Consider the following 59,508-nt stretch of genomic DNA (forward strand, 5'->3'; position numbering starts at 1 on the left):
CAGGCTCATTTGTCCCTCTAAAATGTTCCGCCTTTAGTTCACGCTGCATGGGTCAAATCTCCACAGTGAATTTTTACACACACACACACACACACACACACACACACACACACACACACACAGCTTCCATACATATAGACTGAATTAAGGATCCTCTGTTTAATCAATTTCTTACTGTCTAGCTTCTAGCTGGTAAAGCTGATAATCAACGATTCCTCTTCCCTTCTGTAGTTTCTTTTCACAAAACACCTGTATTAACCTGCCATTCATTTCTTATTATTAGATTATGCAATTTATTATTTTTGCATTTCATTTAAGACATTGTATGCAGGATTTGTATTATTTTTCATTTTTTTCATCTTTAAATTGACTGTGAAGCACTCTGCTACTGGCGCCTGTGAAAGGTGTTTTAAAAAAAACTTTGCTTGCTTATTTAAGTGTTCTTTTTAGATATAACTGAAGTCAGTTATAATTTAATGGTGATATATTAGAAGAGGCACTGAAGAATAGAGTGGAAGATCTTGTATAAATGTATAAATGGAAGACCATAAGAGAGAAAGGAATGGAAAAAAAGAAGGCATAATGAAGAGTCGGGCTGTCCTAATTACCTGATCTGTGATCTGTCAGCGGAAGTTTGAGGGTAAGTAAAGGTGGGATAATGATCCTCCTGAGACTGCTCTCTAAGTTGTGGTGCACTTCAAACAAAAAAGGGAATTGCTCTGAAAGTGTTCTGTTACTTTGCACCTCGCTAAAAAAACAGACGATTAAATCAGACTGGATGATGATGATGATGACAAACACAAATGACTTCTTGGGTTAGCTTGTGTGCACTGGTTTGAGTTGTTTGTGCCATCAGACAGATCATGATGGTGTGGTGGAATTTCTGTACCTATGTAATAAGATTTAAGTGTACAAACATCATTATGTTTATTCACTGTTCTCTGATGTCAGTCAGACCTCATAGAGTTCAGCTATGACTAGAACACCAAGGACAGCTTAGTGTTTCAAGGGTCTTCCCCGTTATATCTGCTTGTTGGGTAGACTTGGTGTCTGTTCCAAATTGACATCACAGATTAGTTTAGGTCAGTGTGACATGAACAGGGACACAGCATAAGACGTGTGCTTGCTACTCCATCTCTGCTCCGGATTATTCTTGTATGTATAAACTTCCATCAACGTTAGCCATCTGAGTCAACTGAGTCTTATTGTGTGAAGTCAAGTTCTTAGTAATTTCCTCAACAGAAAAGAGTAGAAGACTTTAATAGGCTATCATAAGTCCACTTTGGCACTACTTTCAGTTTCAGTCGAGAAACACGCATAGGCTTCAGGTACAGCTTTATGAAAAGATTTCGATTTTTACACACACCAGGCTGCAGTGGGTTTAATGTCACTGGAGTTGGCACGATTTACAATTGGTAATGTGAGTGTATTTGTCCCCACAGACAAGTTAACCATTCCGTGCGTGTGCAGAAAAACGTCAAATGTGTGCACACAGCCCTGAGCAATAATTAAAGTGGTTAAGATTGAGGCATGTCCAGCCAATTAGCTGCAAGATACATGCCTGCACTGCACTCTGACCACTCCCTCTGAAGACCTCTGCCACATCCTTACCCATGAGGAAGGAAGCTGCAACATGATATCGATTAAAAAATGGTCTCAGCTAAAGTGACATATATATTTCCCTCAGGAGTTGGTAAAGTCATAAAACAGAGTGTAAAGACTTTAAGCATTTAAAAGTGGACAGAAAGACAAACTAAGATGGATGATAACTGCTGGACATATTAGTTTGGCTACAAATGAACCCGTATCAACTTGAACAAGTGATGTTTCATCATTGTTGTGTTTATAACTTACCTGAGAAGGAGTCAGTCTTATAACCCCAAAAAAGTGCAGCAGTCCCCCGCTGGGGGGGGGGGGGGGGGGGGGGGGGGGGACTGGACTCCAACTCCAACTCCATTTGGCAGGAAGGACAATTGGTTATGCAGCAAGGCATTAAAATGACAGTAAAGGATACAACATTACATTGCCTGACATTTCCTGAGCATGGTTTCCTGTTAATCCAGCCATCCATATATACCTAATAATTCACTTTTTTTAGTCTACATCTGTAAATTTTGTAATTACTGTACATAGCACAGACTCTTGCACTTTCTGCTTATTTGCACTTCTGGTGAGATGCCAAACCTCATTTCGTTACTCTATACTTGTATATGTGTAATGACAATAAAGTTGAATCTCATCATCTCATCAAGTTGTTATACTAGATTTGATTTTCCCAAAGACCTCTGTGTTCTTAGTCTATCCAGCTGACTTTAAATATTTACATCTACCCAAACTTAGAGTTAACACTCAACCTTTGCATCAGGCCAACTTGAACCCTTTGCCGCTCAATGTTGTTTAAAATGATTGTGCATCGTTGCGTACCTGTGCTCTACCTCCTGCATGAACAAGTGTACAGTGCAGAAGCCCACCTTTTCCAACAGTGCCAGGGCCAAGGAAGTGTACTGTGCAGGCCCTCACAGTGGTAGTGGTCTATAAATTGAATCCACGGAGGGCAGAGATGACCTCACCCTTTATGCTATACTTTTGGGGTCATAACCTTGCCTTACAGGACATGTACAAAAAAATGGGTCAACACAAAAGGCTTAAAAATGACTAATGGGATAATGAAACATTGGGAAGGGTAGTTATGTGTTTTTGGACCTGTGGATATACAGCCAGTGTCACAGAATGAATCTGTGCAGGTAGCGCAGTGGTTGGTGTGCGCGCCCCATGTATTGAGGCTAGTCCTTCAAGCAGGCGGTCAGGTTCAAATTGGGTCTGTGGCTCCTTTCCCAGTATGCCATTCCCCACTCTCTCTTTCTCTGATTTCTGACTCTACATCCACTGCCCTATCTCTCTAAAAAGACCCCAAAAGCTCTGAAATTAATCTTTAAAAAAAAAGAAGAAAAAAGAACTAGTCCATCATGCATGTGTTTATGTAGGAAGGAGCATGTTAAGGGGGGTAATGGCATGTGTTGATATGAATGAATCAAATTAGGGAAGGGTACATTCACTTGTCATCTCTTCAACTTTCAGGAGTCCTCAGATGTTTCTAAGGGCAGGCCTGCGTACTGTTGTGAAAACATACAAATCAAATCATGCAAAATCCAGTGCAGATCCAGCACAACAGAGTGAATGAAAAATACCGGGAGAGAATAAGAATAGCATTCAAGCATACTGACACACAAGAAAAATACCAAAAATAAGAAATTCCATCATGAATTGCTTCCCTTGAATGCCCCCTGAGATTACACAGGGACATGACTCAGGAGATGAGTCATAAGATAAAAAAGGAGACAGCTTGTCATCCAGGTAAAAGGGTTAAAGAACGATCAGTAAGAGCAAGACTTTACATGTTAAACAAATCTGCAGCTTATAAATGTTGATCAATCAAGTATCTAATTAAAAAAATAACTTTCACTCTTCATCATTCTTCTAGTTACTAAAAAAGAGGTCTTTCATCTGGTTCCTCCTCCTACAAAGCATGTTTCTTTAGTTTTCCAGCTGCTGTACTTTCAATTTGGCACACCAAAAAGAAAACAGGACATATTGAAATGCGTGAGTTCAACTTTATCCTTTTCTACCGATCAACATCAGCTCCTAGGCAGCCAATTTGTGTGACAAATGACCCGTCACTTACACTTATTAATCTCCTGCTTAATACCCCTGGCAGGTGTGCTGTCAACAGGATGTCTGCAGGGATATGATTTCTGTTGCTGCTCATTATTTTCACAACACCTCCTCCCTGGGGCTTTTAATAAAAGTGGGAATATGTACTTTTAAGTTAATGGAGGAGAGTTAAAGAGGGCTTGATTAAGAATGCATATTTGCTCTGCAGGTGTGTTATTGTGACCAGGATATTCAAAAGCTTTAGAAATATGATTTATAACACTGACCCGTCTCAGTACCTGGCTGTGGCTGTCAGCTGTCACTACACACACACACACACACATACACACACACACACACACACACACACACACACACACACACACACACACACACACACACACACACGTAACAATCATAAGGTATAGCCACAGGGCCAGTGTACAGTACGATAGTGCTTCCTCCAAAACTTGCCGTAATAGCAGTGTGTGTGTGGATAACTGGCAGATGTTGGAATTGTCTGTGTGTTTTTGTGTGTGTGTGTGTGTGTGTGTGTGTGTGTGTGTGTGTGTGTGTGTGTGTGTGTGTGTGTGTGTGTGTGTGTGTGTGTTCCTCAGTCATCAATGTGTGAATGCCTGTCAGTTGTCAGATGGAGTGCAACATTTTGTGCATTCAAGCGTACAAACACATTGCTGGCTTATAACACCTCAATACTCGGTTTGTCATTGTGCAGGCTGCAGGTCTGTAAGTCTGTCACTGTGCAGGCTGCAGGTCTGTAGGTCTATCACTGTGCAGGCTGCAGGTCTGTAGGTCTGTCACTGTGCAGTCTGTAGGTCTGTAGGTCTGTCACTGTGCAGTCTGTAGGTCTGCAGGTCTGTCACTGTGCATGCTGCAGGCTGTAGGTCTGTCACTGTGCATGCTGCAGGTCTGTAGGTCTGTCACTATGCAGGCTGCAGGTCTGTAGGTCTGTCACTGTGCATGCTGCAGGTCTGTAGGTCTGTCACTGTGCAGTCTGTAGGTCTGTCACTGTGCAGTCTGTAGGTCTGTAGGTCTGTCACTGTGCAGTCTGTAGGTCTGTATGTCTGTATGTCTGTCACTGTGCATGCTGCAGGTCTGTAGGTCTGTCACTGTGCATGCTGTAGGTCTGTAGGTCTGTCACTGTGCAGTCTGTAGGTCTGTAGGTCTGTAGGTCTGTAGGTCTGTAGGTCTGTCACTGTGCATGCTGCAGGTCTGTAGGTCTGTCACTGTGCAGGCTGCAGGTCTGTAGGTCTGTCACTGTGCAGGCTGCAGGTCTGTAGGTCTGTAGGTCTGTAGGTCTGTAGGTCTGTCACTGTGCATGCTGCAGGTCTGTAGGTCTGTCACTGTGCATGCTGCAGGTCTGTAGGTCTGTCACTGTGCAGGCTGCAGGTCTGTAGGTCTGTAGGTCTGTAGGTCTGTAGGTCTGTCACTGTGCATGCTGCAGGTCTGTAGGTCTGTCACTGTGCATGCTGCAGGTCTGTAGGTCTGTCACTGTGCATGCTGTAGGTCTGTAGGTCTGTCACTGTGCAGTCTGTAGGTCTGTAGGTCTGTCACTGTGCATGCTGTAGGTCTGTAGGTCTGTCACTGTGCAGTCTGTAGGTCTGTCACTGTGCAGTCTGTAGGTCTGTAGGTCTGTCACTGTGCAGGCTGTAGGTCTGTAGGTCTGTCACTGTGCATGCTGTAGGTCTGTAGGTCTGTCACTGTGCAGTCTGTAGGTCTGTCACTGTGCATGCTGCAGGTCTGTAGGTCTGTCACTGTGCAGTCTGTAGGTCTGTAGGTCTGTCACTGTGCAGGCTGTAGGTCTGTAGGTCTGTCACTGTGCATGCTGTAGGTCTGTAGGTCTGTCACTGTGCAGGCTGTAGGTCTGTAGGTCTGTCACTGTGCATGCTGTAGGTCTGTAGGTCTGTCACTGTGCAGTCTGTAGGTCTGTCACTGTGCATGCTGCAGGTCTGTAGGTCTGTCACTGTGCATGCTGTAGGTCTGTAGGTCTGTCACTGTGCAGGCTGCAGGTCTGTAGGTCTGTCACTGTGCAGGCTGCAGGTCTGTAGGTCTGTCACTATGCAGGCTGCAGGTCTGTAGGTCTGTCACTGTGCAGGCTGCAGGTCTGTAGGTCTGTCACTGTGCATGCTGCAGGTCTGTAGGTCTGTCACTATGCAGGCTGCAGGTCTGTAGGTCTGTCACTGTGCAGGCTGCAGGTCTGTAGGTCTGTCACTATGCAGGCTGCAGGTCTGTAGGTCTGTCACTGTGCATGCTGCAGGTCTGTAGGTCTGTCACCGTGCAGACTGCAAAAAGCATTTAGAAAACTCCAACAATATCTTTACATGTCTGCAACAAATGTTTAGAAAGACATACCATAGAAAAAATGCATATACAAATAATAATAATGGGCCAATAATTAAAATTATCAACTCTAAATTTAGTAACTATAGTGACATCCTGTTTCTCTATAGAGTTCAGATGTCATCAAGATTGTTGAAACATGGAGCTTTGTTTAAGTGCTGAGTGTAACTTTACCAGATTAAAGGGCTAAATATTTGACCTAACACACAAGGGTGTGGAGATGATACATGTATTTCAGTTAAATTGTTTTGTGAAACTACATTTTGGATCTCAGAATGATCACCAAATCTCATTAAAAGAAAATTTCAGCCAGAAAAAGGAGGAAACTATTTCCTCAAAAGGTGTGTAGATTTAAGCTCTGACATGTTGCAAATAATGCTATTTTCATATAAATCAGTGCAGATTCTTTTGCTATTTTATTGTTCAGATTCACATAAAAATGAATAGAGCAATTTTAAAATCTACTTTTCATTTCAACTGCTTTTAAGTGGTAATGTCAAACATTACATTAAGCTGCCTTGTCAGCTGTGAGAACTCGCTTTATCTAAATGTAAAATTAATATATAAAAAGGTGAAGGATTACTCATCAAGAAAGAGTGACAATTGAAAATATGCTAACATGCTTAAATAAAATCCTGATGTTAGAGAAATTATGTTTCCCATGCAGGTTCGTATTTAAGCATGCTAACATTTACTTATTAGCACTAAACCCGACATAGAGCTGAGGCTGATGTAGATTTCATAAGTTTTGCAGTTATAGTTGCATTTAAACAAGACCATGGTTACATGGTGACTGGAACTGCCAAGAGACTATTCAAGCTCTATGCTTGACATCATGCCTAAGAATGCCCCTAGCAGAGCCATGTTATCAAAAGTATTAAATATAGGAACATTATATTACATCATTATGTCTGTGTTAATATTTAGGCTGCTAAAAGTAGGATTCTGTTTGTCTAAACCTAAGTTAGGGTCCACTTCCTCTTAGGCTGTCAGATGGCGCAAAATGTTCTAAATGAGGAGGATGAAGTGGGAGCACTTGGGTGTCAGGTGGGAATGTGCTGCAGCGACAAACGGTAGAATTTAGCTTCAGACCCCAGGGAGCTCGGGGCCTGTTTTGTTTGCAAGCAGAGGAAGTGAAGATTGTCTTTGAGCCAGCTGCTACAAACCCATGGCAAGCATAAAGTTCACCCCTGTGGAAAAAATGTTCCCATAGTATGACCACTGTGTTATGACCATAATTATAACTACATCAGCATCTTTTCTGCTCAGTTAAAAAATGAATGCCCTTGTGCTGCCATCTTTGTGTTATTTCTGCATTTATCATTTTCATTCTGATGGTTTATAAATAGTTCAGGCTTCCGTAGGCTTGAATGTGTATGAATGGGATTAGTTACTTCTGATTGTCACTTTACATAGCAACCTCTGAATGGATGTGAATGTGTAAGCGCTTTGGGTAGCAAGAAGACTAGAAAAGCGATCTGCAAGCTCAAATCCATTTACCATTTAGAACTGACAGGAGAGCAAGTTAGAGTTTGTTCAATGTTGTGTTATTTAGACCAGTGGTTCTCAACTGGACTCAACTCTTTCATGAAAAATTGCGACCTGAAATCCCTGATATTTTACAATAAATCGGATTTTAAAAAACATGATAGAACAAAGAAACTGAACGAAACAAACCTGTTTAAAAAGCGCTTCATAGACTTTTTGACAGAATTTTTCCCTTTCAAGAGTAATTAAATCCCCAGACCACTTTCTTCAGCTGTAAACTTCTGAATATGAGTATTAAGTAATGTTGTGGATCAATTCAGGATCAAATCTCAATCATTTGAGTACAAAGTTTTGAAATTTGAACTATTGTGGAAAAAATATTTATAGCAACTGTGATAGTATATCTATGATTAATGGACTTCGTGGTCACAAAGTCGTTAGTACAGCATGTACAGCAGTTATTTGTGCTTAGTCAGCTCGTTCATGCCTGTAAAGGACCATGGACTGACATATGTAAACATTGGATGGGACACTTGTTTTGGTTTGCCTATCACAAGTGATTGGCACCTCTGGGTGATCTCATCCAATTTTCATTGTTCCGACACCTTTCCAATGCCATACTGCACAGTGAACCCAAAGTTTCCCCACACAATTGATTTAAAGCAGACGGCTCCATAGTCTTGTAGCTCAGCTGTGTCATCTTGCATGGCGTGCATTTCCCTTCTATTCTGTGTTTTGTTGCATCTGCTTCTTCTTCTGTCTGTTTAGTTAGAAAACAGTTACAAGCATTACAGCCTCCTGGACTGGGGAGTGGACACTACCATGTGTAACTTCCTTTTTTCTCCACTTAGACATATATGGCATGCGACTGCAGAATCATGACGGTCAAGGACAAATATAATTACTGTAACACACCTACTCCTACTATCAGTTATTACAACTATACGTTGGTGAAACAAGTATACAATTAATGAACAATACTCATACTTTTAATTTATATTCTCTTTAATATATCTTAAAAAAATGAATATACAATCTGAGAAAGAAAAGGTTGAGGATTTGAAGAACAGGCTGTTAATCTTCTCCTCTGGCCCAAAGATGGAGTTAGCCCAAGCAGAGACATTTCCCAATCCCATCCTGGGAAAAAACACTGCTAACTGCCAAAACAAAGGACGTATGGCAGCGTGTCCAACGGGAAGCTATGTCTGAGTGTAAGTAAGGCTAAGATTCAGTACAAAGTATTGGGCTACCATATTCAGGACACAACTGCTACCATAGCAGTCAGCTGTCAGAGCAAACACACATGATGGCTTCATATTAGAAGGCAGTTCCTTTAGCCTTCAAGCTTTATTGGAATAAACCATGTTTGCATTGCCATGGCACACCAATATTCACATATTCTTTCAATAGTCCTGGTATCTGAAATACTGTCAGGTCCTTTATTCTGGCAGAAGTGAGTATCTTCTATTATTCTGCTTACTTTCTCTTTGAAAACAATAATAATTTGAGCTGTTTACCCCTGGGCCAGAATAACAAAAAAAGAGGGGTAAAAAGGGAACCAGAGCATGCTAACAAGTCACATCATTTCAACAAGTCATACTGTAACTGCGCTCGCGCATACACACACTCAACAAGCACAAAATTTCAACTTTTACACGCACACACACACCTCCCACGTAAAACTACATTTCTGACATCCTTAGTAAAATGCACCACTGGCAGATCACAAAGACTTTGCCTCATGCAGACTTGTGAACATAAAGCTGAATGGAGTGAGACCAGTCATGATGTTCAGAGACACGACTCAAACTGGAGGCACAATGCTACCCAGGGCCGAGCGAAACATACACACACTTACCACACCCTCAGAGGCTAACGGATGGACACACTCTCTTATTCTCTCTCACAGAGACAAAATGAATGTACATTTTATGGCAAATGTTCGCTACAGCAGAGGTTCACAAAGACAGTTTGATATTATCTGCTTGGCTAAATTGGTTAGACAGGGTCAAGTGCTCCTCAACCCCCACTCAAGTCATGTTAGAATATGAATAGAATAATATGAGAATAGCAGCACCTCTGTTCTCTGGCTAGCCAACAAGCTAACCCACTGGCATGCATGCCAAATAGATCTAGCCTTGGTTAGCCTATAGCAGGCCAGCCTGCTTGACACCATAAAACTTTACAACCTGATGAAAAGAAAGAGTTCCTTTAAATGACAGAAAACAATGCACGTGTTAGCTTGCTAACTCCCTTAATAGCGTGTTAACCCACTTGCTGGCTAGCTTGCTCGCAAGTTACCTTGATATCTAAGTGTCTTTAGAAACCTCTGCTTTTGACATTTTAGAGCACATCCATACAGAGAAAACAGAGTCATGACACATAAAGAGAGAATGGAGTACTGTCTATCAGAAATAAATAAACGGCATGTTAGCTTAGTTGCAGAAACGTCGAGAATGAGAGGGGCGTATAAATGCGCTCATAAAGTCTGAAGACAGTAAAAATGTTCTTCATTATCGAATTAAAAATGAATTACAATGAAACAATGACTATTAGGTTAGACTTAAATCCATGTTGTGTGAAGAGTGTAGGACTTGTAGGTCTTTCTATTCCTCATCATAAATTGAGAATGATGTTTGTTAACAGACCATTACTGGTGTTAATTGGCCACAGAGGACGATACTAATCACACTATAGACGAACCCTGGGAAAATCACAAGTTGACCATTTCTGCAGTTATGTCTCCCTAATACATCTGCGGGTTTGAATGTGAGCTGTCCTGGGAGGAGAACAGTTTCCTAATACATTTTTTTAACACAACAATGTAAAAGACAACAGGAAGAACCCGTGGAGTTCTGATCTGCTTTAAATGTCAAAACAAACCTACACATTGGAACAAATGGGGAGTGTACAAAACTCACGCGGTATAAGAGCGGACACACACACCTTCTCAGAGTGATCTGATGGAGGATGGTATTTAGTTGTTTTTAAACCTGCAGTAAATAAAATGGTCTGTTATATGATGTACCTATATTGGCGAGCATGGTCAGGTCAGAGCTGCTTGTAATCAGTGCAGACCAGCTGCATCAGCAAAAAAAAGAAAAGAAAATATGTGTTTAATTGATATCTATAAAAACATATTTCACAATGAAAATAGTCTGATAATTAAATGCAGCTGTTAACTGATTAACTCATTTAGTATCATAGAACAGGTTTATATTAAACAGCACTGCATCACAAGTTAATTTACATTTCTTCATTATGTGATCAGGTTGGTGTTAAACTGATATCTATGATGTTACATCTAAATCATTTTGAGATTGATCAAGGTTTCTTCATCAGCAGCTGTCTAATTTTTTTCGACTTTCTGCAGGAGACACTGAGATGGCAGCGTCCACAAATCGATGGGTGGATTTGTCTTTTATAGCTTTTTTAAAATTCTTTGAAAGGGTTTCAAGAGGGTCCTCGCACGGTTCGTGCTCGGGCCCAAATTCATTTTTTGAGTTGTGACAGTCTGTCTTGCCTTTTCTACTTGCTCTGTTTGTGGTCTACCTCCTACTCGCAAAGAAAATATCTGGCTCTAAAACTGAAAAAAAAATAAGCACCATGTTTACCAGTTCATCTCTCACGGTCTGCCTGCTGTTAAGCGCTTGGCAGATATCAAACATTGGGGGTTTTGGAGCTTTTTCCTGCCTGGAGCGGCTGGAAACAACACTGAACCACAACATAAAAGTTGCAGGTGGGACATTTTAACAAAGAGATAAAACGCATGACAAGCACCATGAAGCCAGGGAGGAGTCGGGGGATGCATTGCAGATGCAGGTGATAGCTCTCTGTGGGTTACCGTTGTCTGCATTTTTATTGTAATGGCCGTTATTGCAGCGGATTCCATTTCACATGTTCTGTAACGTTTTGCACATTAAATCTGGGGGAGCACGCACAAAAAAGAAAAGCACTGTTTTGTTTGGTTGTAAAATTAAATCCTTAATGAGTCATTTAAAGTCATAGTCATTGCTTCATGCAGAGTGAGAATGTGCCATTGGCAAAGTACTTTATGAACGCACCATAAGTAAAAAAAAATAAACCTCATTGAAACAATAGAGACATTTTCTGTGAGTTAGTGTGTGTGTGTGTGTGTAACAGAGAGACAGATGGCAGCAGAGGAGGGACATGGGCTCAGAGGTGAAACTGAACACACTACAATACTTTTGGTTGTGGTTTTAGTAGTCGTACGTTATCACACTGGAGATGAAAACACACAGAAGGTTTGTTTGAGAGTTGTACGGTGTGCGTTTCAACATGCAAAGAGAATGAACACAGAACAGGACAATGTGGTCATTCACATGCTGTCTTGTGGGGCTGTAGGCTCTCTGTTGTCAGTGTGTGTGTGTTTGACTGATAGGCAAGTGCTCAGCAACCTGTGTACAGTAGGTGTATTCACCTTTTACTACAGGGTGTGACATCGTGTGTGTGTGTGTGTGTGTCTCTGTGTGAACTCGCATGCATTTTCTCTTTTGCGACACAAACATGGCAGGCACTGGAACAGAGAACTGATAGCAATAGATATTCCTTCTCTTCATTCATCTCATTTCTCACACAGTTGAATGTCATTTCCTTTATCTCCCCCCCCCAACCCACCCTGAATCATCACATCTCTTTCCTCGCCGTTCATTGCCATGGCTCGTTTCCGCCCATGTCAGGGACATCCCAGCGAGGCGGCGTCATTCAGTGATCTCTCCACAATGGACAGACATTGTGGTCATTGTAACACTCATTGATTAGCATAATTAAAGCACATTTTTTTTCTTTTATATGCAAGCCCTTCCTCGAATGCATCCTATTTTTTTTTCTCTTTTCTTTTTTTTCTTTTGTTCCTGCAATGTGGAGTTTATTGCAATCGGGTGAACAGCAGGTCATGGACAGAGCTGTGTCAAGAGGAGGGGAGTGGTAAGAGTCAGAGTCAGCTGTTGATTCACACACGTGAGGGAGTTGGCCAAGGTAAGCAGAGGCAAGGTAGAGCAGTTTGGTTTGTTGGTTGGTGGAGGCTGAAGTAGGAAGCCAATGCTTCTATCATCTGGCGTAATGCTTGATGTAATCTTGAACCTTCGTCCGAAAATCCTCCTGGATTGGAAACAGAAAGATAAAGAGAGTATGAGTGTTAGGAGGTTGGAGAAGATAAACATTTTATTTAAAGAAGGCAAATAGTCGAATGTAAACAAATAATAGACTGACAATCACAACAAATTAAAAGCAACATTACAGTTTAACCCAAATATATAAACTGTATATGAAACTGTTTTGCTTATATGTTACCGCTCAGTAGAACGACCCTATAATAGTTACACTAACATTAAAGTATTAAAACTATGAGCTTGACTAGCTTAAAATGAATGTTTTAATACAAATGGATGACAAATAAACGGCAAACAAAATAAAACCCAGGCATAAAGTGTGTTAGTGATGTGTTGGCCTATCACTTGCCACCAGAACAGCATCAATGCTTCTCGGCATGGGTTATAAAGGAGAATGAAACTACTACTGGAGAGATGAACATCATTCTTTCAAATAATAATATACAGACGATGGATCCCAACCATGCCAGCAGAAGCCCTTCCTATAGCATGACAGGGCAACCTGATCATCTTTTGAAGAGATCAAAGATAGTTTCACTTCCTAGTAACATTAAAACACTAAAAAGCAAACTTAAAGTTTAAGTAGACTACATTATTTCAGTAGAGATTTGGTTAAAATAACAGATTATGACTTTTGCATATCAAAATTTATCTTATTAAAACACAAATAAATGTGTGATTGATCAGTCTATGCAAACACCACGCCACCATTTATATGGATCTTTTCAAACTCATTAATTCCTAATCTAACCTGTTGCTGCTTTCTACATTTTTACAGATGGACTGTATATTGCTGGCTGTCAATTTTTCTGTATTCTAAGTCCGACATGAAGCGCTGAATGGAACAAACAGCTTGGCAGTGACAGCTTGGCGTGCATGTTTGTTGTGTGATTTGGAGGGGAATCAAGAAGGGGAGAGACTTCTGATGTCAGCTTTGTCAACAACAACAGAGGAGGAAATACATTTCCTTGAATAAAAGCAAAGATCAAGCAAACTGAGCAAGTTAAAACAGACCTAATGGTCACAACTGAGGGAAGTGGAAGTCAACTATCGTAACATAGCAACAACAAGCGCCTGTGAGAAGCCCTGCTTGAGCAAAAAGCACTGTCAATGGACACAGGCCATAAATGGCATCAACAGATATTTGTTAATTTTCTAATCATCCAATATCACTGTGGCAATTAAAAGAACATGTTCGGCAGTGCTTCCATGATTAAGTCAATGTAACTGATATGAAAAACTTATCAAAACAAGAAGATATTGGACAGAAAAGTTATGTGCTTTGTAATGTAAGGTCAGTATGGGACTACTGACATCGCTCCAGTCAACTGAATCAGAGTATCTTTAATTGGATCTGGACTGGATGTGGAGTGTTTAATGGTGTGTTTGAAAAGGGATTTTGGTCAAAGTGTAAGAATATAAAAAATGTGCTTATTCCAGATTTACAAAAAAAAAAAAAGAAGCCCCTATAGTTTTCTTTCCGCTTTAAATGTAACTTCTAAAATTCCCTTGTGTTCCTTTGTTTTTAACCTGTATGTAAATATATATCTTCTGGTGATAAAGTGTAGAACCATGTTAGCTTAGTTTCATGTCCATTATAACAGCAGGCTTTACTTTGTCAGATCCCTATTAGGCACAAGTACCCTCTGCTCCATTTTCCATGCTGCATGTCTTCTCGATCATACCCTCCTGGCTGTGTTTGGCGTCTTTCCATCCTCACCCACCATCCATCCATGCAGCCAGCCAGCCTATAACCTCCTCTTGGTCGCTCCCTCGTCCCAACCCATCTGGCTGCCTCTTGCCGTGTCATGCTCTGCTTGAACTCTACCTCCTCTTTTTTTTTAGGTGGTTTACATCAATCGAATCCTGTAATGTCCCTCTTAAAAAACATGATTTTAAATAACCTACTTTGTTGTGCCTAAATCCTTTTTTGAAACATCAGGCAGCTTGCCTACAGCAAACAGAATAACACGGATGTGGTTAAAGGCTACAGACTGTTTATCTGAGCTGCAGCAGCCAAGCAAAAAATGCAAAAGCAGTTAAATTAGCTCCTAAATGTGGGATGTGTTTTGGCTTTTTGGCAATGTTAACTTATTCAAACTTGATCTGAAAAAGTGTTTTTCAGAGGTTACAGTAAAGTCACTCTAGACAAAATGTGCCTTAGCTGGTTGGCTTCACTCATTAATATTTAATTGTTTACTTGCTCTCCACATCGCAGCCCACTTCACTGGGCTTTCACGAGAATAAACCCAGTTTCAACCAGTTCTTCCAAAGCCGACCACATCCTATTTGCTCCCCTCTGTGGTCCTGAACTTAACTTGTTCTTCCTATCACCCTTGGACTAAATCTTCCTTTTTCCACTTCCCATCTGCACAGCTTTCCCCAAGAGTCAGCCTCTAGTTGGACACTTCAATGATCACCTCAATTTCTTAAATAGCACCTTTAATTTAATGTTTGCACTGCCTGTTATTTAATGTCTGTTTTTGATAACTCTGCACTGCTAATCTGCTTTTAAAACATTGCTGTAGATAATAAACAACACAACTTCAGAACGTCAACACTTTTTTATTTTTTTATATTCAGGTCTAATTACAGATTTTTTTCCTTAACTGTTTATAGGTTCTTGCTTTAAATTACACATATATTTTTATCCCTGCACGGGTTATGTACATTTCTTGTATAAATCCATTTTTAATTGCACAGTTTAAGTTTGTTTCATCTAGGGGTATTATTTCAATCTTTTTTCAGGTTAATATATATGTATGGGGGAGGGGGGGGGTTTGCAGCTTTTTTGCGGCTTAATTTGTAACAAATGTTTAATGTCATGTACGTCTTGTAACATGCTACTGGATGCTTTGAATTTCCCTCGGGATCAACAAAGTATCTATCTATCTATCCATCCATCAACACCAGGGTCTAGGCCATTAAATGCCGTCCTGCCCCCGTGCTGCACAGTCATTTCCCATCAAGTGTCCCCCACTGACATCAGCAAACTGACTCATGTCACAGCCCCAATGTGTCATGCGCACATTTCTGGGGCTTGTGTGCATGAGCCAGAGACGGAGGACGTGAGAAAAAACACGAGTTAGAGGGTATGGAGAGAGAAACAGGGGCATGGTGATTGTGTGTGTGTGTGTGTGTGTGTGTGTGTGTGTGTGTGTGTGTGTGTGTGTGTGGAAACACAGATGACAGACAGGAACGCTGAAAAGCTGCCAGCACCAAAAACTTGAGCAGTGATGACAGCAGTGTGAGTATCTGTCGAAAGAGAGATGATGGATTGGCCAATTGCTGCTGAGGGATGTCTCCCTCCTGGACCAATTTTAATGGCACAAGTGGTCTTACGCTTAGTGCAATGACGTGGGTTTCGCCTGCATGGACTGTGTGGGTATCTCCGAGCCCTCGGGCTATTCTGGCTCGTGTCAGTGCTGCGGCGGTATGAGTGAAAAGGCAAAGCTCCACAAATCAAGAGACAAGAAAATGGCCAAACAGCACTTTAAATAACATTCAATCACTGGGGGCTCACAGATATTCCCTTCATGTTTGAGCTTCTAATAATCTGATTTGATTCAATTTGAAAGGTCAGTGGTTCAAATAATTCAGCAATCTTTTTTAAACTTGCAGCTCAGAGGCCAGGCGTGAAATCTAAGCAATAAGCAATGTGCAAGACAGCGGAGTTTAATTCAAATATTGTTGATATTGAAACCCTGAAAGGCAACTAACGCGTAACTTGAAATGGTTTGCAGTGGATAATCACATCACTAGCCTCTATTAATATTGAACTTTTAAAATACGATCCATGTCCCAATGGAATGCACGCAATAGACTCAAATGAAGTATCGACTTACACAACATGGACTGTAAATGTGTTGAGAGGTAGAATGTCCCCATATGGTCATCACTACTTTACATTATTATACTTGAAAGAAAAGATAGAATAATGATGGAGAAAGATGGTCCATGTAATGAACACCCTCCACATGACATTGACTTGAAGGATAAAGTGCAAACAGGACTGTCAGAGAGCACAGAATATTGATTTCTATATTTGTATTTAAAATGGACCCGATTAAGTTGTCAAATACATCTCAGGTCAAAGACATTTCTTTCTGGGTGAAAGGAAAATGCCAAATGTCTTTGAATTCAAAATCTATTTAAGGCAACACTCAAAGCTTGGAACAATGGATGTAGCAGCCTTATTAATACCATTTTTGAAAAGACTGACTTTAATTGACGTTGTACTTTTTCCTTTCTTACTTCCCCCTTCCTCTCTTAAAGCAGAAAACCGACTGAGACTGCAAATTACTCTACAATTGATTAGTTCCAAGACTGAAAGTTAACTCTGCAGTCGATTAAAAACACTGTGAGGTTGCTGCTTACAGTTCTTGGCTTTATTTCAACGGTGGAAGGCAATTAAATCTCCTCTCCTCCAGCGATCTGTACAGTTATACAAAATACGTACCAGAGGGATGGGGATGCAAATTAAACCCTGTGGGTACAAACAGTTACTTTAAAATCTTCTAAAAGTTGATAACAAAGAACTGGAAAAGCCCAAGGATATATAGAAGTAAGAGAATGTGAAGGAAAAGATGAAGGAGAGGAGGAGAGTGTGTGAAAAAAGGAGAGGACAAAGGGGAATAGAGAAGAGAGAGATGATGGGGGATTCAGAGGTGGGGCGGCCTGAAGAACACAGTGAGAACAGTCCCAGGTGTTTCCACACATGGGCTGACAGAATTTCTTTGAGAATTTTGTTAAGTTAAGAGAAAATGTCAAAGCCCTTTCATGTCTGGATGTGGTCCAGTAAAATGCTATTCAAACTGCTCATCTAAGTGACCTCCAATAAGGCTTCATCGCTTTCCAGGACAAGGGCTGTGCAAAAAAATCCTTACAGCAAATACTTGTTTTCATGATTCTATATTGATTTTCCTGACCCCAACACCGATACATAAAATGGATTTTAAACGACAAGTCTGCTTATTTCCCTTAAATCCCTGCACTCACGACTACCTGTGAGCTTGTAGTTACCGATGTTCGGCGTATTGGCTCGCTCCTTGATCCTAAAACGGCAACGAGCAAGTAAGAGAGAGCAGCGGGCATCGAGTGGCGCAGCGGGCATCGAGTGGCACAGCACGGGTGACGTAGCGAGAGCGACTTGTGTAAGTAAAACGGTTAAAGAAAGAAATAAGACGATTATACGATTGTTTCACAGCGGCTACACTCTACCAAACTAAAAAACATGTCTACAGCTCAGCGAAAATGTGCTTAAGGGATGGTTTTGTTTGTACAGTACAGCAGGGCTCTTCATGCAGCTCGCATGAAGTGCACGATTTTCTGTGTCTCGTCAAACCTGCAGCTACACAGCCACGACACAGACTGACTGTTTAAATCCACAGTTGGGCAAAAACTGATGTTTGTGAAGTCCTTTAAGCGTCTTATTAAGATGCAAAAGTGATGTTAGTGTCTACTTGAAAAAGTGCATTCATAGAACTATATATAAACAATACAGCACTCCTTGACAACCTGTGTAGCTATAACAGCTTAAAGTCCTTATTAGGACCATTATTAAGCGTAGAGTGATCACATCAAAGTGATACCAGAGCTGGTCTGCAACATGAGGCACAAATATCTCTCTTCAGGGGTGTTAATAGAAATGACTTAGACTGAAACTTCTAGCACCAGGCTAAAGACGGAATGAGAGAAGGCTGTGATGACAACAAGTTCAGATGTGCCTCGCCTTCCTCCTTCATTTGAATCGCTCTCGTTCACAATTTGCAAAAACAATACCATGAGGCCTGTTTCTTCTAGCAAATGAATTTGTTTGAATTGCCTTCATACTCCTCAAGAGATGATTGAAATATTTGTATGTGCAGAGTCTAGGCTCATCAACAAGCAAGACACGACTCCTAAAGTGCAATAACTCAACGAAGATGGAAAAGAATATCTTGCAACAGAGCACTTAAATTCACCTGGCGGTTACATCAATGCCATCAACACCATGTGCAATGTTGAGCTGCTGTTTACACACTCCAAAAGTGACACACTGTCCTCAGTACAAACTTGGCGTACACTGCTACAACAAAACTATGACATTAATCTGATGTGATTTTGCTGTCTCCAGTTTTCAACATGCTGCATCACGTTGTTTGTGCTATTTCTGTTGTCCATCAGTCTCTTCCATTATTTGAACACTGTTGTCCTCTTGTCTGCTCATCTTGCTTCTACAACCCCGCTCTGAAAAAAGATGCATTCTCAGCCTCTAAGTTTTCATTCCCTTCTGCCATGTCTGTATGCCTCTCTTCTTTTAGCTACTAACACTGGCAAGAGAAGCCAAAAGCAAACACTGGCCTCTGCTGGTTTAAAAGGGTATCACAATATATTATTTTGTGTCATCAATTTGAATTGTCCCTTAATCATACCCATTCGTTATTTGTATCAGAAGGTATCACTTAATCCAGACTTAAAATGTGCTTCAAAAATGCACAGGGTTCAAACTGTAACAAATTAAAATCAAAAGTTTAAGACAAATAAAGCAGTAAACACTGCTAATTTCTCTTTTTAAAGCAGATTAACCATGTCTCTTCTTTTCCTCCTTCAGAGCTGTAATGAGACCTACAGGGCCACTGCGATCAATAGTCAGGGCAGACAGCTAATAACAAGGACAGAGGCCGGGTCAGGTTGCAGACGGTGTGTTTGTGTGTGTGTCTCCTTGACTTGATCGGGTATTGATCGAAGGGGCTAAGCCACTTGAGCTACCTGAGCATGTAAGACCAAGAATGGAAGAAGAAGTTGTCTCTCGGATTGATGAGAAGCAAGTAATGAAGAAGTAGAGGATTGAGAATGCTAAGTGGGGCCACTTGACGCATAAACTTTGGAGCTTAACCACTCACAGACCCTCCCAAGGTCACATCTTGTCACTCTGTGTGCTTTAGTAGCAGTCAATATCACACTACAGTACGCTGAAGAAAATCTGCCAGTTTGTTGGAGATACACTAGCACCATTTTTTTTAATTTGATGTTAAAATGCTGATGCACTTTTTTTTCGCACTGCAGGTTTTTTTTTTTTTTAACCATTTTGCTTCCTTCTACCAAACTAAAAAACATGTCTACAGCTCAGCGAAAATGTGCTAAAGGGATGGTTTTGTTTGTACAGTACAGCAGGGCTCTTTATGCAGCTCGCATGAAGTGCACGATTTTCTGTGTCTCGTCAAACCTGCAGCTACACAGCCACGACACAGACTGACTGTTTAAATCCACAGTCGGGCAAAAACTGATGTTTGTGAAGTCCTTTAAGCGTCTCATTAAGATGCAAAAGTGATGTTAGTGTCTACTTGAAAAAGTGCATTCATAGAACTATATATAAACAATACAGCACTCCTTGACAACCTGTGTAAGCTATAACAGCTTAAAGTCCTTATTAGGACCATTATTAAGCATAGAGTGATCACATCAAAGTGATACCAGAGCTGGTCTGCAACATGAGGCACAAATATCTCTCTTCAGGAGTGTTAATAGAAATGACTTAGACTGAGACTTCTAGCACCAGCAAGTTCAGATGTGCCTCGCCTTCCTCCTTAATTTGAATTGCTCTCGTTCACAATTTGCAAAAACAATACCATGAGGCCTTGCTTACTTGCTGCTGGGTGGAGTGTGCAAGGGTAAGAGCTTTTGCACTTTGGATCACACCATTTCCCTTTACTTTTTGTAAGAGTAAATATATTACATTTTGAAATAAAAGATATATCTTAGGGACTGTAATTAAGGATTTATTTAATGGTTTCTGTAACATTCGAGGGACAGATCTTCCCTTTTTCCTCTTCAGAAACATGTGCAATGTGTATTTTGATGCTTCTATGCAGAATAGTATCAGGCAACACCCTTAAAGCTTATTTAAATAAAAAAAAATTAGAGGCCCTGTATTTAATTTCACTAATCCAGTTTTGAAAACAATTGGTATTTTTTTAATTATAACACCAAGAGAATGTAATGATACTGACTCCACAATTGGTAATAAGGTCGCTTTTGATTTCACTACATCGTGTTTCTAATCTACAACAATACTTCCTTTCATAACACTGTTTAAAACAATCCTATTATTTGTAATTTAGTGTGAGGGCACTTACTCTTTCTGCTCAGTGAGAGAATCAACTCACTGCAGTCAGGTGTGTGTGTGACTGATTGGCTTTGATTAAGCTCAGGTGTGTGGAGTTTATATAAACTCTGGGTCTGCAGTGGTCTGTACTGACTCATTATCTCACCGTCAGAGGTAGTGAGAGGTTCTCCTTGTGTGTGCTCTCGTTGTCTGTTTGTAAATAAACACAAACAAAGAACTTCATGTGTATTTGTTTTCCATTACTAGTGTCTCAGAGAACAACTTGGGGTGCTGGGTAGTTTTGATGCTACTCCAGGCTTTTGTGTTAACTGTTAAAGCCTCCTGGGTCACCTGTTTGGTGTCAGCTGTGGTTTAGTTCATCATTTTCGTTCAATTATTTAGTTTAGGAAAGCTTGATATGGCTCTATACAATTTCTTTGTTTTTCCCCCTCTCCAATCTATCGTTTGAGATTTTTGTAGTTATCCTTCTGGGAGTCCCCCTGGGTCTGCAAAAAGCCTACGTAGAATTCAAGTGCAATTTCAAATAAGGAAACTGTGAATAGAAATATTTACAAGTGAATCTTTTATTACTCATCTTGTTAAAATGGGATTTCTTGAGTTTCATTAATATACTCTAATTATCTTAACTCATTTACTCTCGTCCTAAGCTTTGGGGAATCGCTTGCTGTCCTTACACCTAAAGACTTTTCAAGCGATTTCAACATCAGACACATTTTCATAGTTGAAGTAAAATCATGAGAGTTTTGCTGGAGTTGGGGTGCGCTCCTGTGATCCAAGTTTAGAGCTCAATCTGAAATGTATTAAGGCATGTATTGCCGTTACAATAGAAATCTGACATATTTAATATGATCTAAGGTCTTTTAAAGAAGTAGCTTGTGGTAGGTTAACTGCTGTGTTTCAGCCTACACACATTTGACTGACATTGAGGGCCTTTACTAATACGATATTAAGAATTAGTCTAACTGTCTAGCAATCCTGGGGCTGACTAGAAGAGCGAAGACATTCAATCATTTTGTCAAGTGAATGTGCACATCCCAAGTTGTTTCACATAAAAAAAAGTCTCTTCTATGAATTTGAGACATGGCACAGGGAGTGAAAATGTCAAAGTTCAGTATTTGTTTGTAGTCTTCATAAAACTTCAGACTAAGAAGAATTGAAGGAGTCACACAGAAACAAGAGGGTGCTTTGAAAAAATGTCTGGATATAAGCCAGAGGATGCACTCCCACTTACACCTGACTGTCTGCAATGGCTGCTACCATGTAAAGTAAGATGAATAGGAAGTATCCAAACTGTGTACTACACCACAGTTCATGCATCGCACAGGTAATACTCAATCTGCACATTTGTTAACTTGACTAGTTTATTCCTTTTAAGCTTTTGCTACACAGGTGTCTGTGCGCACACACACACACACACACGCTATACAGTCATACACAGACACACACAAGAAATTGCCCATGAGGATGCTCCCTTTCAACCACTTTAAACAGAAAATGTATTCAGAGAGCAGCCACAAGAGGAGTTCCACTTCACAAACCTCAACACACACACACACACACACACACATCCACACACACACACACACACATCCACACACACACACACACACATCCACGTACATAAGCATACACGTGTGCTGAGACACACTCCCACATCTCCACCCACTCACTGCGGAAGTTGATTGCAGCAGGCCGGGACTCAGTGGGAGTGGGTCATGGATGGATGGCTCTGTGTTTTCTTTTGTTTTTAGCCCAAGAGACCCACAACAGATCAGTGAGATATTATGAAAAAGATAATAAAGAAAATGTGTTTTCACGGCACATGCCAATCGTATAATGTATGTGGACTAAGATTGCAATGCCTCCTTACTTAACATTTTTGACTTGAGTAAATCTGAATAGTGCATTCACTGAAAAACGAAGATGTGCAATTTAGCCTCCTCGAAATATTACTTGCAGGAAATCAACAAGTGACATCATGTGAAAAAAATAAATTCTACACGACAAAAAAAAAGTCCAACCAATTTAGTTGCAACAAACAGAATAGGTGCATGCAGGAAGTATCAGCTGCAAAGTCATTACATGCATGTGTGTGGTTTTTTTGTGCTTTGTGTGAGTGTACACAAAGGTAAATCACTTAAGACCTTTTTCACACATGTACAAAACATCTGACAATTTCCAAAATTTTAGAGGGGAGCTGCACGTGTGAACACACAGAGCTGGCTTTTCACCCTGACTTTTCCTGCCAGCTCCGATTGTAACATTTCAGATCGAGCCAATGTGCTGGAAATAGAAAAGGAATATTACCACGTGTGAGTGAAGTGATGAAGTTTAAATCCTGTTTATATCTACTTTCCAGAGTGTTCTTCTGCGCTCTTTTTTTTTTTTACTCAGAAAATGTTTAATTACATCTAGCATTGATATAAAGGCAAAAACTGTCATCATAGCATCTGACTTTGTTGTTTGTCAGCCACCTTGGCACTTCCTTTTAACATCATGGCTTGCCTCCTGAGACCACACCCCCTCAGTCGTCCACCAGGGAAAGTCTACGGCTGTGAGGGACATATGTGAACAAGCAACTCTGGAAGATTTCAGGGAGAGGATGTGTGACATTTTCAGTGTGAAAACTGCTTCGGGGTATCTTATGCAATGAATGCTGTTCCTTAAGGCTTCAGAGAAACTCTTGACTCTTTTCCATGCTCACAAATGAATGTGTATTTCCGACACCACGAGACTTTGTGTTTACTTCACCACAGGCTCCCAACTGACGACCTCATCCTACACCGGGGGAATGTCAACTCATCTAAACAATCATAACCTCAGCCACAAACTAGCAACCTTTTCTCACACACTCTTTTTCATTTTCTCCCCTCTTACAAAGAAAACAGAAAAAAATTGTTCACATCTAATGGGGTCACATGGCAGGTATTATCACACACCGCTGGGCACACCTCAATGCATCATGGGAATGGGTACTTGCAAAATGCCAAAGGTCAAATATTGTACTTTAGAATGCTGTCAGCTCATCTCAATTCATGCCAAACTAACAGCTACGTCGCTGGTCAGCAGCCTCCCTGCAGAGTTACATTAGCTCATTGACAGTCCGGGAAAGAAATTACAAAAAGCAGCACACTGAGACTGTCTGTTTTTTTAAACTGTTTTTGACACCATCTGATTCACTGGTAAAACAAACGGAATAAAAGAGAGATGAGACATTAGATAGAAAATGTGGCGAGATAGAAGGAATAACGCATTGGTAATCAATTAGCAAGGGTGCAAATCTTTGTGAAACAGCCTGAATATTTGTTTTGCTCAGAGGAAGGCTGACATTAAACAGCTTCTTCAAGCTCAACCCTGTGTCATTGTGCATGCAAAAAAGGCTGAATGGAAAGGCCTTGGTATATAAGAAAATGCACTTGAAGTTTGCAAATAAACACATTCACAAACTCATCCCTGAATGTAGATGTGTAGACATAAATACACACACACCTTTTTGTAAACGAGGTTTGAGGGAATTCATAGTTCTAGTTTTGGCTGCTGATTTGACTTACAAATTGGGTAGCCTGCTGTCTACTGCAGAGAATTAAATAGTTGAAGTGCACTTTATTTTATTTTAGACACACTATATGCACCTGTTCCATATGCAGCCCTTGAACATAACGTAATAGCTGTTCTCTGCTCAGAGAGGCAGCTGTGTGCTCTTTGTCTTCAGCCCACCATACCAGATTAAAGCACTCTTGGCTGATTATCACGTAATCCCACCTACAGAAGCAAGTAGTCACTGAAAGCTACAGTAGGAAAAAAAATAAAAAAAATATATATATATATAGTTTCTGCTGCTGCAGGAAATCTTAACCAAATACATTTTCTATTCATCAACAGGAGCCAGGGTATGAATTTGCTTATGGAGTCTCAAAACAAATCTCAGACACTGTGGGGGACTTCACAAGTGAATCATTTGAATGTTAATGAAGAAAGTTACTGTTTTGTTCTTGTGTTTGATGACTTTCTGTACCCTGTGAAGCTGCTAAACATGAGACAATGCTGACACCCCACACAACGACAGTCTAACGCTACATCAAAATCAGTTCTGAATAATATCCGCAGGGATGTACTGTACACTCTTACTCGGTCACTCTCTCTGTTCTCTTCGTAGCTTCATCTGTCACCGCCCTCTTCCTCTTAGCCAATGTTAGCTATTGTATCAAACAGTATTAGGGTTGTCATTTTTTTTTTTTTATTCCTGGGGGAGAAAACTCGCATTTGAACTGTAATGAGCATTTCAAATTCAAAATGTATAGTCTATCAGCGCATCAGGCCATCCAGCAGAGGGCGCTCTCAGTGTAACATGACCTTTCATGACCATTCCAATGTGTTAAAATGTTTAGTATCACAGCCCTATACAGTACCTAGACAAGCTTTGCTGCTTTTAGGCTGGAGGCTGCTGTGTGAACTATTGTGAAGTAGCAAAGTCGTACACACTTCTCGTGAGATGACCTCAGCCGGCTGACAAAGTTAGATAGTACGCTAAACAGGCAATCGGGCCCCGCTGTGGAGTTGAGAGAGATGCCATTTTCACTGTTGCAACTTATTATACTATTACATCAAGCCTTTTAAAGGTGTCATATTGTTGCTTTAAAATATATCTGAAGTTCAAGGAGGTCAAGCTGGAGTTGTAATCCCAGTGAATGTGTCACTGGTTCTCTTTCACTCAGTGAAGTCTCACCTTGTCTCTCAGATGATGTTCTGCGGCATCGATATTCAACGGGTCATCAAAGTTCAAAAGGTCCTGGAGAATAGACAAAGAGAGAACAGCTCAAGGTACAGAGAGAAAAGTGAGACAATGTGATTGATTTTGGCCGGATCTCAAATGCTTGTTTATTGCATTAGAGAACTTTTCAGGGTTCAATAATTCTTTTTTCTCTGGCTCAAATTTTGTTTCCCAATAAAAAAAAAACTAAAAAAAAAAACTGCTGAGAGAGATATTGCCCTGTTCAGCACAATTTGCTGTCTGCAATGTCAACCCAGATTCTGCAAACAAAGCAAACACAAAGCCCTAATTATGCCGCTGCCTTCGAGATGCCGTGCACAACAAGAAGAAAAGTGTTATTAGAGAGATAAAAAAAGGAGGATGGCCTGAGAGGTTGTTTCCTGATTAAGAGGTAAGATTCAGGGCAGGAGCACACATCAGTGCGGATTACCATCTCCATTATCATCATCGCACAGTTCTGACCCGGGGAAGTTTCTAAAAATGAAATCGATGATGCATTTATGCAAGTTTGGATGAGCTAATTGTGCCTATTTTGGGCTAAACTAAAGATAGCTGAACAGGCTGCTAATGTTAGCATCAAAATGATTAGAAAATATGTCCATACTAACCTCCATATGTAACTGTATAAACATCAAATAAAATAATCACTTTTTTTTTCATCTGATATTTAAAGTTTTTAGAATAAACTCCTTTAAACAGTCTATAGATTGTCATATTCTTCTGAATGTATAATTCTTTGTAAATTAGCTTAATTTGAGCTTCATGTAATAATTGTTTTTCTTGTTCTTCTTCCTTATCATCTCAATTTGTTCTTTAATTTGTGAATGATTATTTCCCCTCAGTCAGTAGTTGCAGTCTTGAGGCAGCTTTAATTAAAGATAAAAAGTAGTAATGGTCAAAGTTGAATTAATCAAAAGTGGTGTGCCGATCTTATTTGTTTCTTTTGCCTTTTTAAAAAATATATATTTTGGATCCAGCACACTCTAAAGCGAGGTAGATGCTACAAGATAACCAGACCAATTTTGGGCCCGATTCCCCCCCCATCCACCCAAAATCAGGACAAGGCCCGATTACCTGATGGTTCCAAAGATGATGAACGTTTAAACGGGAGCTTCTTGGTGTGTGGATCTGGTTTTCTTCTTTTTAAGGTTGAACTAATCACATTAGAGTTAAATGTGATTCAGATCACTTATTTCTATTAAGGAAGATTACATGTCTGATTTTGACAGATTTGAGCAAAAATGTGAGCACAGATCCAAGTTTTACATAACATCTTTAAATAATCAGAAACTATAAAATATTCATGTACGTGTTGTTTACTGCCATGATCAAATCAGAGAGCGTTGTGCATTTTAGATCAATCAGTTTAGTGAAAAAAACAAATCCCCTGTATGCAAAGTTAAAACAAGCCAAACTTACGGTAAACAAGGAGTTCAATCCCCAGACAACATCCTGCAGAGAACAAATGGAGAAAAAAAAAATATACATCAGCATGTCAAATTGTAAAAACAGTTTAAATATAGAATGAAAGCATTCAGACATTGTGCAAGAGAAGAGCCGAGACTTATACCAGCCTGTTCGGATCAAAAAGCAAGAAAAGAAACGCACTGTTAGGATGCAGATATTAAACACTCGAGGGAGGCTCCAATAATTATTTCATACCCAATATTTGACTCCTTTGTATTTGTAGATGATGAACATGTTTATATTAGCTGGCTATTATATATATCTTTTCCACAAATGTTTGATAACTGCATTTGAGGGATCAACACAATAAATGTATATTTTGGTATCTGCCCCAAAAATCCCATATCAGAGGGGACCCTATTTCTCAGAAAGAATGCAGTCAGGGTCACTCACTTAGACCATAACACCAGGAAGGTTGTGTCTGTAACCAGGGGATAAAAATCTATTTTTGAATGAATTGAAGTTATTTGTTATTTCAGAAAGAGGTGTTTTCTTTCTAATCACAGAAATGACGAGGAAAAAATAGCCCATCAATGGTGGTCTTGATTTAAGATCCCGAGTCTGCGCAGTCCGTAGCCTGGAAGCTACAGTATGTGAATGGAAAAACAATATCCTAATTGCCTTTTTATCATTGCAGCTAACGACCTTCATTATCCCACACGTTATACTTACAGGAAAATTCCAGCAGCAACATGATTAAGTAATAGAACAGATAATGCAGAACAGGAGCTGTAATTCACTGCGAGCTGCTTGCGAACAACCACTGCTTGTTCATTGATTGACAATTTCAAGGTAATGCTTTCTTGGCTTCTATTCAATTATATTTCACACATTCCAAACACTTGTGCGGAAATCCTTTACATAATGGAGGGAAGCTTTGAACCTTGAGTATTTAAGATAAGCAGTAATTGGCAAAATGTCTGTTCTATCAACTGTGCCTTCAAGAAATTAAATGGAAATAATCTTTGACAGAATTCCAGGCTGAACTCCTTCCATGTCTTTCAGGTCTGTGTACTAATCCAAGAAAAAAAAGATTGACCGGAGGGCTCACCGGTTCAAGTCCAGGCTCGGAGTTAAGTGCTGAATTGAGTTTGATCTATACACCTAATGTTTTACACATTAGTCATAATAGTAATAGTTAGATGTTTCAAAACAAGGAACAGTTTCCATATAATCATAACTACATGATACCACAGTGCATGTCAGAACTCTAGAAAGTCACTGCATCAAAACGTAATCTAAATGTTTGTGTTTTTAGTTTGAAAGATGTTCTGGAACTGTTTCACAGCCAACAACAAATTTATTCAAACAAAAAAAAAACAGCTGTGACCTGCACCACTCTTTCCTTTGTGCATTGCATCGTGGGAGGAAGGTGTGCATAAGCAGAAAACAGAAACATTGCACCACTGCATTTAGTTTGTAGTTATGTGTGGTTGTTATATACTCATTTTGGTCTTTTAGGGTTGAGAACAATGAGACATTTTCAACACTTCTTTGAAAAGTTTCTTTATCATTCCATACAGGATAAAACTGGCTTTATAGCTGACGTCATTACAAAAGAACTCAACATACTGGACCGTCCTCAGCTGGAAACATGTGGATACCTGGACAACATTTGAATGATCTCTTATCATTTTGACTTAAACTATGCAATCTGTTTAAAGGTCCAAATATGTAAGATATCTATAATCTTACAATATCATCAAAGATTGAAGTGCTGCTTCTCTAACAACTTCGCAGCAGCCAGTATGTCCTCCCAAGTTTTCGATTCCGGCGCAGAATGGTCTGTATTTGTTTTGACCAGAGAAGTAGGCAGCACCCCCACACGGCCGTTTTGCCCTTTGCCGCTCTTCTTGCCTGGCAAACACCCAAACCGACAGTGGCTGTAACAATGGAAGCGGACAAGCAAACTGGTTGAGATATACCTTATTCGAACCGACCAAAAAAGCCTCTGCCTTTTCTAATAAGCTCCACAAACATGTGGTAAAACTAGGATAAATACTGGAGATGCTTTTAAAAATGGAGAGAGGTTGGAAAGCGACATAGCCACCTGCATGAAGATTGACTTTAGGGAGGAGAGGGTGGGGGGGTGGTGGGGGAACAGCTCTATCCCAATGTTTTGAATTTGGACTGCAAAGCCTTTTTTAAATGCTAGGTGTCAGAATTAAATATTGGTCCTTTAACTTTGCAATCTGTTCGTAAACCGGTCAACAGTTTGTGTGAAAACGTTTGCAATACTGATGCAAATCTGGAACACATTTTCTTCACCGAGCCTTAAACATACACCATACAATATCTACCCTGTTTAACAAAGCATGTTTTGTATATTTATATTTGTAGATATTGTTCATAAATTCAATTCCATGAGCATGTACAGCTAATTAATCTTCAGATTCACTTGTTGATTATTCTATCATTTCCAACGTATATTTGTATTCTATATTTCCTACTGCTATGTTGTGCAACTGTGATGACCGAATTTCCCCCTAGGCTTAAAGTATTTCTGATTCTGATTTCCCTTTCCTTAGTAACTGTCGTTACTATGGTCACACACCTAGCAACAGCCAGAAGTCAAAATAGTTTAGCCATCATAGAGTCTGAATGCAGTTTGCATGTGTGTGTATATATATATAACATCAATTCAACAATAATAAAGAGGAAGTCATAACCAGTCAGAACTGTTCTTTTGTAACCTGTTTTTCAAAGCTTTGCACATAAAATGTGTGTTGAATAAAAGTAATTGTTGCGACGGTATTTTACATGACACTGGGTGTGTGGGCATGTGTGTGTGGGCTGAAGAGGAGACAAGTGGTGACCAGCAAAGAGGGACATCATCACCCACTCCAGCACTAACACAATCCTTTCTGACTCACAGCTTTTTGCACTTACCTTTTCTCACATATATTTTGTGCACTCACCATGATACTCACTGACACACATAAAAACATCGTTTCCGGCAGAGTATCGCAACGCAGCAGGCTCCTTTCCAATCCCTAAGCTGTAAGCCTCCCAATGCTAGCTGTGCTTTCATCTCAACTTTGCAGTAAACTGATACAGAAGCCTAAATACATGTATCTGTACAGCAAAATGTAGAATAAATAAATTCATACCAATTACATGAAATCTACAATACTAACCGGAGTCCTCCGTAAGCCTGATTTATGTGCTCATTGGTTATTATTGCTTCAAAAATGCCAAAAATACATAAAGATAAGCACCCAATCAGTATGCAAAGCTGCTTTCTGCACCGAGCCTTCTTAGAATCAAGGCTCAGGGGAAAGTATTCAAAGGATTTAAAACAACAACTGAGACTTACTACATTCTAAAACACGAGGGGGGGGGGGCTTGTTTTTTAAGAGCAAGATATTGATTGAAAAATGTAATATGAAACATAAAGTTCACAATTTTCACAAGAAAGCTTTGAAATGCTGTTAAATTTAAATACATTAAAATATCTGAGGTAGTTTTATGTTTACCACTGGCTCACGTTGACAACTGTACTTGATAGTCTGGTGGGTCAGAGTAAGAAAAATCTATTCACCAGAAAAGGAAGGCAGGATGTAGCGAAGGGAAATGATTATTTTAGAATTTGTATGCATAAAGAAAGTCTCTAAGTAAATAAAATAAAAAGCTGTGTGTGTCTCTTAATGTACACCACCTCCTTCTACCTCGACATCTCATGGTGATAATAAGGCATGTTTATGCACAACAACCCACTGCCACATCCTGAAGAGTGGAGTACCTTGAAGTGTTTTGCTATGATACAAAGGTGATTCTTTGCATACAAATACATTTCAAATAAACAACTGCAACCTTCTGTTTTTTCTCAACAACTTTTTTTCTCTCATTTTTTGCAAAAAAGTGAAAATCACAGCAGGTATTCAGACATAGTTCCCATAGAAGGGGGTGATATTTAAGTGAGCTGGTTTGGTCTTTGGTTGGTATAACATGACAGTGTTTGTTTTCTGATGTAACCAGGTCTGACCAATATGGCATTTTTGGGGAGAAAGAAATCTGATACCGATATATATTGGGCAATATCTTATTTTTAGATCTATGTTCCATCTGTAGAGATAGATACACACATTTATTGCATATATTGCTCACATGCAGTTATCAAACACCTTTGGAAAAGATGGTCACTCAAGTTAGAAGTAACTGAGCATGTACGTGCATCACCACCATCTGCCATAAAATTAGCCGATACCAATAGTGACTGGATAAGCTAACATCGGCCAATATTATCTGTTGGCTCTAGTTGGGTGTGTCATGCACAAATCACAAATGTTCTGTTGGCAAACTTAAACAAATTGTGAGGTGAATATGAGCATTCTGGGACACCTAGCCAAGCTGACCAACAACTCCCTCTGGGCTTGTTGTTTTTTGCTCTGGGTTGATACGGGACAGGACGGCAATTCTTTCAGCTTGTTTATGTTTCACTCAGAGGCTCAAACATGTTTCATGTACGTGAACCCCCTCCCTGTCCAACCCTTAGCCCTGCCACCACACGGGGGGAAAGACAGACTGCCAAGCCCACTCAGTGTTGCTGTTAGTCGAAGCATCATGGCAGAGTTTGACTGCAAGAGTACAATTAAAGGAGAACCAACAGACTTTAAAAACCAGAGAAAATACTTCAAAGAAATAAGTACCAAATCAACTTTAGACTGCATATCTGAATGGAGATCAGACGTAGAAATTTGGTCGGAAGACTAAGTTAGGGGTGGGGGAGGAGGGGAAGTGGTGCACTAGGGACAGCTTTGTTTTGGTTTAAGAGACTGGTCTCTACATCTCCAGGAAATCTGAAAGTTGCATATTATAACTTTAAAATCTGTACCCCCTGTAATTATTTTGGTTTGTATGTCAACATAAGAGAGGAGGGAATCACAATATTTTTGTCGGCTCAATCATTGGCTCAATGGGTTCAAAAGGCAGAGTTGGTTCAAATGCTATTTCAGATGGGCTGCTGAATGGAAGCATTTTGGATCAAAACAGACAGAATGCACTCACAGTGGTGCTGCATAACTATATGGGGGTTTTTGGGGTGTTTTCTTATTCACGCATGAAGAAAATGATATCATGCAGAGTGAAACCCTAATGTGTTCAGTGATGTGGGTAACGATGACATTCCAATATAACAAACATTATCTAGTTTGACAGTTTTCCATTATGCAGGATATGATTTGTCTGAAAACCGAGGAAGAAGGCGAACAAGTAAGCTCATGTGTGCAAAACCACAGCAGAATGAGAACTCCTAAGAATGAGACACATCCTGACAATAACCTCAAGAGCAGCAGAATTTAGTGGATGGCCCTTTAAACATGTTGGGTGACAATTGTGCTTCAGCACAGTACGGGACAACTGAGCCTAGTGATAGTGCGCCCTTAGAGTTTAAGAGAAACTTTTCAGAAGCAGAGATTCACCATTCAAATATATTTAGTTCCACACTCAAGTTTCTTTAGAGCATCATTTTAGTCAAATCTTCAATATCAATAGTAGAGGGCGGCCTTGCTTTTATTCCTTACAGACTTATTCTTAACCACTCTCAAATGGTGCTCTGCTGAGTGAAGAGTAAAGCTTAAGTAGTCAAGGCGCTCTTTTATGAGCTGCTGAAAAGGCCTTTGTTGTAAAGTTTATCTAACATAGCCCTGTGAAGGATTATTCATTGTGTACTGAGAGGATTTCACTGTGTTTTCAACAGCACTCTGCAGTCCTGCTTGAACCCTCATTGAGTCAGTTTAAGAGGGTAAAGAAACAGGTGGAATATTAAGAAGGTGTTATGTGAATGAGTGTCATCCTGAGGTCTTTTGTGCTCTAGATTACCCAGTCTGTGAAGACTAAGGCTTTGCTGTATTCATTTTAAACATTTCATACATCTTCTTAAAGATTTGAGAATAATGCATTGTTACAAGATCACAGATATCCAAGTTTCTGTCACTGCAGAAGTAACTTTAAAACAGCGAGGTCATTTGGCACTACTACCAGCCGTTGTCACTGACGCCCAGCCACCCCTTTCAAACTGTGTCGTCCCCACAACCACCGCGCATCCTCATTCATGCACGACCTGCTCCGACCTCCACCTCGGCGGCCAGGAAGTGTGGACAACAGGAACGTGAGGAATACAAAGGAGAAATACTTCCTGCATATTATCCCATCTCCCCTTTTCTTCTGTAACATAACAAAGAGTACTGTCTTCTACCTGCTCTTTTTTAATATTAAATAACAAAGAGTAAGTTCTTTTACATGCTCTTTGTAAAGCGTCCCGAGTTAACCTTTGTTATGAATTGGTGCAAATACAGATTGATGATTGATTGAAAAGTTCTATAGACATGGGTTTATTAAAAAAACGTGTTTCCAATGTATTTTATGTCACGCTACAAAGACAGTAAACATAGGGGGTAGTGAGAAGTGATACAAAACAATCCATATATCTCTCTGGACGACTTCTGATTATCATAAATAAAGCTTCTACTGAGCAGGGGTGCAACTTGAGTGGGGGAATTATATGCTTTTTTTTATTAGTCCATGAAGGGTTTTTGTGTTATGTTGTTTTATATGGAATAGAAAAACTTCATGTGGTAGAACTGTAAAATAATGTTTAAATCTGCTACTCTATTTTGTAAGATTTAAATATATGAAAAGCTGCAAATGTCAATTCTTCTGCAGAATGGTTGTAAGAACAAGTTGGACCCTCGAAGAGAAACAAAAGGTTGCTGCCATACAGAGTGGTGTAAAACTGTCCCATTAGAGTGAAGCCATCATCCACACTTAAAAAACAGAAAGAAAATCCACAATAAAAAGCTCTAAAAGAACTGATTTATATATATTTTTAAAAGCTGCAACATACTGTAAGCTTCAGAAGCAAAAATTAAAAAGCAATTAATATACCTTTAATGTTCTGGTGGGGGCCCAGCCTGTGCCGTCAATAGAGTGTTCCCGCAATAAGCTGTATGAAAAAAAAAAAAAAAAAAAAAAGGCCAAAAATTGTCAATACGTGTCATTTCCCAATGAACTGATGAAAAAAATACATGAGAACAGATTTCTAGTGTATGGGAGTCATTTATTCTATTTACTTTGTAAGCAGTTAGAACAATACTGCACTATGAATGAATAGAACAGATGAGCTAACGACGGAAGGTTTTTCATCAGTGACACAATGAAGAAGGTGTGGACCACATTACCTCAAACAGATCTCTCCATTCTCTGTGATGTTAGGATGCCATATTCTGGTCAGACATCTCACTTTAGGAGGCTGCAAGGTCACAGGAGGGGGGAAAAGTCAAGAGTGTGGACAGAGAAACACGTATTCTATGATAACTTTAAGCTGTCAACAAACTTGAAAAAAAAACTCAATCCAAAACATGGGTTTCTTTAGTAGAGTGTGTGGTGGTGGCTGTGTCTGCAGAGACCCTGTCCTACAGTATGTCTGGATTTTGACGTTTTGTGTTGCTTTGGTTGACCCTGGACTTTTCTGGGCGGGGGTCTCTTGTGTTTCCCTCAGCAAGTGAATTTAGGAGTCTATACAATTCAGCGATTGGACGCATTTCAAACCGGTAAATATGAAGGAAGTGGAAATGGTGGCAAGGAAGGGAAAATATTATCACAGTGAGGCAAAACGCCAAAAAGCTTGTTCCAAAACAAGGGTGAACCTTGTGTTGACTTCTACCTGCGGATGCAGATACTTTCTGTTGGACAGGCAGGTGGTTAGCTTGTGCTAGCGTGTGGTAGCTTGCAGTGTAGGTACATGCAATAAATGTGCACACTACGTCCTGCAGTGGGTGTGCAATTCTGGAGGCGATGAGCCCAGTAGGAGGTGCCCAGTTTGAATGTTGTGTTTACAAGCTGCAACCAACAATGCTAACTGACTCTACCTTTAACATGGTTTAAGTTATATGCTTTTTCTGATTAGACATGGCCTCAGGTAAGGAAAAAAAACATTTTGTAAGCAGAAAGAAGCATGAGAAGAGAGTGGAATTTGCAACCATAACAGCAGTGTCACTGCTGGACCTCCTATATAAATGAACAGATAAATATACATCATTTAACTTTAGTGTGTTTTGCCATATGTTGTGATTCTTCAGTCATAATTAAACAGTCCTCAAAACTCCATCGCTGAAAGATGGTTTATTTGCTGTGTTTGGTCAACATGGACTGTGCCGTCTGAGGACAGAGGATGGCGGGGGAGAAATAGGCCTGAACTGACCACAACACAATCCTAACAGCTTGCATTATTCATTGTTAATTATCTATTTATAAACACAGAGGACAAATACAAAACAACACAACTGCTGTTACCATTTTTTACTGCTGCTACTATATTAGTATAAATATTCATACCTATCTAAATATTTTATTTATACATGTCTTTTGCTGCTACTGGTGTACAGTATATTATTTGTATACATGTATAACTTGAGTTTTTTTTATTTTAGTTTTTGTATCGGTGTGCTGTTCTATCCTTTGGTGTTACCTGCTGCTGGAATCTGAATTTCCTGAGGGAACCTTCCCAAGGGATTTAATAAAGTTTTGACGGGTAAATCAGATTATCATGTAACAGCCCTAATGGCAGGTCGATGATGACTGTAAATATCACATTTGAGGTTTCCTAGACCCACAACAAGGTCTTACAAGCTATGTTGCTACTGCTGTTCTTTCTGTTAATAGAATCGGAAATATAAAGCTTGGGTTACACAGGCACAGTCAGTTAATGAATAATAATAGCTATCAAATGAACCAAACGCCAGTCAATTGCAATACATTAAAATGCAAATAGGCCTATTTGAGGTTCCTGATAAGCTGATAAAGCCGATCTTTGAAGCGAAGGACGTCAGCTTCAGTTGACCTGACAAACACACAAATAGATTTAGCTGATATTTTGTGATTAAGTGTCCATCAGGCTGTCTGGAGGAAATAATCCAACGTGAATTTATTTTGTTTTTGTCAGCCAGATACAACAACAACAACAACAACAACAACAACAACAACAACAAGGAACGTGCAGACGGCAGTTTAGCAGTGGATTGTTCATCTTCACTTTAGGGAGATGTAACAGCGGCACATCTGAGTGTGCTTCTGCCTTTTACAGTTGAATATTACATTGTATACAGTTCAGTAGAAAGAAGGGCTTTATCGATGGAAGTTAGCATAGTTTTGTTTACAGCCATTTTTTGTCCTGAAGCCCAACATTTCTGAATCTCTCCCAGGGGGTCAGTTATAGCCCGTGCCAGGGATGGGCAACTTTGGTCACATCAAGGGCCACATTTATTTAATTCTCACTGCCAGGGGACCAAATTGTAGGACACAAAAACAATTACAGTCACTTGTGTGTCTCAGATTTACCGGTGATCAAATATTATTACCGACACATTTCTGGTTTTCATGATTTCATTGACCTGAGGGCCACGTTGATGGGGGCTGCATGTGGCCCCCGGGGCCGCCAGTTGCTCACCACTGCACATCAATCTTTTATCAATAGAGGTCCATTATGTTGGACACCTTTTGTTTTTGAGGGAGGCTATCAGCTCTTTGTATTGGGTGTAATGTGTAAGTGCACAATCATGTATTTTTGGGGCGGTGAACCTCACAGACAGAAACCCATTTACACTTAAGTCCTACCCTGAAGCCTGTGTGTATGAAGAGAAATCAATAAGAGGCTGTTCAGGATGGACTGTTGCAATGTGAACAACTACGAGATGCTACCAGGTTGTAGACAGCTTTTTGTCAATTAACTGGATGTGCAGGCTAAAAGGCATGAAAATAAGAACTACCTCCTTTAATAATTACATTCCATAATTGCAATTGGAGTCAGGAGTATCATTCCCCTGGCTCGCTTGTGCAATTTAACCCCATTATGCGTTTAACTGGACTTTTTATCTGAGGTAAGAGAAACCCTTCCGAAACGTCACACTGCTTTTCCATTCCATTATTTACCATTCTCAAGCAGGCACCATAACCGGCAACAGATTGCTGCATGTAGAGGGAACAGTGTTTGTTGGCTTAAATGTGTAATAAAAGACTCAGACGATAGACAACAATGCAAAGCATAAATACATGTGCAAAGGTAAATACAGGCACAAACAAAAGACGCACATTCACACAGGCAAACACATGCTGGCACGGTGAGATAAAGCCTGCGGAGCGAGAATGGATGGAGGAACAGATAGAGGTGAATGAATGATGCAGTGCATTTTTTACTCAGGAGACAAAAAAAAAACATTTGCAAGATTCGAACAGAGCACCTTGACTTTCATTTATGAATTTGAATTGATGAAAATGTCACAGTTAATAATCTGAAGGCACCACATCTTTGTTCTAGCCTGATTCATATTCCTCATTCAAAAAAAAAAAAAACAGGCCAAAACAGGAAGGGAGGTTAGTTTGACCGACCAGAACAGGAAGCTCCCACCTAAAGCTGACAGGCAGGTGGTCAAATACATAAACACACAAACATACACATAAACTCCTTTGACAAAAACAACTGATAGAAAAACTGGACCACTTACCACCATGTTATAGGCTTCGGGGACGTCGATTTCAAACTGAAACCTTCCACTTTGGTAGTAACCCTCATCTGGAAGCAGAGTCAGGAAGATGAAGAAGAAATGTTTAATGACAATCATCAATTTGTACTTTCTGTAAAGAAGGCCTTCAAAGTCACCACTGCTGTTAATGGTTAAGAATCATGTACAGGTAAGTCATCAACTTAAACATGAAGACTTAAAACTAAAAACACACCACTAATGCCTGGCCCATGATTTTTAACCTCTGTATAGATTTTGAAATGTGAGAGACCCCACATGTGACCAGGGCTGTGTAAAAATAGCAATTCATCAATGCACTGCAATTTAGTATTTGCCCAATTCAATATTGATTCAGAAAATCCTGAAATGGATTATTTCCTTTGTAATGAAGTCCCTCTCCTGTGGGGGGTGCTGTTGGTGCCGCAGTACTGTGATTTGCGTTCTACAGAGGCCCCACTCAGCTAAACAACGTCTGTTGTTTATTCAACAAAATGGCCACAGCGATGGGTAGACATTTGAAGTAAGGGCCTCAAGCAATTGAAGCTGATGTTTGGACACGTTTTAGATTGCGGTGTAAAAGTGGAACAGAAGAAGTCCATAGAAGAAGTCATGTGGCGCGTGAGCTGTGTGAGTCAGTATTTAAATATAAAAACAAGACGACCAAACCTACGCAACCACTTGAGCCGACTCCACGCAGAAGTTTTGAAAACTTGAATGAATGATTGAATGACTCTATTTCGATCTAAAAATTAAAATAAGATGATAAAGAACAACTTTACGTGTACTTGACTTTTTCCATGTAATTACAGCACAGTTAGGTTTAATACTTTGGTGTCGTTAATTCAGCTCAGGCACAGATGTTGCTCTTTAGAGCCGACTTTCCTTTATGTTTTATCCTTTGTTTACTAAAGAATCATGCAACAGTGAAATACATCTTGGAGTCAGTTTGTTCTAAACCAATACGAATAATAGACACATTCTTATGTGACAAATATCAGAAGGTATTAAGGGTTGCATTGAACATGTTTGAAATGAATCATTTTAAATCAGGGCTCCTCAGACGTCCTTTCACCCTCACCATCTGACATAAACAGAAAATGTGTTTAAGCCTTTAGAACCATAAAAGAATTGCGACTTTTCTATGGAAGGAGAGAAGGTCCATGGCCCTGTTATCCTGTAGTGTGTATCCTGCTTAACCCAACTTCAACAAAAAAACTACCCAAAGCAGTAGATCCCAAGATTTTCACTTGAATGTTATGTCCCCACACACATCCGTAAATACCAAGCAAAGAGTCCTCAAGTGCTGCCTGCAATGAGGACAGGTCAGAAGGTGCATCCTTTATGGGCAAACGGGAAATGGTCATTTCTTCTTCAATGAAAAATTAAAACCAAACTAAGCCCCAGGTGTTGCTTTAAGACTTAAAGGAGCTAGGGTCATATAAAATGCAATTGCTGTTAAAAAATAGATGAAGCTCAATGGTGAGGTGCTAAAGCTCCCTGGGAGTCGAATATGGGGTTCTTTTTTATTGGTGGCACTCAACATTGAAATCCAGGAGGAAGCTGAAATATGAAAATAATTGTTGTATTTTGTTGAGTATAATGTTACATCCCTCGCCATCCCTTAATCACCTCAGCCAAGACAGGAGACTAAATGGACGCACCTTTTGAAAGAACTGAAGCTGTATCTTGGAGCTTGTTTAGAGGGAGTGACTCCTCAAAGTGAAACCATACAGTCCGACCAGATTCAGACATAAGGTCAGAAATAACACAAGCTTTAAAACTCAAAGAAAAAAGAAAGAAAGGGCTCCACACATATGTGAGCAGAAAATACAAATCAGCATTGAAATACTTGAAGTCAATTGCAGTGGCATTTGTTAGGTCTTTAAATAAAGATGCCAAACATACACAGTCCTTCTCTCTTCATCTCTGTAGCATATTTAAGCCTATTAAAAGGCTTGTTTAGGATATGGAATCTGTCATTAATTAGTTGGTTTAACATTCAGTGATGTGAAAGGTTCTCAATGAATTGATTCCCGGGACCCACAGGTGCTCATTTGATTGGGTCCCAGGGAAATTATGTTCCCTAAAATGAATGCAATCAATACAATTTCAAATAAACACAGTTTTGGGTCCACACTTTTCAGAAAATGCTTTTTATCTTGATGATCATGGCCTCAAGGTGCACGGTGCTGCAGTGGTTGGCACGACCATGCGTTCCTGCATGGTTCAAAATCCCCGGTCAGACAGGAGCCTTCTGTGAGGAGTTTGCATGTTCTCCCCTTGCATGTATGGACTGGGTTCCCTACTCAGGCTTTCTCCCACGGTCTAAGGACATGCTCATTAGGTTAATTGGTGACTCTAAATCGTCCGTAGGTGTGGTTGTTTGCATGTCGGCCCAGTGATTGACTGGAGACCGGTCCAGGGTGTAACCCCGCATCTCGCCAAATGACAGCTGGGCTCAGGTCCAGCACCAGCGCAAACCCGAACTGGACAAGCTACATACATAATGGATGGATGAATGGTTCCAGCCTCCAGATTGTCATCCCCATTGAGCTCGTGTTACAGCTCACTCAGGTGGACTGACACTTTTTGAAACTCACAGTATGACTGACCTCAAGAAAGTGAGAGCAAGACATAAAGAGGAAAAGAAAGAACTTTGTAAAAAGCAAAGTCATCATTTAACTCTCTGTGCTGTATTGACAGAATCCAGATTTGCATATTTTGTCTGAAATTTCATTGCTCAGCAGTCTTGCATGGACCAATATCAAAATCAACTCTGCAAAATAGTTTGTAGGATCTCATTTACATACGTATATGGAGGGTCAAATGTGTAAGTGACAGCTTTATGAAAATGAGAGTTTTATCAATGAAAGCATGATGCTATATTATTGGTGGATGCTTTTAAGAAGATGTTAAATGACTGGAGACGGACACATTCGGCTGTAGATGTTCTTCCTGATGTGTTTGTGGATGATCTTGATTTGTGATGTGTTTTTTAATGTCTAATAATGTATTTTTTTTTGTTGTATTTGTATGGTGGGCTGCTTAGGGTTTGTTTGAAACTCTGTAAATTGTGCTGCTGCTTGTATTGGCCAGGATACTCTTGAAAACGAGATTGTCTTTCCTGATTAAATAAAAGAAATACAAACACAACGATGTTTCTACCTGCACATTCAAAAATGACATAGACATGCATCTCTGTCTCCCTCTCCCTTCATCTTTGTGCGCTCACACTGAGTAACTGAGCAATTCGAGATAAGCGTCTCACAAAAGGCCCTTCTAAACCGCACTGATCCCATTCCCTTTGACAGAGACACAGACAGAGACACAGACAGAGGTTCAATTTAATTAGACCACACACAGACAGTCTCCCATGTAAAATATATGAGAAGAGACAGGGATAGAGGGCAACAGCTTGACCGAGTGTGAGTAGAGAAAAATGAAAAAAAACAACATATCCAGACTACGATATGTTAAAATACAAACAGAGAAAAAAAAAACAAATGGAAATAAATCTACTGACTAACAGCAGCATAAAGAGGTCATGAATTATTCATGAGAGTCTACAGTGCACTGGAACGATCAGTCTGTAATGTCACTAGATACTGGGCGCACGCACGCACACACACACACACACACACAACCTACTGTAACACCTAAACTCCAAACTTTCAGGGTAAATGATTTCAAATGCCAGAAAGACGTTAAACAATTTAATGTAAACCACAATTGGGACTAAAAATGCATAAGCGATATTAAACTGTAGTTCAGTCTGAATCAGTGTTTTGTTAACTGTGAGGAAATAATAGATTTTCTGCTTGAATACACATGTGGAGCTCAAAGGCAGAGCACACCTAACAGAAAAATCACAGAAAATCATATTCCTAGGCAACATGATCATATACCGTATTTAAATTGCTTCCTGGACTGTTTTCATTTTCAGCAACTGAATCAGAGAAAATAATCACAATAATGTCAACAATGTGTGCTAAAATCACATATCTACATCTCACATTCATGTGGCTGCTGTGAATTTCAATGTGTGATTTCTCCTATAGGATGGAAAAGTGAGGCAGAGTAGGTAGAGCGAGACGGGTATTCATGAGCCCGGAATGAGCTCTGAAAGGCGTACCTTCAAGAAGAATATGGTGAGATGTACCAGAAAGAGTACATCTGCCAGAAGCTGAGAAGCTGCTATGTTGCCTTTTCTTTTCTTTTCTTCTTGTCTTTAACCCAGATTCGTCCCCTTAGTAACATATTTTGGAGACGGGGGGGGGAAAGCTTGGGTGAAATGTGTTTTTTATACCATGGGAACACAGCTACTGGTATGATTTAGATTCTTACCACAGTCTTGTCTCTGGCATATTTTCAATGATAATAATTAGTGCTCTGTTTAAACTAATGTAATCATTAGACAGAGGCAGAGTTTCTGGTAGGAGTTTAAAGACTCAAAACTCTCCATTTGCTGTGTTGTGTCATGAACATGAACATATAATGTTTCGAAGGGATTGTGAGAAAAAACTATATTTGATAATATCACTTTCATAAAGTCAGTATTGTTCATATGATAAAGGGTTTCAGTCACCAGGATCATTGCAGCTCAACCGATACTATAAATAGTACACAAGATACAATCGTATGAAATACACAAACTGTTAACTGGCTCAATAAACACAAAAATGAATTAGACTGCCAGCCAAAATTTTAATTCTGTTGGCTCGGCTCCAGAGAAGTGAATAAACGAACAGCAAAGACGAGTGAAATTTCAGAAAAGTATAAGACACAGCACACGTTCAACACTGAGAATATATTCTAAAAACGCAGAACTTCACTTCCTCTGAGCATGTGTTTAAAACACAAAGTCATCCGGGGTGCTACAGTTATAATAAAACCTTCATATACAGTAAACAGTGAGTCTTACAGGTAGTATGGAGAATTCAGACTATGACCCCTTAGTGACCCTAAACTACGGGCACTAAAAGAGTTCTTCTTGCAAGCTCCAAGAATGTTTTCTGCAGCGGTACATTCACATCAGTACGTTATGCAAATCAAGCAGATTAAGGACACATCTGAAGCACATGGACAATGTTATTTGTGTCTAATTTTTCCTCATTGTTAATGTTTTTTTATAATCCGATCCAACACTAACTTGTGAGAATGTGTTCACCCCAGGGTGTTGCTGTTGTCCCCATTCCTCAGAGACACAGGGGTCCTGGGCTATGGGGTCACAGCCCAGAGCTGCTGCATGGGAAAATCATAAAAACCATCTGATCTGAACTGGAAACAGACGGACACGGACAAAGTCTTCTGTTTGTTTTGTTACACAGCAAAGTAAATGTTAGACCATTGTTCTGATCAAATATTTACTACATAGTGTGATAATGTGAACAATAATAATCTTTCACAAAAAGAAAATGTGCTTTCTACCACATGCCTTTCTGCAACATTGTGTGTGTGTGTGTGTGTGTGTGTGTGTGTGTATATTCATAGCCTTTGTGTTTCTTTGGTGGTTCGAGTACCAGAATCACTTTAAAACATAGAATTACAAAAAAATAAGCCAAGCTGCCGTCTTCTCCGAGATGAGAATTGCACCACTTAAGCTCTCCAATAAAGCAATGGAAAAATGCACTTCAGACAAAATGGCCACGAGAACCACCAGTAGCCCTGGATTATAAAGACACAGCATTTAACCCACTACCAGGGGGCTCTCAATCAAAACAAAAACAAAAGGACGTCGACGCTGACGGCGAATCACCCCCACCCGCTGAAACCAGAATATTTTTACTGACGGTGTAACTTAATTTACATGATGTTTTTTATCACAGCAGCACATACAGCAACAGTACGGCAGCTTTCAATAGCAGTCTTTGACGTATCATCTATTGTTTCCACGGCAACAATGAACACGTCGTGCGGGTCATGGCAGTCGCTGCGACCAGACACGTCCCGTTAAACTATAACATTAGGGACGTTTCTGGCTTTGATAACTGTTGGAAATATTCAAGGTAATGTAAGTGCTCAAAAATGTATATAACATAGGTTAAGTAAAATTTTCATTAATTGAAACATTAAAGTGTAAAATGTATACATATTGCACTGCTGGTAGCCCAGTGGTTAGTGCGCGCCCCATACACGGAGGCCGAGTTCCTCTGGGTTTCGAATCCGACTTGTGGCTCCTTTCCCGCATGTCATTCCCATTCTCTCTCTCTCCCTGATTTCTGACTCTATCCACTGTCCTGTCTATAAATAAAGGCACAAAAAGCCAAAAAATAAACCTTAACATTTTCTATATTGTATCTTTAAGATGAGTAAAAAGAAACTTTTGACTCCAGATTTTTGTATTATCATCGTTGCTCCTTAAATCTTCATCAGTGGGTACAAAATGTTTCAATAGCAAACGTCTTAATGAAACCACTGAGCATGAATGAAGAATTTCATAAAAGTCTCGGCATAAAAAGGATATAAATGTTTTTCTGTGATTCTGTTGGACAGATTTCATTTTGTTCTATTTTTGACTTAATGTGTGAAGCAGTGTGCTTTGAAGCTGCACCCGTAAAGATCTCAACTGCATCAAGTAAAAGTCTTTATCTGGAACAAAGCAGTAACTGCTGATCACTAATAAAATAACGAAAACCACCAGAAGTAAAAAAACTCAAAAGAAGAAAAAGGAAGGTGTAAGCCTTGAGCTCTAAATTCTCCTCAAAACAAGTCCAGATGATTTTACCTTAAAATGGTCAGGATATGCGAGAACTATGACAAGCTACTTCCTGAGGCATGCTCTGTTTGCAAGTTTTTTCCTGCGTACAAACACCTTCCCTGCTGTTCAAACTAAAGCTTTGGTGTTTGCTGTTTGTAAGAGATTCACACCAAGTCTCTAAAGAAAATTATAAATAATAACTTAAAGGTGCAGATTTGAGGACAGAGGGACCATAGCATACCTGCTAATTAGCATCCTCCATCACAACCAAATCATTGTGGTACTGTTGTCTCGCCTCCAATACGTTAATATTTATTCCCTGAAAATGATGCAGAGAAATTATTTTTTTATTTTTTTTTTGTTTACTTCCTCCAAGTGGAAGGCCGGGAGGAAGGGAGGTGCACAACTTTAAAATAAGTTCACAGATATGAAGATATGATGACACTGTTTGCTTGCTTTGTATAAGATAAGATTGTACATATTTTACTTACAGGCCCATCAGTATTTTCGATCTGATGCTGTATTTAAACAACTTAAAGTTAGTTGTGCTTCAGAGTAACATCGTGCTTTGGTCACTGTGTTAGAACGCCCGCAGCAAGATGCATAATTAAACCCCGAGTTAAGAAACAATTCATGTTGTAAGATTAATAAAGCAGAGAGCAACAGATTGTGTTTTATGTGCATGAGCCTCATTTCCCCGCGTACTCGCACACAGTCACCCCGAATGAATGCAAAGAGCGACTTTAAACACGTGTTTGCAAATGGATGCATGCTGTACTTGACCATGTTTCACAGGTGTAGTCTTACACTACATGTCAACATTCGATCTTTCCTAGCACACACACACACACACACACACACACACACACACACACACACACACACACACACACACACACACACACACACACACACACACACACACACACACACACACACACACACACACACACACACACACACACACACACACACACACACACACACACACACACACACACACACACACACACACACACACACACACACACACACACACACACACACACACACACACACGCACACAAAGGCAAATACACACACAATCATGCATTTGGAGTTCTGTATCCTCTGTCATGGCCTCATCCTCTTGAGACAAAAGCAAAGTTTCTGACTAAAAGTTCAAGAAGAGCAGTTACAAAATCATGCAGCCGTTACACACGGGGTAGCTATTAACTGAACATTACATGTACATTTTAACATCATCAGCAGTGATATCTCCATTATATGTTATTGGATTAATGATTGATGGATAAAACTCATATTCACCATTCAGGATAAACTTTCCCAGTGGCATAATATCTCACATGCAATACAAGAGCTGATCAAATGTATCACTTCACCCACAATATATCAGATGTGGTCTCAAGTGAAGTCGATCCATGACTGTGAATTTGATTGAAAGACTGCAAAGAAATTCCACACTGGCTCCCTGCATTACGTCTTTAATTCAACTGCACATTCTCCTGTTGTAAAGACCAGTTCATGTGAAGAAACTGATGCAGTTCAGTCTCTTCTTATTCTTGATCTGATCTTATTTCACTACATAAGATATTAATAATATGATAATTAAATTGAGGCGGCTGTGGCTCAGTTGGTAGAGTCGGTTGTCTCTCAAACGGAAGATCAGGGGTTCGATCCCCAGCTCCTGTAGCAACATGTCCCATATTTATTTTTCTTCATGTCATATTTCAACTGATTTTGCTTATTTCAATGACTTCAATGGCTTATTTCAATGACTTGACATTGGTGAGAGTTGGGCTGTGTAAGGTGCCCCTGTGGGGGAGGGTATCTAGAAGCCTGAGCCCGCCTGTGAGCTGTGACTTGATACTTGAGAGGACGATCTGGGGTGGATTGTTAAACAGAATCCATTTTGATTAGGCGAGACCAGCAGGTGAATCTGTGCCCGTCTGGAAGATAGGACTCTGTGGTCAGAGACTTCAGAGCACTAACACTTGAAGGGCGTGCAGAGCAGATAACATCATTGTATTCCAGATTTGAGATTGAAGATAAAAGATTTCAGATTTGAGACAAATTTGAGATTTCATTTCTTAATTTTGCTTAATGTCATATATCGTTGTTGCTTTTGGATCTTATATTTTGACTTATTTTAAATCTGTGTTTGTTAAAGGTTGTTCTCATGATTTTTAAACGTCTTCTTTTAATGTCTCTTTTTCCCCTTTGTCGTAATGCTTGGATGAAGTCTTGTGTGGAGCACTTTGCAATGCCATGTTAGGGAAATGAGCTAAAGAAATAAACAAGTTGTGAGAAATGGTGCAAATAAATCCTTATCCTGCCAGCAGCACGTAAAAGAAACAGAACAGGGTGAGAGTGATTAAAGAAAGAGAAATGAACAAGTAGGAGGAAGTGAAAAGGGGAGAAGTAGTTGTGTCTGGTGTGTGGTTGTGTGTGTGTTCGACAGGAGAGACGGAGGGTTTTTAATAATTGAGCGAGTCTTTACCTGAAAATTCAATCTCCTTTTCAACACCTCTTAGAGAACACGACACCAAAGCTTGTCTCTAATTGCTGATCTTTGCTTTTTCACTGCAGATTTTGCTTACAAAGGCCTTGGTGGAAACTAAGCTGGAGTTACACTGCCTTCTCGGGTGGCAGGGAGATGGATGAATCACAGACTTACACACATACACTCACATTTAATTGTAGTAGATCACTCTTATACACTCTCAACCACAATGCCCGGAACAACTGGAAATAAACTCAACAAAAACTCATCACTTGTAGAGCATGAATAAATCATAATTATAGTTGACATTCAGCAACTTCTAAAGACTCTGTGGTGATAAATTCACAAGAGATGACTCTAAAACGCAGCTTTTACTTCCACCCAAACTCAAAGGAATGTCCCAAAATAAATTGAAGATAAAAAAACCAATAAATTCAACCTGCTATTCCAACAAAGAAAAGTAAGAATTTAAAAAGTATCGCAAACTCTCACTGTTTCATATTAGAACTACAAGGAAATAAAATTATAATAATTTAATTCTTAACAATACAGTGGGAGCAAACTTTACTGTTGAATGAATGAATTCATATTTTGCTGCCGTGCCTGATAATTTTACATGACCCATCCCACATGGAATTAACTGAAAGTTAGGGATGCACTGATGCATCGGTTTAACATCGGTATCAGCAGATGTTGGCCCTGTTGACAGACGTCAGCACATCAGCAAATAATGTAATAATTTACTGTGTTGATCCCTGAAATGCAGTAATCAAACACTTGTAGATATAATGCAGAAAATACGGGTATCCAACTGGAAAGTAACTGCATACGTGCATCACTGCTTGACACTCTGCTGGTGAAAGAGAACAGTTGTAATAAAATTAAACTCAAATGAAATGCTGTTTGACTGGTGAATAAATCTAGCAAGATCGACACTGCGACAAAGTAGCCGATAGTCACTTGATATACTCGTATTGGCCGATATTATCTCCTGGCCGATTAATAAACGGGCTCTACTTCCAAGTACACAAACGTCTTTCCTTTTTCATGCAATCAGAAGAGTTGGACTTACATTTGCATTTGATGGTTTCTCTAGCATCCAAAATGGTACAGTGCTTCTGATAATCTATAAATACCACTAACATACCACTAACACTGAAGTGTATTGATATATTCTTACATCCCTATAGTTGCAGGGGGCTGAAGTCAATCCCAGCTGTAATTGGACCAGATTCCCACTTCTAGGGCTGACACACAAAGACAGAAATACTTCACTGAAATCATCTTTAGGAAAATATTTTACGTAGATGTAGCTTTTTTTGTTGGCTGAATTTGAATGTGATGAATCTAAGTAGTGATTGAAAATATTCTGTCCATGTTTCACTGTCAGCAGGCACCAGTGTGATTTTATGTCCCTCACACAAACACATTGCTTCTTTTTCCCTTTTCTCAATTACCAGTGTGTTTCTTTGTCCCCCTCTTTCTACCAATACACCCAAACTAAAACACAAAGCTACTTTTTGTCCCACTTTCTTTCGGTCTCTGGCTTTTGTTCTCCATCTCTTGTATCTTCAAACTCGAGGTTAAAGGTAGATTTCCACATTCTATAAAACACAGGATTGAGCTGTACGCTTTGGGCTTGTTGACAGAGTGAAAGTGTGTGTATGTGTTTGTGTGTGACTGACAGAAAAGGAAATGAGAGGTAAAACAGCCCCCAGAGACTCTGCTAATTCCACACACCAGTGTATTCCGTTTGCACAGTAATCGATAGGTAGCCTACTTAGGTGGAAACACTGCTGAGCAGGCAGATAGGAAGTTTGGAATAATGAATGTGAAATGCAGTGAAGACTGGCGTGCCATTTTAAAGGAACACTTTAAGACACACATACAAGAATCACTTCATCCTCCTCGCATCCTCCTCAACAGAAACATCCACTCATACACACACCGCATACCGTAAGTCTGATAGAACAGAATGAGATAATCCTATCAGGAGGCTTAAAATGAGTAATATGCATTGTCCCTGTAAAATTCAAATTAAATAACAATAATGAAAAAATGGGTTTGCGCTCACTTTATATTTAGGGAAATGAAATGATGACATTTAGCTGACTTTTAGCATTCATGTATCTTTAATCACTGATTCAAAGATGTACAGAGTTTAAAATGCTGCATAGAATGCCGTCATCATCTGTTGTAAAGCTAAAAGCCTGCCATACTGTAGCTTCTGAATCAGCCCGGGTAAAATGACTCGGCTCGAACAGTTATAGAGATTCTAAAATTAGCCAAATGAAGGTGGCTCATGGTCTTTGAGCTTACGGATTTATGGACTGTAAGGGGAGTTTCTGTTTGTTTTATTAGTAAAGCCTTAGATAAGATGAAAGGCTATTTGAAACCCATAAATCACAACCATAAATGAATCTCTTCAACTAAACCAGCTAATTTAAACTGTTTCAACTTCAATCTATAATTGAGAGATTTAAATTACGGTAGTTTCAAGTAAGTTCAATCAAACAATCAATCATGTGATAAAGCGAGACAACATGAGCGCTTCTAGTATCCATCAAACCTCCAGTGCTCATGGGAGGGAATACTTAAAAATAAAAAATAAAAAATAAAAAATAAAAAAGAGGAAAAACTAAGCTTAAAAAAATTGATATAAATGATCAAGGACCAGGCACCTCGATCACTTATACAAAGGTTTTTTTGGTCTTAAGTTTTCCTCCACTTTTTTTATATTGATCAATCAATCAATATGTATCTGTATAGCACCAATTCATAAAAGTATTTATCTGAAGACTCTTTTTAGAGCAGGTAACAGACCCTTTGCTCTTTGTTCAGTTGCAATCAAAAGAAAGTGTTGCTAACACTGAAACTGTGAAGCCAAAATGACATGAGTTGAGACATTTTTTTTACGAGTTTCATTATTAGAGCAGATATTAATGTAAGAACAGAAAATAAAGAAGGTTAGTCCTCTCTTACCAGGAGACACTGCCAGATGAAAATGATGCAGCTTGTCCTCATCTGGGAAATTGGCTTTGCATGTACCTGAACAAGAACAAATTGAGGGACAATTATTAGTAATTATAGTCAAAAGATGTTTGAAAGTCTACTGTCACTTTTTTAAACATGCCTCTACGCCAAATGGCATTCAAATTAAATGACTTTCATTTTCAACAACCACCTCTGAGGCCTCAGTAAGTGCACACTGTCCCTGTTGACTGAATGATTTGAACCTCAGGACTCCTTGTGGCCCCACATTTCCCCCTGGTGTTCAAGGACACGTACTGCACTTCAAACAATCAACATCACCTGACACAGCAGTCGACTATTCAAGTGTACAAACTTTGAAATCAAATTTAAAATAACATCAAAACTTTTCACTGAATAACGCTTTAATATTAATTTGATTTTGTATGAAATCAGACTTTACGTACAGTATTATTTTGTGAAGACTACAATGACACTGATTCAATTGCAGCAGTTCAAACCGTGTTGAAAAAAAAAAACAATCTGTCAGCAAAGCGGCACTCCACAAAGAGCTGATGGTTTGTTTATAACATTTGAAAATGTATTGGTCCCCTTCAAACTGTCTTCACCACACTCACTGAGCATTTATGCCTGCATTAGTGTAGAAATATGCAGGGAAAGGTTTGACTCAAATGCAACAATGTTGAGAGCATTTACAAGATCTGTGGAGCATTAAATACCCAAAGAACCATCAGACATATACAATACCTCCTTATATTAATAAGAAAATATTAGTTGATAACCTCAGTTTGGTAATGCTTGAAGGAACAAATCCTCAACAGATTCATCAATTTACTGATTTGATTTTTGTCACAACATGCCTTAGCTTTACTTATACTCCTTTATTGTACTTGCACTAAATCATCTGTTTCACCACCTGTTCATGAGAGTGGGAATGTTAGAGAGGTTTTCTTAATTTGGAATATGATCGCAAGATAAAGTCTGACATGCTCAATGGGGCACGTTGTTCTGCTTTGACTCGGAGAAACCTTTTATCACATACACCTCAGAGCAAGAAGAACTTCATACTTTGGTAGTTAAAGTGAAAAATTGGCACTCATACACACTAAGTTGATGCTGTGTCATTAGAAGGGAAATTATAAGAGACAATTGATGAATGCCAGATATCTGCTCAAGCGACTTGTGAAAGCCCCTTCTGTTGAAGTGGCCCGTCCATTGGGTTCCTTCTTCCTTTCCTTCCTTTTTTCTTCAAAGTGTCCCTAGAGCACCACTGCTCAGTCTGATTATATAGGAACAGATCCCTTCCTCCTTTTTTCCTGAGTTCCTGCCTGCTCTTAATGGTAGAAATCCATCAGTGTCATTCAGTGAGTCCAGACGCACGGCAAAGAGCCAGCTTTCCATAAAGAATAGGGCCGAAGCCTCATGAAAATCGACACTTTACACAAGACCATATTCCATCTTTGAAGCTGGTAATGAGGCACAGAGCGAAAGAACTCGATGGTTTCTTTAAAGGCGCAGCGTCCTTATTCTGCCCTTATCCATCACCTACAGCTTCGACTAGGTGATTGTATTACGTTATATCAGAATGTGCCAACAAATCTGGAGCCAATCTTCCACTGAGCTTGTGATAAATTCACCAATGGTTTCTTACCATGATAATATCATTTTTGAGATGTGTTATTGTGTATTTATATGCATGATTCAAATATATTTAGCTGACATTCCAGTCAACACTGAGAGCTAGGCCCCGTGTCCACCTAGCGTTTTTTTTTTCTGAGCACCAGCGTCTTTTTCCAATTGTTTTCAACGAGGAAAAAAAGCGCTGTGTCTTTTTTGTGCCGCTTTTAACGTCTCCTACAGATCGTGTCTTGTACCCACATCCTCTTCTGATCAGGAAAAAAACAATCTCAACTATAAAACATAAAGTAAAAAGCAACAGAGCAGTGTCTGTAATACAGCGGCTGTTTTCAACAGGCTGTTGTCATAGAGACAGGAAGGACGTGCAGCGTTTTTATTCTCAGCGCACAAACGCTTCATGCAAGCAGTCCTGAGCGCACAGCCAGTGTTTTTCTGCCTAGCTGGACACAGGGCACTACATGTTTGGTAACTTTTCTGTGTTTCATGGTTCTCAGCTGTGAGGACAATCTCATCAGATCAGAAACGGAAAAAAAACAAAAAAACTTGTTGATTTCATGCCAAAGCAAACATAATTTACCTCAGCCCTCACTGCATAACAATTATCAGATTCCTGCCTAATGAAGTTTTGAAACACCGCTGTGTAAATTCTTAGTATGGAACCAGAAATCAAGTTTAAGTTGGGAGTACAGTCTGTTTGAACAAAATAAATCCCACTGTGAGAAGTAAAACAAGCATGACACTAATCCCAGGCTCACAGAGCATTTGATTGGAGTCAGGATCAGGATTATGGTTCATTCCCATCTTAACAAAGCAACATTTATATGGTGGAGCTGGGGGAGACAGCAAACAATATAAAGACTGTTTTACTATAAAAAGGTTTCCAAACATTTTATAAAGATTGTAATGATCTCTGGCAAAAGACTTACACTGCAATATTTGTAGGTTAAAGGAAGAATGTGCAACATTTTACACATAAATAAAGCAGAAATCAAATATATCCTGTGTAAATGTCACTCTGAATCATGACTGTCTACAATGAGTGAGAAGTGTGAATCCTGCCAGCTGTATTGTTGTCAGAGCCGTGGAAGGGACGGCCTTGTGTATAAAGCTGTTTGCTGTTGTACTTGTGTTTCAAATACATGGGCCAGATGGGGCACTCCAAACAGGCGGGGGGGTCTGGCACCACGTAGTTCCTAGCTCAAGGGCGACACCTACTGGATCAAAAATTTGCACATTTTTCCTTTAAAGTGTTGATACATGTACTGTAGCCTTTATGCCTCCTGCCTCAGCCCACTATCTGACCTTTTGCTCTAATACGTCTTTTGTTACCAAAACTAGATGTGTTGACAATCACTCTGCAAAGCCAGAAAATACATTAAGAACTTCTACAAATAAAACCTTTTCTGCATCCTAAATGGAGAAAATGTATCATCCAGAAGGACAGTACAAGAAGGTATGGCATATTAAGTCAATTATTCAGCTGTCAAACTCACGATGCATTAAATGGAAAATGTTGTGGTGCTGAACTAATGCAAATATTGGGAGCAATGCAAAAGAGTCCTGAACTCAGAGTGTTCACTAACTGAATAAGAACAGGGTGTAAGAGAGTGTACAGAATACTTACTAGGGAGATTGGCTTCAAGTTCTGCAACTTCTGTTGAGAGGAGAAAGAAAAATGAATAAAGAAACAAAGACAAAAATATGTAACACAAACCGCTGACACTGTCTCACTCATTATAGGCCTCCTATAATGAAATGCCACCTGATCAATAAGGACAATTGCTCTGCATAGAAACACAATTTCTAAAATGCTAGCTGTAAAATAAATTGTCTAATGCAATGAAGCTGAAATGTTCAATCATGGAGTTAAAAGGTGAGAAACAAAAAGAGAGAGAGAGAGAGGATAGAAGAGAACCACTAAGATGGCACAGAAAGTTGTTTAGCTTGCAATGCTTCTGGGTGAAGTGTGGTCTGTTTTTTTTTTTTAAAGCACCTCTCTGTTTTGTTTACTCATACTGACACACTTTTCAGTACTTGTTTGTGCCAGCTTTTTAACACGTTATACAAATAAGCCAGAAGGGGGAGTGGGGGTCTCTCTGGGCAGCTTACATTGTTGTTACGATGAGTCATGTTAAAATCTTTTTTGCTTCTCATGCATAGTATCCTTTGAGACGTGCAGGGTGTAATTATTAGGTAGAACTTCTCCAACTCCACATGGAGGTCAAAGCATGAAGTCAGCTACTTAACAGATCCCTCTGAGCTGTAGCATGGTGTTACTGTTGAACCAACAACTGCTTGTGATAAGAACATGTACTGCCCTCTTCTCCAAATCCAACATGAAACAACAGGTACCTATCCATGTTTGGTTATTGGTTCAGGGACTTGAGCTTGTTTAGCGCTTTTCTAGTCTTCTATCTACTTATAAGTGTTTTTTACACTACATGTCACATTCACCCATTCACATTCACACACAAGTAAATCATCCATGGGTAAATAGGAGATGAATAGATTAGAGGAAAAAATGTATCAAGACACAACTGCCTCTACCTACTCTGTCTGGTCTGAACTGGTGAAATACAGGAACGATGAAGTGTACGATAACGCAGTTACCTTTGGTAAGGAGGCGGTCCCTGATAGAGACCCTGTGGGTGGAGTCTGAGGCTCCTGAGGCACGGCCCGTCTTTCCTCCATCATCCCTCTTCAGCTTACTGGCCAACGTAAGCATGGCTCCGCTGCTGTGGTCTGCCTCGGTCTGCCCCACGCTGCACTGCACTGCACTGCACTGCTGCTTAAATGCCTGTCAATCACACAGGCCATAAGGAATGTTAACCCAATGTCATCATATTAGAGCATAAAGGGAAAATGCACATGAAACTGAACACATCTGACAATTCAAACCCTAACTCGCAATTCTACATTTCTTGCGGCAGAGAATGTGAAAGTCTGTTTAAAAGGCACAAGCACAGCCTGGTGCACTTGATTAGGCTCCAGCCCCCCAACGTGCTGCACAGATTAATTATATTAAGGTACTAAAAAGGTGGCCGGATTGAGGGGAGCCTAAAGCAAACATTTTTTAATTAATGAATCCATCTTATACCAAAAGTTGTCTCTTTCCTTGTCTTGATGGCAGCTTTTTAAGTTTGAAACATTACATACCTATCTCAACTAACATGTAATTAATTACCCTATTCAATGTAGCCATTTAGCCACCTACGACCTACTGACATCATGGGAACAGTTGAAAACACTAACACATAATCAACATGCAAACAGTTTGAAAACAACGTGCTGTAGATGCTTGCTGAGTCATATTTCTAGTCAGAAAAATCCAGTAATATTTCTGTATCTTGTCAGGCGACATTGTTGTTTTTTTGGCTTCTTACAAGGTTTTTGCCGACCTTGCCACGTTCCACAAATGCACACTCATTAAGCGGGAGGCGTAACAGCACTGTGTGTGTGTTTTTACGACAGTGCAGTGCAGAGACCTTCAGGTTCCTGCCAAAGTGCACCAAACCAAATGTCTACATATTGTTGCTTTAAAGGCCAATAAGTAAGTGATACTGATTATCTCCTCCTTCTAAGTCTCGGATCCTGTGAGGAAGGTTTTGTTTTTGTCTTGACAACAGAAGGTAGGCGGTATAAGGCCGTTTTGGACGCCCCTGGAGTTTTCCAGATATAACACCAGTTATCCCAGCAAACCAACAGGTGTTGCAGCGATGGGAGCGTGCAAGCGAACTGGTTCAGATAAAACTGATTCTACCCGACCTTAAAAGCCTCAGCATTGGAGATGCGAGAGAGGTTAGAATGCAGAAAGGTCTCAAGACAGACGCAGAGATGGCTAAACACTGAAGCTCCTGTTTTCGCGACTTGGTAACTTGCATGCACATCGACTAGAGGGAAGAGGGGTCTGGGGGAGACTGCTCTCCAATGATTTGAATTTGGACAGCAGCACCCATTTTAAATGCTAGCCATCAGAGTTACATATCCCTCCTTTAAAGCCAAGTCAAACCAAAAGGACTAAACTTCAAGCTTTATGCCATTAAAATTCATGAACAATTAAGGCTTGATTTCCTACAAATTAGAGTTAATGAGTTCATTAATTACGAGTGGGAAGCTGCCAAAACCATACACAATGTGTTGATGATTATGGTTTTGTAATGGGACCGTTTTATGCAACAGGACACTCACTCTCTTTGAATTTTGATATCAGGAGTGTACCAGACAGAAGACGAGCAACTATCCTTATGGTAAGGCACATTTTGGCAGAGCTAAAATCATGTTCAACAGACACAGCAAGGTCACAGGAAGACAAAAGAGTACTCAACAACAATGCTCCTGCCAGCTTTCTTACTAATGATGTTGCTGCAGGAAGTGCTAGGGCGTGACTTCATTCAAGTCAGAGATAAAAGCATTCACTCTTCATAAACACATCATCAGGTAGTTATTTGTGTCATGCAAGAGCGATCCACTCTAGGTTGTTTCTGCGTCTGCTGTTGCTTATTTACTTCCTACATGTGTCTTGTTCATGTTGCTGCTTCAACTGTTGACAATTTGGCATTTAATTTATTGGCATTTAATCAGACATAGTCAAGCATTTAAGTGTGAATGTGTAACAATGAATGTGTATTAATATGTTATATTAATGTAGAAAGGAGCACTTCAAGGTCCCAAAAGTAGTAGATGTTTAAGGTGCTCTTTGGATTAAAATACATGCAGTTATAGGGAAAAGCATGTAAAACCCTTCCAATTCAATAAATTACGACTGAAAGAACTTTGAAATTCACCTACAATAACCTTGCTGTTAGCAACGTTCATAAAGCTGACCAAATATCAACCATCTTGATACATTGCTTGCATTATTTACTTAATGTTATACAATTCAGTCTCGCTGGTCTCACAAATACCCCCTGCTATTCTCAGAATGCTCTATTCCCCCTCGTTCTCTGCAAGAGCCCACTATTACACCTTTTACTGCTGTACATTTTCAGTGACGGTGCAGACAGAGCAGAGGTGTCTAAAGCTCACTAAGGGATCAGTTCACTGAACTTTGTGTGCCGTGCCCATTTTTGGGGGCAGCAGTAGCAGGGAGTGAGGGGTATCAGGTATCAGTGATCCCTTAAAATGTGTGTCACTGAGGCTGCTGCTCACCCACCTGCCTTAGCTGTCAGTCACTGCACCCTGACACAGATTACCTGGATGTTAGTCAAAAAGCGGTGGGGTGAATACAGTGTTATACAGCACAACAGTGAGGAAACGAGTCTACCACACAGGCACAGGTCATTTGTCATCAAAGCAAACACACACACACACTGAAATCCCTCACTCATTCCCTCCTCACTATATAGTGAACAGGGCCTTCATGTTGGGGTAGGTGGGTCGGTGTTTTGTTTTGAAATGATCCCTGGAAATGACAGGTCAAGAAAAATCCAGCTAACTTCATGTTATTAACAACACAGTTTCCTACAAACCAGGACTTTGTGTGGGACTGAAAGCAAGAAGAACAAGACGAGGTGTTACAGTCAATGCACAAGAATTAAAAAAAAAAAAAAGTTCAGTAAGTCTCTTGTCAATGCAGAAACCTGCAGAAACCGTAATAACACACAGCTAGACACACACAGACTATGTCCAAGCTTCAATTCTGTCTTAGCTCAGGACTATATATCGAGCATGAGCAGACGAAGAGATGTGAAATGTTTCGTTAATTAAAGACGATAAAGTTGTTAGGAAAGTGTCCGTGCTAGCCAGTGTTAGCCTGTGTGTTATGTGGACGGTGTTTTCACCTGCTAGCGCTCCGTGCTACACCATAATCAGCTGTCCTCCTCTGGTCAACGCGACGTCTGCAACTCCAGCCGGAGCTTATGTGAGGTAGGTCCGACTGTTAATAACCTCTAAAATGATTATTTTGGGTCTCAGAGTGGACATAAAACTGATTGAAGAATCAGCTGTCAGAACTTCGTTCCGGTGTCATGGGCAACGGAAGCGCAGTGAGTGCCGGTCGTTATTGTTGTCCGTGTCGACACTGCTGCGAATAAACAGTTCCACCGTGGTGTTCCGAGAAAACGTTTAAAAATGTCATTGGCAATTTGAGTCATTACAATACATAATAAACATGATATAACTATACCAAGAGCTAGGGCTGTCAAACGATTGCGATTTGTAATCTCGATTAATCGCAGTTAATTTCATTTTTAATCGCGTGTTTGAAATTCCATTGTTACACATTTAGATATAAAGGCTTTTATTTTGAATTTTTGTACTGTCTTAAACTGAGAGATTGAAGATTACGACATTAACTTAACCAAGAAAAAAATAAACACGTTCACAATTTACAATTCGAAAAAATCAAATGGAAAAAGGTGCAAGGTGAACTGTTGGATGCTGGTGTTGCTTGATGCATCAACTGAGCTGCCTTGGAGTTTTTGAGACATTTAAAGATGAAGTTGTGTCGATCTGTTTCGTCACTGTGGCAACAGGGAGACACTATGAAAGCTTTGCATGGTGCTCTGGGACAAAATAGCATGGGATAAATCACGATTAAATAAAATGAATGCACTAATTTCAGGCGTTAATTAATTACAATTAACTAGTTCATGCTGAAAGCCCTACTAAAAACATTTCCAAATATTTTAGTAACTCACAGATTAAAAAAAAAAAAGAAATTGCTTATAGGTCTTTTAGCTCTTCAGTTTTGAAAAGAGAAAAATATTTCATAATTAATTAGAAGTATCCCTAAACCTCTGACCAGCTGTTTTAATACTGACAGGGGCTTAGATAACATCTTTGTCAAATCACAACTAAACCCCAGACACGTTAATAACATACTGCAGATACTGAGCCTGAAGAGCAGGTTACCACCTTGCATCAAAGCCTCTGCCATCACAAATTGAATGTGTTTATAAAAGAGAGATAGCATGTTGGTAAAGTGATTTTAGACGTAGAAAGTCCAAAATTATTGATACAAGGCAATTTGGGGTTAAGTGTCTTGCCCAAGAACACATCGACATGTGGCTGCAGGAACTGGGGATTGAACCCCTAGCCTATTGGTTGAGAGATGACAGACTCTACCGCTGAGTCGCAGCCATCAATAATAAAATATTTTGTGGTCTTATGTGGTCATGTCCTAAAATCACAGAATTCTGGCTCTCGGTCCAAAATGAGATAAAGAAAATATTTGGGCGTTATATTCCTTTAAATCCTCATCATTTTGTTCTTGGACTGGACTTCTGTGACTGTAGGCACCGGTACATTCTTAGAGTTAATTTGTATGCCGCACGCCTCACAGTGTTACAGAAATGGTTAGATGAAGACCCTCCTGATATCTCAATGTGGTATGAAAAACTGATGTCCATCTTGCCTTTGGAGAGATTATCTCATGTACTCAGAGGTACTCTTGAGGTTTTTGTAAGGGAATGGTCCCCATTGGCAATATTTCTAAAAGAGGAATGGTTCAGTGTAATGTGTATAGGAACATCAAATACAATTGAATAGAATATGAATGATTTTATTTAGCTCTACTGATTTTTTTGTTTTGTTGTAATATGTCTGTATGTTGTTGTTGTGGTTTGTTGTGTATTGTGTTAATTTTTTGGTCCTTGTAATTAAAAAATAAATACATAAAAAAAAAAAAGAAGAAAATATTAAATCTCTGATCTCCGACACAATCCTCAGGTAGATGCATTCACGTAATGAAACCTACTATCTGCCTCTGTTACAAACTAGGGGAATCTGATGCTGACTGCTTGACAGGACAGCTCATTATCTTCCTGGAGCAAACCAAATTCACCCTAATGTATTAGGACAAAGTATAGGACAAAAAACTGTGATTCACTTAGCCGGTTGAGGACGCCATGAGGCATGTGGTCTGTCTCTGTAAACAAGATCATGTTTTTTGTCTGACCTGCCTGGTTTCAAAAATAAATCAGTTTATTAATCTTGGAGCAGTTGGTTGTATTTCATTTTATCTACATCTGTTTAGACAGGTGCTGGCCATCAGGCTTTCTGCTGTTGATTTGCCCCATCATGACAATGTGATGCTAACTCACTCCTCTTCACATGGAGTTCTGAACACAGGGATTTCTTTTTCTTTTTTTTAAGATGTGATCCATGCACAAAACATACCTCAGAATTTATTGATAGGAAAGGAGTGGTAACTTTAATATTGTTTTCCTCACCTGTACTGTAAACTGTA

At 39.7% G+C, this 59,508-nt stretch overlaps 1 protein-coding gene across 1 annotated transcript; it reads right to left on the minus strand.

The window, feature by feature from the left end:
* Positions 1–8,484: 8,484 nt before the first annotated feature.
* On the minus strand, positions 8,485–57,317 carry ube2f (ubiquitin-conjugating enzyme E2F (putative)). The gene is made up of 10 exons (XM_020644768.3): positions 57,101–57,317; positions 53,931–54,117; positions 52,945–52,974; positions 49,674–49,739; positions 37,474–37,541; positions 34,153–34,223; positions 33,860–33,917; positions 26,927–26,959; positions 25,463–25,525; positions 8,485–12,618 (listed from the first exon to the last, which is right to left on the minus strand). The coding sequence occupies exons 2-10, from the start codon at positions 54,043–54,045 to the stop codon at positions 12,568–12,570; spliced, it is 555 nt and encodes a 184-aa protein (XP_020500424.1). The 5' UTR covers positions 54,046–54,117; positions 57,101–57,317; the 3' UTR covers positions 8,485–12,567.
* Positions 57,318–59,508: the final 2,191 nt, after the last annotated feature.

The sequence above is a fragment of the Labrus bergylta genome, chromosome 13, assembly GCF_963930695.1.
Source record: "Labrus bergylta chromosome 13, fLabBer1.1, whole genome shotgun sequence".
Taxonomy (NCBI): Eukaryota; Metazoa; Chordata; class Actinopteri; order Labriformes; family Labridae; genus Labrus; species Labrus bergylta.

Coding starts and splice junctions, on each gene's coding strand:
- ube2f (XM_020644768.3), bottom strand. CDS start 54,045: ATGCTTACGTTGGCCAGTAAGCTGAAGAGGGATGATGGAGGAAAGACG. Junction 26,960..33,859: donor CCCCCACCAGAACATTAAAG/GTATATTAATTG, acceptor TGTTCTCTGCAG/GATGTTGTCTGGGGATTGAA. Junction 25,526..26,926: donor GATTGAACTCCTTGTTTACC/GTAAGTTTGGCT, acceptor TCTATTCTCCAG/GACCTTTTGAACTTTGATGA.